The 72089-nt window shown below is 37.2% G+C and overlaps 4 protein-coding genes and 1 long non-coding RNA gene across 11 annotated transcripts; 2 read left to right on the top strand and 3 right to left on the bottom strand.

Moving 5' to 3' along the window:
- Positions 1-6282: 6282 nt before the first annotated feature.
- On the bottom strand, positions 6283-10952 carry LOC127241060 (4-coumarate--CoA ligase-like 9). The gene is made up of 6 exons (XM_051259951.1): positions 9839-10952; positions 8106-8292; positions 7841-7986; positions 7691-7758; positions 6844-6946; positions 6283-6749 (listed from the first exon to the last, which is right to left on the bottom strand). Exons 1-6 carry the CDS (start codon positions 10880-10882, stop codon positions 6624-6626), a joined length of 1674 nt encoding a protein of 557 aa, XP_051115908.1. The 5' UTR covers positions 10883-10952; the 3' UTR covers positions 6283-6623.
- A 21939-nt stretch (positions 10953-32891) lies between these two features.
- Positions 32892-33492, top strand: LOC127240971 (uncharacterized). Its single transcript, XM_051259844.1, has 2 exons — positions 32892-33109; positions 33153-33492. Exons 1-2 carry the CDS (start codon positions 32892-32894, stop codon positions 33490-33492), a joined length of 558 nt encoding a protein of 185 aa, XP_051115801.1.
- Positions 33493-36812: 3320 nt separating this feature from the next.
- LOC127241128 (putative late blight resistance protein homolog R1B-17) lies at positions 36813-41946 on the top strand. 3 transcript variants are annotated; one of them, XR_007836466.1, is made up of 3 exons: positions 36813-40471; positions 40871-40922; positions 41569-41946. XR_007836466.1 is itself a non-coding variant. In XM_051260033.1 (2 exons), the coding sequence occupies exon 1, from the start codon at positions 36910-36912 to the stop codon at positions 40468-40470; it is 3561 nt and encodes a 1186-aa protein (XP_051115990.1). In that variant the 5' UTR covers positions 36813-36909; the 3' UTR covers position 40471; positions 40871-41549. The 3 variants fall into 3 exon arrangements, 1 of the variants encoding a protein (XP_051115990.1); XR_007836465.1 differs by having other exon boundaries at positions 36813-40922; XM_051260033.1 differs by lacking the exon at positions 41569-41946 and having other exon boundaries at positions 40871-41549.
- A 6839-nt stretch (positions 41947-48785) lies between these two features.
- Positions 48786-54576, bottom strand: LOC127241137 (late blight resistance protein R1-A-like). 4 transcript variants are annotated; one of them, XR_007836470.1, is made up of 4 exons: positions 51053-54576; positions 50374-50730; positions 50045-50147; positions 48786-49897 (listed from the first exon to the last, which is right to left on the bottom strand). XR_007836470.1 is itself a non-coding variant. In XM_051260054.1 (2 exons), the coding sequence occupies exons 1-2, from the start codon at positions 54516-54518 to the stop codon at positions 50720-50722; spliced, it is 3477 nt and encodes a 1158-aa protein (XP_051116011.1). In that variant the 5' UTR covers positions 54519-54576; the 3' UTR covers positions 50281-50719. The 4 variants fall into 4 exon arrangements, 1 of the variants encoding a protein (XP_051116011.1); XR_007836469.1 differs by having other exon boundaries at positions 50049-50147; XR_007836468.1 differs by lacking the exon at positions 50045-50147.
- Positions 54577-65252: 10676 nt separating this feature from the next.
- LOC127240828 (uncharacterized) lies at positions 65253-68659 on the bottom strand. Of its 2 annotated transcripts, none has more exons than XR_007836368.1 (3): positions 66753-68659; positions 66296-66676; positions 65253-65959 (listed from the first exon to the last, which is right to left on the bottom strand). It is a non-coding gene; the product is annotated as an uncharacterized LOC127240828 (long non-coding RNA). The 2 variants fall into 2 exon arrangements; XR_007836367.1 differs by having other exon boundaries at positions 65257-65959; positions 66476-66676; positions 66753-68648.
- Between the last annotated feature and the right edge of the window lie 3430 nt (positions 68660-72089).

The raw sequence follows: 72089 nt of genomic DNA, 5'->3' as shown, positions 1-72089 counted from the left end.
CCACATGTCAAATCCGGGAAGAGAACATTGGGAAACCGTCAAGTGGATACTAAGGTATTTAAAGGGTACTTCCAAGATGAAGTTATGTTTCATAAGCAAAGATGTGATTCTGAGAGGGTATTCAGATGCTGATCTGGCTGGATGCAAAGAGACATTTAAGAGCACTACAGGGTACATCTTCACAGTGGGATGAACTGCAGTTAGCTGGATGTCTAAACCTCAGAAAAGTGTGGCGCTTTCGACAACAGAAGCTGAGTATATGACAGTTACTAAGGCCAGCAAATAGTTAGTTTGGCTAAGAACTTTCTCCTAGAGTTGGATAAAAGCCAGGCGGATTATTCACTACACTGTGGGAATGAGAGTGCAATAAAACTTGTCAAGAACCTGGTCTATCATGGAAAAACGAAGCATATTGAAATGCGATATCACTTTATCAGATGATTGATAAGTGAAGGGATGATGAAGTTGAAAAACATCCCAGGTGGTATGAATCCAGCAGATATGTTCACAAAGACTGTGACGCTGGACAAGCTGAAGTTATGCATGACTTCAGCTGGTCTTCATGAGAAATGATGAGAAATCAGGGCAATCAAGTGAAGCTGAGGATTTTACGGAAGTACAATGGAGCGCAGATGTTTCGAAGCCTTCAAGTGGGAGATTGTTAAGTGTAGGCTTCTTTAGGTATTTAACCCTAATGGGCTTAAGAGTTTGGGCCCAATTGTTATTAACCCTAAACCTAGTCTATAAATACCCCTCTTGTACTTGTAAAAATATACCCGCCTCATATTACAGTAATAAGAAAGGCTTCTTGGTTGCCCCCGTAGATGTAGGTCGATAACCTTTATCGGCCGAACCACCTAATCATTTGTGTTCTACGTTCTTGTTTGTGTGCGTGTGTGAGAGTTAATCCTAACACTCTCCATCCCTGTTAGGAAGTCTCCCACAAAATTCCAGTGAGTTGATATCATAGGATGTGTCATCATTATCGGCAACAATGACATCATCAATTTGCTCGTCTTCTTTCCCTTCCTCTGTAGCCACCGATAACTCCTTTCTTATGAAGTCTAGATCTCCCAATAGTCTTTCCATATCTTCACGGACGTACTTACTGAGTATAGGCATCAAAGTTTCCGCGCGTAGTATGCAGAGCACAGCCTTTGCTTGATGGATAGCCTGGGCTATTTCTCCCGGAAAATTTTCCATTTCTTGGATTTTTCTTGGGTGAAAAACTTCAAGAAAGTCCTTGGAAAAATGGATGGCTTCCTCCACAGCTTCTATTTGTTTTGTGTTTAGAGAGTGGCGGCCGCGTTCAGCAACCTTCTCGAGTAATTTCTGAAGATGTATTAAATAAGCCATGGATTGACAAGCAGCCGTCGACATTCTTGTTGTGAGACAATGTTCTTAATTAAAAAAATAATACTTCCTCCCGTCTCAATTCAAAATATCATTTTTACTATTTTCGTTCGTCCCACCTCTAAGTATCAATTTCCTATTTTTTTTTTAAAAAAAAAAAGAGTAATCATACACTAATACTAAAATATTTTTAATTTTTATTTAAATTACAAATATATCATTACATATATAATTACATTATATATAAACTAAAAGGGCAAAAATGTCAAAAAGTCTTACACACTTCCGCGAACTAATAAAATACAATTATTTTTTGATCTACTACAAAACTCTAAAAGAATCCTTAAATTTAGGACGGAGGGAGTATATATAATAAAGACTCAAAATTTCCAAAACTATTTAATTGATTAAATATAAATATTATATATAATACAGCTTAGAAAATTTCAAGACAATCTTCTAAATTAAAAAATTAGCATATATAATAAAGCTCAAAAATTTCGAGACTAACTAATGGACTCAGAAATTTTCCGAGCTTTTTATTAAATAAATAATAAATCATAAAGGTTCGGAAATTGCGAGACTGTTTAATTTAAACCCCCGGCCGAACCTAATATCCTGCAAACCAGGCCCGACGGGAAAGTCACACTAGGCGAACCATGTGTGGCAGGTGACCTGAGGCGTCGGAGGTTTGAACCCATGACCTCACGGTCACAAATTCAACCCCTACACCACCAGATCATCCCTTACGGGACTCTATTTTTAGTAGTACGGGAATTGATTTCAAAACTTTTTTCCGAGGCCCATTTTCAAATTTCAAGTAGTACAAATTAGTTTCAAACTACAATAAAAAAAATCGTAAGATGAAATGCTTGTCAATCTTTAAACCAGATATCAAAATTCAATGAAGTTGGTTAGCGACATAATTCAACCATACGAACACTAAACTCTGTGAAGAAAAAAATTGTGAACAGATGCAGAGCCGGCTCTTAGCCGGAGCAATATATTAGTGCTCAGGCAGTGGTGGAACTAGAATATTAACAGGGGGAGGGCAAATTTTTTATATAAAATAAATTTTTTATTTGTAAAATAATACTACTATCGTCCACTTAATAAATTTATATTTACTTTTTGCATACTAATATTAAATATTAATTATTACATCAAATATAATCCAAATAAAAATAAAACAATCTTTTTCATTAGTAAGTACTGATATATTATATTTTGAAAAAAAAAAAAAAACTAATGCAGTTTCTTATTAAAAAAAAAAAAATCGAACACTTTGATGTTTTTATTATTTTTTATTTATTTTATTTCTATAAATTATATATATTATTCTTTTAAAAATAAAAAAATTTAATAAAATAGGGTAAAAGTGGAGTTGGGGTAGGGTAAGGGTCCCTTAATAGATCCGCCACTGTCCTCAGGCCTCTATTTCAAGATGACCCCATATATTTAAATTTTATCCTATTATTATTATTATTATTATTATTATTAGATATATTAAAATTTAATTTAAATTTTTTGTCTACAATTACCCGCCTTTAGAATTCATAATTACTATTATTGTTGTTAGTGGTGGTGTTATTATTATTGAATTATTGGATTTATAATAATCAAGATATTCGTTTACTTTCTGACATATACTTTGTACATATATTTCATTTATTGAATATATGATTAATATAATTATTTATTTTGTGGGGTTTATTACTATATCTATAGTTGATTTTATTTTGAAAAAAATAAATAATTATTTATTTATAGGACCTGTCCATTTATTTTTTTTTGCTCAAGACTTTGAAATAATCCGAGACAGCCCCGAGTAGATGCATATGTAGCTGGAAGAATATATGTACATATATAAGGCCAATAGGAGGTTGAACTAAGTCATGATACTTGCCAACAACCAATCAATGAGAACATCAAAATCTAAAATTAAAGCATATATATTTTCCCATATGATATGATCGAATATGTTTTGCCAAACTTCATTAAAAAATTTATGCAAAAATGATCAGAATAAGGGAAGTTAGTTAATACTCGCGCCTATTTATAAGGCGATGTTTTGTATGTTTGCCTAACATGAGTGAAGACGTAAACCTTTATCCTCCATGGCTGTCCGAATCCGTGTGAAGCATTGGGTGGACGATAAATACCATTGTGTGTGAGACTCGTGCAGTAAGATCAATCGGACAAGCAATACTAAAGTAGTAGTAGCAAGAAATAACCACAAGCTTAGTTTGCAGGGTATTAGGTTCGGCCGGAAGTTTACTCAATACGTACTTTCGGATAGCAGCTGCGGATTCCCATATCATCAGAAAAAAAAAAAAAAAAAAAAAAAAAAAAAAAAAACCCACAATCCTTAACGGGGGCATATAAATGATTTGGTTTGTAACATTCTGTTATAATAAATAGAGTTCCATTTTATTTTTTACACCAACTAAATTAGAGATCAAGTTGTAATGAGCTTGAAGGATTAGTGTTGGCGGTTGGTCTATGGCAAAGATATTGCTCACAACCTCCCAACATGTTGCGATAAATAAATAAATAAATTACATTAAAAATATTACAACAAATTATTCAAAACATATTAAATTGTATCTATTTCAATCAATTCCGAAAAAATTAATATTAAGTCGGTTTGATATTTTGATTTTGGCAAAGTTAGTAATAGAATAAATTTAACAAGAGACTGAAAAGAAAAAATGAAAATAAATTTTGGCAGAGGCAAAAAGTGTATCATATTAAGAAAAAAAAAAGTCCTCATGTTCATTCAATTCTCTCGTATTTTATTTTTCTCTATCCTGCTATCAAAATTGGTACATGAGCGTAACAATTCCAAAATTTTAGTCAATTTTCCCCACAATAAGTTTCACCCCACCTTTTGTCCCTCGTAACAAACACACAAACGTATTTTACAGATCAGATAATACTGAAATCGAATATTAAGTACAAATATCTCAAGCATAGGCTCAAGCACAAGTCATATACATATATTTCAAGCATAGGCTCAAGCACAAATCCAAGCCATAGAGCCCAAACCCAATCCAATTTTGTCCTCTATTATTTAATGGAGTGAAAAATTAATATAATGGTGGTGAGTTTGTTTGTATCCCCACATGGGAGACAAAACTCTTCATTTGTCTTCTCTTCTCTTTCACACACACCCAACAATTACATGTTGAATTAATACATAACTTAGAAACATACAACAGAAGTTCCACCTTATTTGAAGTAAAGTAGAGAACATACAACTCTAGGTACCAAGCATAACTTAAGTACACAACTCTACAGCTTAAGTACAAAGTTTCACAACCTAAATATCTGGATCGATAGATTGCTACCACAAAAATTTCTGAAAATACAACCACACAGGACATCCAATCCAAGAAGAACACAAAGCAAGTCGGGAAAAACGAAAAGCACATAGTTCAGCCGAATGCTACTACAAAAAATACCCAAAAATACAACCACAAAGCATTTAGGAATCCCAAGAAAGAATATACATATAAATATCCATATAGTCGCATAGACACAACTTCAAAGGTAACCAATCAATCAGAATCAGAAAAATGTAACACTTAAACGGTAAAAAAAGTAGTTGAAACATGAGCACAAATAATGAAAGTATGAAATGTGAAAACTTGGGAGAGCAAAGGCAAATTATGGCTATTTAAGCCAAAACTTTAGGAGAAGATGGAAACCATCCAGCACCCCTAGAAATTCCTTCTTTTTTTCTTTTTTTCTTTTTTTCCATATATTTGTTTTGCATTCTTTTTTCTCTGCATATTTAATTATTTTCCCTTCTTGCTGAAAATCCTTTTCAATTTAATTCTTTCAATTATTGTTCTAAGAATATTGCTATTTCGAATTTTTAAATTACATGTGTAGTTCACAATTTTTCCTTGCTTTAATTTGTTCGATTGAAGTTGTTCTTCATCTTAGTAAATTAATTTTCACATATTTTAGATCGACTTATTTTTTTATCGCAAGATTTAGTCCGATATTTTCTTAAGTATGCCAGGGAACCTAAGTTCTTGTCGATTTTAACCGGCCTAAATTTGTTGGGCTGTCATCGGTGAATTTCAAAGATAACAGTATTATAAAAATTTTATTAAGTAGTTAATAATAAATTGGTAGAGTAAGTACAAAAAAAAATAAGGGCAATTTGGCTGTTGTTATATAAAGCAAAAATAATACTCCCCCCCCCCCTTGAATTCAAAGTATCCTTTTAATCATTTTTGTTTGTCCATTTCAGAGTATCTCTTTCCGATTTTAGAAAAAATAATCATAGATATCAAAATAGTTTTTATTTTTACTTAAATTAGTAACATACCATTAGACATACAAATATTTTATACAAAAAGTAAAAAAACAAAAATATCAACATCTCTTACACACCTTCACTGACCGATAAAATAATATTATTTCGACTCATTTGAAAATGGACGGAAAGAGTCAAATTGTAAATGAATACAATTATTTATTATAAATAAATTATATATAAATTTGACAAAAAAATAAAACACCACATAATTATCTCAAACAAATAAAATATATTTAAGAGAAAATTCAACCCTCAAATTTTATGGCTCCACCACTAATAAATTATCCTCCTTCCATCCACCAATTTGATGGATTGAGATAATATAATTTTAAGTAAAAAAGTTGCTTTTCCGTAATATAATACTATTTTCGTTCCAAAATTATGGTCTTATTTGAATTAGGCACGAAATTTAAAGAATATTAATATTATATTACAGTTGGTAAAAAGTACGATTAAAAGACTTTTTTTTTGTCCCTGTGAGTGTATAAGTATAAAAACTAGTAGCATTTATGTAATAATAATGAAAAAGTAAGAATAATTTTACGGTAATATGAATATTTATGAAAATGAGACTATTGTTTTGGGACGGAAAAAAATAGTAAACAAAACTTTGTATTGAAACGGAGAGACTAATCATACAAAAAATTCCCAAAATTTTGAAAATGAGTCGATACAAAATTGGAAAAGCTATATATTATTTGAAATACAATAAAAATAAATATAATTAAAAACAAGAATTCTTCTATCCCAATCTAAATGGAGCAGTGCATGTATAAACGAGTTCTGTCTCGTCCCTTTTCCACTCCTAAGCAGCATCCAAAAATGGTCACTTTTTACACTACACCAGACTGTAAGATATAAATATAGGCAGCAATCGCCATGGCCTGGAAATTATTTCAGAACTTCCGCGCATTTCCCGAATAATTATACCTAAGATTCACAGTTTGGAGGAAGGTTTAGAGACAGCATGAGCTACCAACTCCCGCCGCAAGATCTTCCCCGCCGCAGATCTCGGGATTGCGTCGATGAATGCGATGCGTCGGAGCTTCTTGTAAGGAGCAACCTGCAAATTGCCGCGATCACAAATGTGTCGAGAACGGTAAAATCGTGGCAAAAAATGCAATAAAGAAAAAAAAGAGTTGATCTTGATCGCGTGCCTGTTTTGCAACCGAATCCATTATTTGAGCGGCGGAGACATTACTTCCTGGTTTTCGAACGATATATCCCATCGGAATCTGACCTGCTTCTTCGTCAGGGTACCTACATTTCATTTTTTATTACACAAGGGCGAAATTCGATACGGAAAGTAGATGAAATTCAACAGTCGAGAAGTATGTATGACATGAGTTATTGATGTACAACACATGAAGTATAAATAAACTGCATAACATATATCTTAATATAATACAAAAAGAAAAAAAAAAAAATAAATAATTATTTGATGTGATATTTTTGAAAGATACACAACAAAAATAATTATATAAACAAATATAAAATAAGTACGCATCATATGTGTGAAATAAAATGTGCTTTTTTTTTGAAAATTTGGACCTAAACCTGATCCATTTAATTAAATGGGTTAAACGGGTTTGATCCATTTATTAATCAGGTCAAAAATCTCAACCCAAATCGATTGATTTCGGGTCAAGTTCAAGTCGGATCAATTTTTGTCGGCCCTAGTTCATATGATGTATTTATATTATATTAATATAAATATTGTATTGTTTATAGTAATAATATGTGATGTATATTAGTGCATAATGTGTTGTCAGTACTCAACACAGTAGCCGTCGTCATACACAACACATAAAGTACGTTAATACAACACACGCGATAAACTATGAACTCGGTATATGATTTTAGTTAATTTGTTGTCTGTTTTCTATGCGCTGATTGGGATTAATCAACACTGTATATAAACCCCAATCTGCACACGAACGGGTCTTATACTAATGATTCGACCACCGACATTTTTTTAGCGATAAATTATGACAAGGTACTTACGGGATGACGGCCGCATCAGCAATATCAGGTAAAGACAGGAGAATCTGTTCCAGCTCGGCCGGAGGAACCTGAAAACATGTCTTAATATTCGTTACGGAAGAAAACCAATTCATTGTCGACACTGAAACTTTTAATGGTAAAGACGGCGACCTGATATGCTTTGTATTTTATCAACTCTTTTAACCGATCAACAATGTAAAGATATCCTTCCGAGTCAAAATAACAAAGGTCTCCCGTCTTCAGCCACCCGTCGGGACCAAATGTCGCAGCTGTTGCCGCATCGTCCCCAACATAGCCTGTCCACGACAAACAAAGTTCCCAAAACATATATATATATATATATATATTTGCTATCGAAAAATTAGAAGAAAAGTTCAATCAATCTGTGTGTCGATCAAGGTCGTCTTTACATTACCTTTCATTATAGTCGGTCCTCGCAACCATAATTCTCCTTGTTTTCCAGGAGGTAAGGATTCTCCAGTCTCGGGATCGATTATTTTCGCTTCCAAGTTTTCAGCCAAGCGGCCAACAGATTCGATCTTTATAGCCTCGGTCCCGACAGTTTTGGTAGCGGCCCCTGAAGTCTCCGTCAGGCCATAACCCTTAAAGACCAAGAAATTAAAATTACTGTATGTGACTGCCATAGCTACTGCTTGTTAAAAACGTACCTAAAAACTTATATCCGTACCGTAAAACTCTTTACAATTACGGTACCAAATTTTTTACCATCTTTAATAAACGTATCTGTCGAACATCAAAAATAAAATTAAGATGGCTTTGGTTGGATCGTTTCATCAGTTTGAACTACGAAAACTTTCTCGATTCCGAGCAAGCACAAGGGGACAAACAAATAATTAAATCAACAATCTCTACCAACAAATTTACAGTAGCAAGTAGTACACATTTCTCTCTATATTCTTTTTTCCTATTCTTTTACCTATCCATCTTTAAATTTTCGTCCAAAAAAAAAAAAAGAACAAATCTTCGGCTAGGGTACTTGAAGATCACTCTGTCGATATTCATATTACACATTCAATCATCCTTACACGAAAGGATTACGATGAACCAATGTCCAATGATACTATATTAAAACACATGCTTTGTATAATGATTCTCGATTCATTGGCTGGTGGGCAGCCATCTAGTATCGAGGCGCAATTACAAACCAAACTAAACCAATTGAGACTCAGCGAGGGTCGAATTCACGACTTGTATTGTGTTTATTATCGTTCGGGTACTATTTTCCCCAAGCTGCTATTGCATTAGGCCTCCAGTTTCATTCTCAAAATCAAAAAGGTTGTCTTAAACTACTTTTGTCCTGACAGAATGCTAAAAGCTCTGTTTACTTGTGTTTTGGACTTTATTTTGCTTCTAGGAGAAGATATTCTTATTTCAATAAGAGGGTATATTCTATTCGAAACATACTTCGTTCGGCCTCGATCAGCTACTGATCCGAACAAGTCACATAGTGCTAATTCGACCAAATTAGCATACTTCCTCCCTTCCTTAACAATTTATTCATTTTTTCATTTTGGTCCGACTCATAACAAAGTATCTATTTCTTTTTTTAGTATCTGTACTATCTACCTAACGTTACAAATATCCTTCCAATTTACAATATATTACACAAATGTCATTATTTTTATATCATTCAATACTAATAAGAGTAATTTAATATTTTTACCTTCATTTATACTATATCTCAATATAATACTAATATTTCTAAAACTTCATATAAAAAATAGTAACTAATATATATGTACACATATTACAATATATTTATAATACAATATATATTATATTATAACTCAGTCTATGTTATCCTATAACACTGCATAGGCTAGGCTGAGATATGTATAAATATATGTTCGGAATGTTGTATTCAAAACATACTCAATTAAGTTTTTGATTTTATCAATCAATAGTAACTTTCTCGAAAAGAGTATAAAGTCAAAAGTTTCTTTTTCTCTAGCAAGATATTATAAATCATAAGACTTTCCTGGGTTACAAAAACTTAAAACCTTAAAAGCAATTGGCATAAAAACATATCGAAACAGGTTGAAATATATGCAAACTTGGGTCATTACATTAATTTCTATAGAAAGCAATTAATATTCGATTCTAACCTGTAATAAATTAAAAGCTTACCTGGTAAAGCTCGATTTGGGGAAACTTGGCATTGAAACGATCGGCAACCTCCTTCAGCAGCGGCGCACCGCCGGAGCCGAGCCTCTGTAGCGAGCTCAGGTCATACTTGCTGACCAAATCGGACTTGGTCAGCGCCACCACGAGCGGCGGCGACACAGGCATGAACATCACTCGGTGCTTCTGCACAGCCTCGAGCATTTTCACAAAATCGAACTTCTCCATCAACACGACGGTCTCTCCCACCGCCGTCACTCTCAGCAGCATGAAGAAACCGAAAACGTGGAACAGCGGGAGGCTGAAAAGGGATATTGGGATGTCGCCGGAGCCGCCATTGGCGCCGCCGCCGGAGTTAGGCAGACTGTCGAATATCTTGGTCTGGTACATTCCGGCGATCAGAGATATCAGATTCCGGTGGGTCAGGACGACGCCTTTGACCTTCCCGGTGGTGCCGGACGAGAAGAGGATGGCGGCGGTGTCCGATTGCTCCACGGCGGCGTCGCGGAGTTCGGAATCCCCAGATTCGAGCATCGAGAGGAATTCCGGCGAATCGAGGAGGACGACGGGGAGATCCGGCGGGAGCTTGCCGGCGAGGGAGGCGGTGGTGAAGGCGACGGCGGGGTTACAGACGGCGATCTGGTGGGCTAATTCGGCGGGGGTGGAGAGGGGATTCGACGGCGAGACGACGGCGCCGACGGAGAGGAGGGAGAAGTAGAGGACGGGGATGTGGAGGGAGGAAGGGGCGACGATGAATGCGACGTCGTTTCGGCGGAGGGATCTGAGGGCGGCGGAGAGGGAGGCGACCTGGCGGAGGAATGTGGAGAAAGTGAGGCGGCGGTCGGTGGCGGCATCGATGAGGAAAGTGGTGGAGTCGAGGGAGAAGGCGGCGGGAGTGGTGGGGGAGCGGAGGAGGGAGAGGGTGTAGGCGGCGACGGAGAGCGGCTGCGACGGCGGCGGGAGGTGGACGGCGGGGCGCAGGCTGTGGTAGGTCTTGGTACGGGGGCAGAAGCCGGATTGAGATTGGGATTGGGATTGGGGATCCGCCATGGAAATGGAAATGGAAATGGAGATACGTGTGTGCTTCGTTTGTCTGGCGTGGAGAGCACAGTGCAAGGTAATAATAGAGCTCAGAATAATATAATAATAAATATATATATATATATAGAGGATGTTTTGTTTTATTATTTTAGTGAATACCGTGCAAGTGTTTGTTTGAAAATTATTTTATTTGTTATCGAAAAAATTTATCCATTTAATTAGATTCCGTTTAGTTTTGGCGTACTAATTTTTTAATATTAATTTTTATATCAAAATATAATTCAAATCAAAAAAATTATAAAATTCTTCTTATAAAAATAAAAATATAAAAATATTTTTGATAAATGCAAAAGATAAATATAATCATGATAGACTATAATAGTGAAAATATATAAATATAATACGTTTTTATCAAAACTAAAAATATAAATACTTCTTATAACAATAAAAAGTAAAAGTAACAAAAATTTTAATGATAGATATAATAATAGTATTTTATATAAATTAAATATATATACTATGTTAATTTGATATTATGTTTTTTTAGTTTATCACACCTAAATTTGTCCAAACGGTTCAAATCATCGATTATAGTTTGTCAAAATTTCAAATCGAAATTGAACTTTTCGAATGACGATTTCAATTACGATTTGACGGTTTCGAATACGGTTTATAAACCGTCGATTTTGGTTTAAACCTTCCCAACGACGATTTTGATTATGATTTAACGGTTTTGATTACAGTTTATAAACCGTCGGTTTCGATTTAAAAACCGCCGATTACGATTTAAACCGTCGGTTTATATATATTCATTTAAAATAATTTTCTTTCTATTTTCTAAGTTTTTTAAATTTAAATTTTATTTAACTAATTATATCTAATTATTAATTTTATTGAAATATATATTTATTGCGTAAAAACTATATAAATAATGGATTAGATTGTTAAATTATAAACATGATAAATTTAAGTAAATAATTAAATTAATTTTTGAATAAATATAAAAATAAATGATAAAAATATTGTGTGTTTGTTTGGGGGTTTGGATTTTGAGTTGGGATTTGAATAGTAAAAATTTTGAATTTGAATAGTTGTATGATGTGATATAAATAGGTGTTGATGTAATGTTTTGAGTATAAAATTGATTTTTAGTATAATATAAAAAATGAAAAATAGGTGTTTGATTTGATATTTTTGGGGGGAAAAAATTGAATGAATAGTAGAAATCTAATTAAATCCCCCAAACAAACACATAGTGTATTAAATAATACAATAATTAAAATTAAATATAATAATAATAAAAAATTATAAAATTTAAAATATAAATATACAAAATAATATTGTATTATTTTTTTTTTATATTATTAATAATTATTTATTTTTACTAAATTATTTTATTTTTATTTTTATAAAAATTCAATAAAAAATAAAAAATTTAACTATAAATATACTATTATTATCATTAAATACATTTTGCCCTATTCTATAATTTACATGACAGAGTCTCCAAATTTCACATGGCAGCAGCCCGAAACATCTTCTTCTCTTTCTTCTTCATCCTTTTGTCTTAGGAATTTCTGTTTGAACAGTAACCGTTGGTTCCAAAATCGATAAACCGACGGTTCGAACCAGCGGTTCCAAACCAAATGAGCAAGTCTAATCACATCTAAATTAATATATTTTTATTTTTAATAAATTATATTATTAATAATATATTTAACAAATATATATTAATTTAATTAATTTTATAATATAAAAATTATAAAAATTTATTCATTTACAACTCTTTTTAATAAGAAAATAATTTTATCACTATTTAAAATATTTTAATTTTTATAAAATTAATTTACGTTAATTATAAATTTTATATTTATATTATATAATTATTTTTTTTTTGCTGTCTTTTGCCTTGATCCACTTGGCTACTATTCATATTATATACTCTTTGGATCCCTTAAATAAATATTTGTATATTAGTATTATATTGATATTTAATAGGAATAAAGTAAAAATGATTAAAATTATTTTTTTTGGTATTGTGTCATAGGTAATGACATTTGTATAATATATTGTAAATTGTAAACGTATTTGTAATATTAAGTAGATAATACAATTATTAAAAAATGAAATGAATATTTTGTTGCGAAACAAAAAAAATAAAAAAAATGGATGGTTTATAAAATACGGAGAAAAATGAATAGTTTATAAAATAAGGAGAAAGTATATTCTATATATACTTTTTAAATTATTAATACATATTTTTTTAACGAACCAAAATAAAAAAATATGGACAGTTTGTTAAAAGACGAAGAAAGTATATTCTATATATACTTTTTAAAATATTTATACATATTTAATTAAGAACAAATTAATCATAAATATTAATTACTCTGACTCTAATCAAATGGGTCATTTGAGGTTTTGTAATAAATTAAGAAATAATAGTATTTTATTAATTAGCGGGAAGTGTGTAAGAGAATTTGTATTTTGCCCTTTGATTTTATGTAACAATTAATTGAATGTATAATTATATGTTTGTAATTTAAGTAAAAGTTAAATGTATTTTTGTATTAGTGAATGATTACTTTTTATAAAATAGTAAATAAATACTTTGAAATGAGATGGACCAAAATGGTAAAAATGGTACTTTGAATTAGGACGGAGGGAATATATATTACATGTCCTAGCTAATTTTGTCCATATTAGCTGACGTACGAAATTTTAGGTATTATTTAATTATTAAATAATTTAAAAGTATTAGTAAAAGTAATTATAATTTAATAAAAATAATTATAAATTAAAATTAAAATAATTAAATAGTTGATTTAATATAAAAAATTATAAATTATAAATTTTAAAACGTGATCAAAATTACGTGAAATAGAGGAAATACTATATTAATTAAGTATAAATTCCCTTCTGTCTCATTGAAATATTGTCATTTTCCATTTTCGTCTATTCCAAAACAAGGTTATCATTTCCTAATTTAGTAATTGTACTACGTACCTAACATAATAAATACCCTTACAACTTACATGATATTACACAAATGTCATTATTTTTATATTACACAATACTAATAGAAGTATTTTCGTTTTTTTCATTACAACCTATTATAATATTAATATTTAAAAATTATCGTGTAAAAGGTAAACGAATATATATAAATGAAGATATGTATATATATGTGATTGAAGAATGTCCTTCTTGGTTAATATCATGTATGATGAAGATTCAATTAAATAAAAAATAATAATAATAATAAAATTGTGTGGTGGTTGGTGTTTTAAATCTGAATTAATGTGAGTGTCTCCCTTTCTACCCCTTTGTCGCGACGTATTTAGACTGAATTGCTGACGTGTTTTGTTTTGGGAGATTTTGGTGTGTTTGTTTTATATTTTTATTTAAAATAATCTGTTTTTTTTTTTTTTATTGTTATTACTATTATATATATATATTTTTTTTATGTAAAAGAGAGGAAATTGTATATATAATATTTCCTCGTTTCCTTAATTATTCATCTATTTTTTTATTTTAATTTATTTCATAATAAAGTATTTATTTTATTTTTTAGTAATTATATTATCCAACTAACATTACAAATATCCTTCAAATTTATAATATATTACACAAATATCATTATCTTTATATCATACAATATTAATAGGGTTAATTTAATCTTTTTACCTTCATTTGTATTGTATTCTAATATTTCTAAAACTTCGTGGAAAAAATAAATATATATATATATAGATATGAGATGGAGAAAATATAAATAGTAAGTGCGTAAAATATATTAATTTTTTTTACAAAAAATATTAAAGAATTTTGATTAAAATTTTTACTAGCTAAAAAAATATTGGAGTTTAATCCTCTAAAATATTTGAAAGCGTTGTACTACGTATTAGTAATCATATGATCTATGATCTCCCTATCTCATATCTTTTCTATCAATGACACCCATCTGCCTTTCTTGGCACCTACTACATTTTCAATTAATTTTGGGTAAACTGTTTTTTTTAGTTCAGTAATTAGTCCCTTTATCATTTTAGTTCAGTAAGTGGAGTTTGTCGCAAATTAGTCCTATAAGTGAAAATTTTTCGCTGTTTTAGTCCTCCAGCTCCGGAGATGCCCGCGTGGCTCGCCGGAGGTGACGTGTCCGTCAGGTGTCACTGACTTGGCGGACACGTGGATTTTTTTAAATTTTTTGTCATTTCTTTAAAAAATTTTTAAAACTTATTTTTAATTTATTTTAAATTTTATTTGTATCTTTTTATTTTTTTTTTATTTGTTTCAATTAAAAAAATTTAAAATAATAATAATAAATAAATTCACGTGTCCGCCAGGTGTAGCTGACCTGGCGGGACACCTGGCGGACACGTCACCTCCGGCGAGCCACGGGAGCATCTTCGGCGCCGCAGGACTAAAACAGCAAAAAATTTTCACTTATGGGACTAATTTGCGACAGACTTCACTTACGGAACTAAAATGATAAAGGAGTCTAGTTACGGGATTAAAAAAACAATTTACCTTAATTTTTGTTTGGCCAATTAGATGATCAAAGTTTTACTGTGATATATTTCTCTTCTAATGTGCAGTCAAACCGGAAGGACTGTAGACTGTTTTACCATATCTCACATTCTTGGCCGCTTTGAGTTATGCTTGATTATGCTAAAAAATTGATTTCTACATACGACTTTAAATTTGAGGGGATGCTAATATATATTTGTGTATATATATATATATATATAAATATATGTGTTTATTTGTATATTTATATTTACAGTCCGGCCTAGGCGCATTATGTATACATATATGCCGATGTATTCTTAATTTTTAATTGAGAAAATTTATTTTAATAATCCCCTAACATTATAAGTTTTAAGTATATATATTTCTAAAAGAGAGATTGTACTATAAAGGGAACTCAACAGATTATTATTATTATTATTATTATTATTATTATAAACATTATCTTCGTACATCTTTTATCTTCTTTATTTATTTATTATATTATATTATTAAATTGTATATTATATTTCTTCTGTTTCTTATTAAATGGGTCATTTGGGGTTTTGTAGTAAATTAAAAGATAATATTATTTTATAAGTTAGTGGAAGTGTGTAAAAGATTTTGACATTTTTGCCCTTTGACTTTTTATATAAAATAATTGTATGTGTAATGATATGTTTGTAATTTAAATAAAAATTAAAACTATTTTGGTATTAATGTATGATTCCTTTTTCTAAAACAGGAAAATGATATTTAAAATGGAACATACCAAAATGATAAAAATGGTACTTTCAATTGGGAGGGAGGGAGTATTTTATATTTATTTTTATCGATATTTATCATTTTAACAGTCTCTTCAATCATATTTGACGTACAAGATGAGAATATAATTTTTTTCATAATATTAATTTCTTAATCCCAAAATATTATAATATAATAATGTTATTTTATATACTCTAAAATCGGGGTATTACAACCATCCTATTAACTCAAACTCTTCTTGTGATGAGGAGTCTTCAATAGACTTGCCCAAACGGTTCAAACTGCTGATTACGATTACAAATTGCTGATTACGGTTTGACAGAATTTCAAACCGAAATCGAACCTTTCGAATAACGGTTTATAAACCGCCGGTTTATATAAATTCATTTTTAATATATATTTTTTATTTTTTTATTTTTCTAAATTTGAATTATATTTAACAATAATTAATTTTATGTTTGATATTATTTATTTATTATATAAAAATTATAAATAATAATTAATTAGATTGTAATAATATAAAAGTAATTAGAATAATAAATTTAATAAATAATTAAATTAATTTTTAAATTAATGATAATAAAAATAGCTTATAAATTTTTTACATATATATATATATATTAGATAATACTCCCTCCGTCCCACATTGGAAGTCCGCGTGACTGTAGACACGAGAATTTAGAATAAGTAAAATTAGTAGATAATTAAGTATGTCTTAGTAAAAATAATTATCCTATACTATAAATAATTATAAATTAAACTTAAAATAACTAATTAGTTTAATTAAAATTTTAAAATAATATTAAACTAAGAAATTTAAAATAAAATTAAGATGTGTAATCATTTTCTAAAAAAAAAAAGTGACATGACATGTGGGACGGACAAAAACGGCAATGTGAACATGGTAGGTGGAACGGAGTAGTAAGATAATTTAAATTAAATATAATTATATCATAAAAAATTACAAAATTAATTTAAAATATAAATAAAAAATAATATTATAGTATTATTATTTTTTATATTATTAATAATAATTTATTTTAATTAATATTGATATTATTTTATTTATATAAAAATTTTAATTATAAATAATAAATACTCCCTCCGTCCCTTAACAATCTATCCATTTTTCTATTTTGTCAACCGTCGTCGCAGGCGTGTCAAATCCTTGTAGATAAAGTGGTGAGAGATCCCTCGCTTGAGGGTTGGGTCCCAGGTTCGATCCTAAAAATTATTATAATAAAATAATGAATAAATTAAACTTAAAAAAATATTTTTAATATAATTATATTGTTTGAAATTATTTTTTCATATATATAGTCGATATATTATTAATATTATAAATCAGTCCGGGTGCAGGTATGATCCGCTTAGACCCTATACCCGATTCGGACCCGATTAGAATACCCAGAATATGATCCAGATCCAGACCTAATACTCAAATAATTGGACACAACTTCAAATAAATAGGTCAGGCCCGAGTCGGGTCTCCAGTTTACGATAACCTATTGTAATCCCTATAAAATTATTGATACATTTTCAATTTATATTTATTATAAATTAGATATTTAATTTATCAAAATAAATAAAATACATAGGGGACACTTATATAATTTAGAATATAAAAAATTCAAATTCTTTGTACTCATATAAAAAAAAACGAGAGAAATATAAATCTGACATAATTTTACCAACCAAACATATAAAATTCCAAATCCTAAATATAATAAATCTCATCGCATATAAATCCTGCTATAAAGTGTTGACTTATTTTTCGTTAATGTTGAAAGGCATTTCGGTAACTTCACATATGGATAATCAGGTATAAATTTGATATTGAGTGGATTTGGATTTGGATTTGTGAGTGATTAAGAAAAAAGGTGCAGTCACTACTTTGTTAGTCTCCGTAAAACGACGATTTACAAATATCCAACCACTTGTCCCCAAATTTCTGCAGAAGGTTTGTCGGTCATATTTTTACATTCTGAACGGTGGAGATCTGAATCGGAACATCACAAGTTTTGATATAGACATGTACAGAGAGCTCTGTTCCCGCCCAGATTTTTTTGGACTAGTTTCGATGTTGATATCTGTTACGATTTATGGAACAAACTCTATTTTCATTAAATCACAATTAAGGTACTATATTATATTTATACAAAAGATATATTAGGTAGGATATATATATAAATATATACAATATATATATATATCAACATCCCCCCTCAAATTGAAGGTGGAACGGTGGAACCCAACTTGAGTTTGCTCAAAAATGACTGAAAACGGCCGGGAAGGTGAGGTTTGGTGAATCCGTCGGCCGTCTGATCAGCAGAGGAAATATGAGACAAGGAGATGCTTCAATGAGCAACGTGATGACGTACAAGGTGACAGTCGATCTCAATGTGCTTCGTACGCTTGTGGAAGACATCATTCGTCGAAATCTTCATGGCGCTCTGACTGTCACAATGGATAATAGTGGCAGAGGGCTGAGGCACTCCGAGATCAGCCAGCAGCCAGCGAAACCATAGAAGCTCGGCAGCGGTATCGGCAAGGGCTCTATATTCGGACTCTGCACTGGACCGGGAGACAACCGTCTGTTTCTTGCTGCGCCATGAAATAAGCGAGTCGCCAAGGAAGAAGCAAAACCCGGTGGTCGAGCGGCGATTAGAGGGATCTCCCACCCAATCAGCGTCAGAATACCCGGTCAAAACTAAGGAGGAACGAGCGGAATAATGAAGCCCATGAAGAAGGGTACCTTTGACGTACCGGAGAATCCGTAGGACAGCAGAATGATGAGTCGTCCGAGAAGCAGACATAAACTGACTGACGATATGGACGGCATAAGCAATATCCGGTCGAGTGACAGTCAGGTAGATCAGACTTCCCACCAGCTGACGATACAAAGTCGGATTATCAAGGGGAACGCCGTCCATCGGAGTAAGACGACAGTCAGAATCAAGAGGTGTAGGAGCAGTCTTGGAGTCAGTGAGACCGGCACTAGATAGGAGGTCGGAGGCATACTTGGCTTGAGAGAGATAATATCCGTCGGAGGTGTCGGAGATCTCAAGTCCTAGGAAGTACCGAAGAGGCCCTAAACTCTTCATCTCGAAGTGGCGGTGTAGATGAGCCTGCAACTCGGAGATACCTGATGCATCATCTCCTGTAATGATCATGTCATCCACATAAAGCAATAAAACAGTAATTCCAGCTGACCCACGTCGAAGGAAGAGAGCTGAATCATGATCGCTAGAAGTAAAGCCAAGCTGGAGGAGAGCGAGAGCTAAATTTCGAAAACCAAGCTCGAGGTGCCTGTTTCAAACCATATAGGGCACGGCGAAGTTTGCATACCTTGGAAGAGGTAGGAAAACCAGGAGGAGGAGACATGTAGATGTCCTCGGATAAATCACCATGCAAGAATGCATTCTTGACATCAAGCTGATGCAGGGGCCACCGACGAGCGGCAGCGATGGCGATAAGACAGCGGACAGAGGTGAGACGAGCAACCGGGGCAAATGTCTCCTCATAGTCGATACCATACTGCTGGGTGTAGCCTTTGGCTACCAAACGCGCCTTGTAGCGCTCGATGGATCCATCAGAGTGAGTTTTGATTCTGAATACCCACTTGCAGCCAATAGGTTTCTTGCCAGGGAGAAGATCAACCATATCCCACGTATGGGTTTTCTCCAAAGCCTGCAACTCCTCAGACATAGCCTGCCACCACAACGGATCTGCATACGCCTCAAGAAAGGACCTAGGCTCATGATGGGACAAGGTGGCAGAGAAGCAGTGATAATCAAGTAAGTGAGTAGGAAGGTGACTAACCCGAGTGGAACGACGAGGGCCAGGATCAGGGGCTGAGATCGAAGTCGTGTCAGGCTCTGGTGGTGGTGATGTATCGGAGTCGAGAGTAGGAGTAGGCTCGGGGATCAGCGGCGGTTCAGGAGGCGCAACCGGGACAGCGTCAGGAGCGGGAGACGGAGATGGAGCCGTGTCACCGGAGGGGAATAGAGGTGGAGAGGACAAGGAAAAGAACGGAGACGAATGATCAAAGGGGACTCAGAAGTGGGACAAGGAAGAGAATTTGGTATCCTCCCAAAATGTGACATGACGAGAAATACGTAGCCTATTGGAAATGGGATCCCAACAACGATAACCCTTATGCTCTAACCCGTATCCCAAGAAGCAACACAGATGTGCGCGAGGTTCTAACTTAGTGCGCTCATGAGGAGTGAGGAGGACAAAACTGACACAACCGAAAGGGCGGAGAAGACTATAATCAGGGATACGATTAAATAGTCTTTCAAAAGGGCTGACATTACCTAGGACAGAGGAAGGGACACGATTTATAGTGTTGACAGCGGTGAGTGCGGCTTCCCCCCAAAAGCGATCCGGACAAGAGGCAGATAAAAGAAGGGTGCGGACTGTATCGAGGATATGTCGGTGTTTACGTTCGGCCCGACCATTTTGTGGAGAGGTGTATGGGCAGGAGTGTTGGACAGCAGTACCTTGATCAGATAAGAAACTAAGAAATGATGAATCAGTATACTCAAGAGCATTATCTGTGCGGAGAGTTTTTATGGTAGAGGAAAATTGGGTATGTATCATTTTAGCAAAGGTCATATAAATAGATGGAAGTTCAGAACGATGCCGCAGAAAGTAAATCCATGTAAAACGAGAATAGTCATCAATAAAAATCACAAAATAACGAGAACCATTCATAGACACAGCGGGCGAAGGTCCCCAAATATCCGAGTGAACTAAGGAAAACGGTGTATCCGCAACGGAAGTACTATGAGGAAACGACAAGGCAGGTTGTTTTCCCAACGAACAATCCACACAATGAAAAGACTCAAACTTAACAGAACCCAAACTACCCTGACTAATCAAAGACCTGACTTTATTGGAAGACGCATGACTGAGACGATGATGCCACTGAAGGCAGGATGGTGTAGAGGTGGTGGCAACCGAGATAGAGGGATGAGGGACCTAGAGTGACGTAAGTTCAAATAATCGGCCCATCTTCCGGCCCTTCCCAAGAGTCCACCCGGTTTGCGCGTCCTGAACCTGCACACCAGTAGAAGAAAATATCATAGTGAGACCTTGATCAACTAATTGACCAACGGAAATCAGATTTAAGGTTAATTGAGGGATACCAATATGTGTCGGGGAGGGATAAGGATGAGGTGGATGTATGTCCGGTATGGGTGATGCGCATATGGGTACCATTGGAAGTAAGGATAGGAGGTAAGGATGGTGCGGTGGATGTGGAGGTCATAAGGCGTATATCAGAGGTCATATGATTACTGCAAGCAGAATCAAAATACCAAGGAGAGTTACCTGATGTGGTAGACATGGCGGTATTGGAAGATAGAACTTGTTTAAGAAGAGCTTCCAGGTCCTGAATCGTAGGAGGCGCAGGCGCAGGCGCAGCAGAGGCTGTGACAGAGGAGGTACCAGACTGAGGTCCACGAGAATTCCGAGGCTTGTAGTTACTACTTCCAGAGCGAGATGGTCTAGTGGGGCAATACTGTATAGTATGGCCTAAAACATGACAGTAGTGACACTCCACCTTTGGGCAATGACCGAAGTCATGATCAGAGGACTGACATCTTTTGCAACGATGAGAACGACTCTGAGTAGGAGTTCGGGCAGTGACCGTAAGAGCAAAATCAAGCTGAGGAGCCTTAGCTAGGTGGAGACGAGTTTCCTCAAACAGAATCTCCTGAATAGCTGCATCCAAGGTAGGAAGTGGATGCCGATGTAACAAAGAGGCACGAACTTCCTCATACTCTGGACGCAAAGCCATCAAGACCTGAATGAGGCGAAGATGATCAGGACTGATCTCTGTTTGATCTAACCGATGCCAAATGGGTTGTACTTGGGCAAGGAAGTCGTTGATAGATTGTCCTGGTTCCTGTTTTAGATCGTGGAGAGTGCTCCATAACTGATAATAGTGTGCCAAACCAGTAGCACGGAAGCGGACTGCCAAGAAATCCCACGCTGCCTTGGCAGTGTCAAATTGGGCAAGCTGAACATGGATCGCCGGAGTGGAAGTATTGCGCAACCAAGTGAGAATTTGATGGTTCTTACTATCCCAATCCTCCAATTTTTCAATATAAGATTCAACAACTGTGGCGGTAGGCGTAACTTCTCCTATAGAACCCGGAGCAATGGGGGCAACTATATCTCCCGTAACAATTCGCCACAATTTCCGACCTATCAAAAAACTTTTCATCGATTGTGCCCACAAACTGTAATTATCTCCAGACAAAACAACATTGATCGGAATATGTACATCCATCTTTTCCATAGAAACTCAAGAGAAAACAGTATCTCAAACCTCAAGCCGAAAGCCGAAACGAAAGAAACCGAATCAAACCCGAAACACAAAAAGTCAACCGGATACAAAAAACTGCTCAAACGGAAGAAGTGAAGATACCATCACGGAGGAAATCAAATTCCGAACATGACGGTGCAAAGATCGCCGCCAACGGCTGCCGCACGCGCACCCACGCGCCGGCGAGGCGTCCGGCCGGAAAAACACGTCGGGCGCGTGTGAGGCTCACGTGCCGCCGTTCGCCGAACTGTTCCGGTGTCCGGCTGGTCTCGTGACGGCGAAGACGATGGTGGTGGCGGTGACGGTCGGAAGTGGTCGGAAATATGCTATCTGGAATGTGTGGGTTTTTTCGATTTGGTCAGGAAAAAGCATGGCTCTGATACCGTATTACGATTTATGGAACAAACTCTATTTTCATTAAATCACAATTAAGGTACTATATTATGTTTATACAAGAGATATATTAGGTAGGATATATATAAATATATACAATATATATACAATATATATATCAACAATATCGAATCGGAAGATCTAACCATTAGATCTGGCTAGAATTTGAGTATGCTGTTGGGGACATCGTGGAATAAATTATGAACGGTGGAGATCATGATCAAACGTTTGGATCATTGAGTATTTGAGTACGGAAGGGTACTGTTTGTGAGGTTTCTATTTCAATCCGTTGACAAGATTGGTGTTATATCGTGTGAGTTGGAACTTGGGTTAATTTTGTGTTGAACAATTTGTACCCCTTTTTGATTATAGTGGAGATTTTTTGGCCTTTGATCCGGTGGTTTTTACTCCTCACATCGATGAGATTTTTTGGACTTTGGTCCCAATAAAATTACTCGTGTCCTTATTTATTGGTTGCATTACTTTTTCCGGAGTGATTATTCTATTGTTATTGTTTCCTACTTAGATTTATACTAGTATTTGTACTTTACTAGCATTCGTCCCATCACTTAGCAGGATTGTCTCTTGGATCGGCACACCAATTGCAACGGACAAGATCACCCAGAATAGAGATAATCTTTCCTACGCCCGTTTGCTTGTGGAAGTCGATGTTATCTCCTCTTTGTTAGATCAAGTCGAGGTCTGGAATGAAGCTGGCCGCTCCTTCCCTGTCTCTGTGGAGTATGAAAATCTCCCACATATTGCTCCCTTTGTTCCATGATTTGTCATCATTGTAGTTCGATTGAACAAAAATAGGCTCCACTGCAATCTATTGCTGTCTCTAGGAGCCGGTGTCAGCATTTAAACAAGAGACCTGATCGTGCTCCTTATACGGGTCCTCCTTAGCCACATAAGCCCTCTCCGGAAGCTGCAGGCATACAAACCTCGAACCGTTTTTGATCTCTTATGAATGACAACCAAACTGATACCACTGCCATTGGTACTCAGCTGCTGTATGATCATGTTGGACCTGTGGATGATTATAGAAATCAGGATTCTGCAATCCTGCATGATGATAATGAGATGCAGGCTAATAGGAGTATTTTAGCTCAAGATGCTTCGGATCCTCAATCCCTGAATTTCGACTCGAGCACTGATCCTTTGATGGACATCGAACCTAATTTTGGATGAACTCCAAATCAAACAGACAACTCCCAGCTGGTCTTAAAGAACCCCTGGTGGACTCCAATGCAGCTCCTTTGTCACCAGCTGCTCAGGAAACTGGCTAGGCTCTTGCTTTGGCCTTTGATACCCAGATTGTTGATTCTGGCAATGCCCAAGTTCACCTAGGTAACATTCCTCTCGAGGGAACCGAACAGGCCCGATCCAGAATTATTGATAATGCCCAGCCTGTGAGTCACTCAAATGAATGTGCAACTGCTGCTATTGATTCTGCTGTGGTTGATGGTTCTTCCTCCCAAAAAACAGCCGAAGAAGTCCCCTCTCAGTTTGACCCCAATCCTTCAAACCCTGATCAGCCTCTTGTCCTCAATCCTGGATGCAGAGCGGCTGGTAAACTGCCCATTCCTTCTTAAAAACCAGCTGCTGTTACTTATGTGGTTGAGCCCCAAGAAACTAAAAAATGAAAGGATGGTATTAATAAACCTCCTAAGTACCAGCCTGTAAGGCAAACCAGAAGGAACCGAAGAGGTATGCCCTCCAACTTTCAACGCTTAGTCTTACTGATCTGCCGGCTTCGGGGTGCCGATATACATGGACTAATTATCGTGTCTGGGATAAACTCGATAGAGTCTTGGCTAATCACCATTGGATGGCTATGGATTTTATGAGCTCAGCTTCTTTTCTGCCCGCAGGTCTCACGGACCACTCCCTGAGTATTGTCACTTTATTCGATCATATTTTACAAAAAGTCACTCCTTTCAAGTTCTTCAATATGTGGGCATCTCATCCATCCATTTTGGAGACTGTCAGCATATCCTGGTCTTACCCAGCCAATGGCCGTGTGCAGTTCCAGCTTGTATCTAAGCTGAAGCTCTTGAAGAAGAGACTTACAGCCGGCCGTTCCTGAATTTCGAAGGGCCCGGGACGAAATAAAAATTAGGCCCCTTAAATATATATATGTAATATTTTTTACTTATAATAAAATATAAATTAAAAAAAATATTTTCTCTAGCATAAATTTTAAAAATTGCAAAATCGCTCCTTTATATTTTAATAAACGCTATATGAAACCCCCGTCATGAAAAAAAAATATAGATGAAAGGTCATCTTCTCATAACCAAAAAAATATAAAAACGAGTTTCATAGAACATTTTTTAAAGTATAAGGGAGTTCATGCCATTCTTTAAGTATATAGACGATTTACATTGAGTTATTTATAATTTTGCCTAATAATAATAATACTAATTTTGTCTAATATTTATTATATTTTTAGTGGGAAAAAAATAATTAAAACAAAAATAAGAGACCCTAAATATATACAAATGATCTACTCCAATTTTTTTAACCCAAAATCTCAAAAATAATATAGATAAAACTTACCCACCAAGCCATGCTCTTGTATTAATATATTAATATCAAATAATTTTTATATATAAATAATTTGTATATAACATAAATAAATAATGGGCCTCAGTTTAGATTGGGCCCTGGGCGGTCGCCCCTTTCGCACGGGCCCAAGGACGGCCCTGCTTACAACCTTCAATAAGAACCATTTTTCGCATATTCTGGAACGCGCTAAAGTTGTTGTTGATGCTCTTAAGCTGGCCCAAACCGAATCTGATGCTTCACCTGGCTGCCATGCCCCTGAACTATTGGATAAATAAAGTAGCAACAGAGGTTATTAATATCCATTTAAATAGATAATTAATATACATTCAGATAATAGTTAATTGATTCATTGATTCATAGGTTAAGGTGTCTCTTGAACTCTCCAAAGTGACTTGTAAAATTCCTCTTAATTAACTTCAATGCACAAGTTTAATTACATGCCATCATTTTCCCCTCTTAAACTTGTGCCTCATCGAGCTTTAACTCCAAGTAAATTCTTCAAATGCTAGAAGACGTCACCCTTTAATGCCTTTGTCAAAATATCCGCGACTTGCTCTCTTGAGTTCACATGTACCAATTCGACCTCTCATTCTTTAATCTTTTCTCGGATAAAGTGAAAGCGAGTGTCAATGTGTTTGGAACTGTTGGACCCCAAGTCCAAAATGACTCAAATGTCGAAGATAGTGACTTCCATCAGGCTGCGGAGCTTCCACGGAGCAAGAAGATATGACTTCCATAAACCTTCAGACGACAAGCTCCATCAACTCTGAATCGGCAACCTCATGACACTAATGGAAGACCATGAAGCGTGAGGGTTCCATGTAACTCAAGACTGTCGGAAACATATTCCCGTAGACCGGCTGGGAGTATGATGGAAACGAATCAGGGTAGGGTGCAGGTATGATCTGAAGGCAATGGAAGAGATCCAAAGCGAATGGAACTTGGTCCAGGAACGATGGAAGATGCTCAAGACGAATGGAACCCGGTCCAGGAGCAATGGAAGCCGCTGGGGACTGATGGAAGGAGGTTATTTGATGGTTAAGAGAAGTAGAAAGAAGTGGGAATAATTTGTAACGACCCCTGTTAGTGGGAGAAGTGGTTATTCTAGCCTAGGATTACAAGTAGGAAAAATAAACACAACACACAACAGAACAAATCGCATCTTTTCATATTTTTCTTCCTTGTTTTATTTTTGTTTATGCAATTTAATTCCGATTAAATGCTTTCTGCAGTTTATTTACTCACTTTCCGTAGTTAATCGTAGTTTAGTTCGATCAATCTCTGAAATCAGCATTGCCCGACGACGGATTGGCTCTTTGAGTACTTTCGGAACCCATACCGACGAAATCGACGAGCTATTTTGGAATTCCGAATCGCAGGATCCAACAATTGGCACGCCCAGTGGGACCAAGTCGGGTTCGTATTCGTGTATGCAACTTCGCAGCGGTAAAGTGATCGCCACGGACAATCAGAATCAGGGTGCAGGATTTACTGGAACTGGAATGCCGGTTCATCCCAGTGGAAGCCGCATCTCAGGGCTGAGGAGAGATGAGGAATCGTCGTCGACCGAGACGATGGTGACCATGGTGCACAGAGAAGTGAATCAGTGTATTCAGGCCGGAATCGGAGACATCGGGTATGAAATTTCCAGGCAATTGGCTGATGTGATCCGGCCAACTGTAAGGAATGAAGCGTTTCAGATTCGCGAAGAAGAACGCCGAGCAGCGGCCAGTGGAATCCAGAATTCTGGAATTTCGGGAAACACATATGGAGGACCGAGAGGGGTAACTCCATATGCTGGAGGGATTCCACATCTCACAGGAAACGTCAGTTCTAACTTGGTTCGGGGAAACACTGGATCGCCTAGGGGACCGACGAGTGGAGCAGGATTGCAATTCGGTAATGTGACGATTCTCCAACGCCCGCAAGGAGGGCAACCCAGCGGAGGCTGTGGCCCTCAAATGGTGGGAGGACAAGATGTCGCCGGAAGCGGCATCTACGGAGCCCCTCCAGGAATAGCGTTGCCAGGGCAGGTCGCGGGACAGCCTGTTTGGAACGCACCTCCACCGCCATGGGCGCAGCAGGCTCCTTATGCCGCTGTCCCTCAAGGAGGAATGGCTCAAGCTTGGGGACCAGGAGGGCAGCCGCTGATTCCTAATCAGCAGGAAGTCCGACCATTAATAGATACGGATATTCTATGGAAAGTATCCGAAGAGCTTTCCCGCGAATGAAATTCGAAGAGCGACCGGTGTATCAAAGACCCTACCCAGCTTGGGTAAGTGAGATGATGTCGTTGCCCGTTCGAAATAAAGCACTGGATTTTACACTGTTCTTCGGCGAGGATGAGAGATCAACGATAGAGCATATCGAGAAATTTACAGCTCAGTGCGGGGACTTGGAAAGAAATGATTGGTATCGTTTACAATTGTTTTCTTTGTCTCTGACGGGTACGGCATTTTCGTGGTATACATCGTTAGCTCCAGGTACTGTGTAGTCTTGGTCGGATTTGGAGAGGCTATTTCATGACCGTTTTTACGCGCCACTGGTGGAGACTACAATATCCCCCCTGGTAGCTGTAAAACAGGGATATGATGAGCCTGTGGCACAATTTTTGGAAAGGTTTCGACAGGCTAAGACACGGTGCACAGTGCAGATCCCCGAACAGCAAGCAACCGCGATGGCAGTGGATAATATGCGATCAGATCTCCGAGACCGTTTGGGAGTTCAGGATTTCCAGGATTTTTCGCATCTAAGTGCACTCGCAATGAGAGAAGAAAACCTCATTCGAGAGAGACGAGATGCTGCTGTAGGTAGGTGGAAAAAAGATGGAAAATCAGGAATAACTTACTGTGCCGATGATGCAATCTCAGCCGACGAAGACTGTGGTGAGGAACAAGAAGTGCTAGCGGCTGAACTGTTGAAAGGAAAAACTTATTCTTGTTCGGCATTGAAACCTACAAGAGGTAAAGAGGTCGGAGGCATGCAGTATACCTTCGATGTGTCTAAAGTAGAACAGATTTTTGATCATCTGCTGATGGACAAACAAATCAAACTCCGAGACGGGCAGCGAGTGCCGTCACCAGAGGAATTGAAAGGGAAAGTGTATTGCAAGTGGCATGGGAGTTATACACATGCTGCCGCCAATTGTACGTACCTACGAAACACAATTCAAAAGGCTTTAGACGAGGGTAGACTGAAGCTAGCGGAAAAGAGTATGCAGGTGGACATGAATCCGTTTCCTGCATCATCCATCAATACCATGTCTACAAGAGGTCTCAAGGGACAGAACAAAGGAAAGCAACCGGTTCGGCAATCGGTTCATGAACGACTCGGGCCCAGGATTCCACAACAGGGTTCAGTGTTCAATAGGCTGTCTGTGAGAAAGACGCTTAATGAAAATGTTAGAAACAAGGAGCCTAGGGTCGTAGAAAGGAGCCCTAATCTGAAAGTGACAATTCCGAATGCCTAGGAAGTTCGGGAGCGTCATGCAATGATAAATAAAGCCACAGCTCCAGGCTCCACTATTAAGCCGGATGCTACGGTGGCTGAAGTGAAAGTTGCTAGTGGGAAGCGAGTTTGGACCATTACATCTGCCGATCAGATTACTATTACTCCAAGAAAGACACGGAAACCTCCGTCAGCCGTAGATTCGGAGAGATGGACTGTTAATGTGCCGGAGACAAATTCCAGGAGGGAAATGGGTGACCTCACACATTCCTAGAAGAGAAAGGCACAAAGGAAACGACTACAGGCTAAGTTGGAAGCTGAAGGTGTTCAGCCAAATCAGAAAAATGCAGGGTTTAAAGGCAAGAAAATCAAATCGGAAATTCAGCAAGCAGCAAATCAGGACGGCAAAATCTCGGAAACCTGTGAGCAGAAAGAGAGACCTCAGAAAAATCAAGAGTTACAACCTCACATAATTTTCTCTACTCCAAACACAAGACCGACTCCAAACTAGCAGCGTCGATGGGTGCCGAAAACTGTACAACCACAAGAGTGTGGTGCTGGAGATGGTAATCTATCAGTCGTAGGGGTATTGCCTTCTGAATTCAAAGCTCCAGAAGGGGAGCAGAGTTATGAAGGAGTGACCGTAGATGAAGAACTAGCGGCAGAATGGAACGATATAGTGACAACGGTTACTTTTGATCGAATTGGGTCCGGGCAGAATAAACACGTAAAACCCCTGTACATTCAAGCTTTAATGGATGGACGACCAGTGGGCAGAGTATTGATAGACGGTGGCGCATTCGCCAATGTAATGCCATTTCGGACGTTTAGAAAGTTAGGAAAGACAAGGGATGATTTAATACCAACTTTGGTGAGAGCTACAGATTTCATGGGAAACTCGTATAAACCGGCAGAAATCGCTAATGTAGAGGTACAAGTAGGCACCAAGAAGTTGTCTTCAGCGTTCGTAATAATAGATAGTCGTCCTTTGTATGCGGCATTATTGGGGCGAGACTGGATTCACGCTTGCGAGTGTGTACCGTCAACTTTGCACCAAAAGCTGCTGTTCTGGGATGACGATGAGGTTGAAGAAGTGGAGACGGAGAAAGACCCATTCGCAGCGGAAGTTACAGCTGTAGATGCAACTTTCTACTATTCGAAGATGATCCCGTTGTCTGAAGTAATCGCCTCCATCCCTAACGAAGGCAATTATGAATGTGTATTTAGCGATAATCAATTCAGAATTCAAGAGAAGGCCGATCCACGGCCTATGAATGAAGAAGATTATGATGAATTTCGAATGCGTTAAAATTCAATTTGAGCCGCACGGAGCAGGCTCTGTTATTAATACAGGGCCGTTCAGAGCAGGTTCCACAGAAGGCGGTGGGCGGTTCGAAACAGATTCTGTGGCGAATCCGGAGCCGTCTAGAGCTGGCCCTTTGGAAAACCCTAGGCCGCCCGAAACAGGCTTTGTTACGCAACATCCAGAGCTGACCGGACAGACCCCGAGGAAGAAATGGAACAGCTCAGAGGAAAATGCACCGACGGTCCGGATTTGTCCAAGGAAAATACTAGCGAAGTGAAATTACCGTCGCCTGTGCATAAAACCTATCCAACGTTCCAGGCCCAGGATCTATTGGAAGATGTTGATCTGAGTACCGATGAATCTTCGCGAATCACCAAAGTTAGTGCGCTGTTGAAGTCAGAAGATCGAGCTGCTTTGGTGACACTTATAAAGGAGTACCGGGATTGTTTTGCTTGGGACTACGACGAAATGCCAGGCTTGGCTCGAGAACTAGTGGAACATCGGCTACCCATGAAAGCTGGATATAAACCTCACAAACAGCCGCCGCGAAGGTTCAATCCAGATTTATACCCGAAGATCAAGGAAGAGATCCAGCGGCTTTTGGGAGCAGGATTCATTTGGACTTGTCGTTACCCGGAATGGGTGGCCAATGTCGTTCCCATACTCAAGAAAAACGGAAAATTACGGGTATGCGTCGATTATCGCAATCTGAATCTGGCAACACCCAAAGACGAGTACGTCATGCCTGTTGCCGATATGTTAGTAGATGCAGCCGCCGTGAACGGGAGTTTGTCGTTTATGGATAGGTATTCCGGCTATAATCAGATTTTTATAGCTGAAGAGGATGTTGCAAAGACGGCATTCCGATGCCCAGGAGCCCTTGGAGTGTACGAATGGGTGGTGATGCCGTTTGGGTTGAAAAATGCTGGAGCGACTTACCAGCGAACAATGAACACCATATTCCACGATTTAATTGGACAGTCGATGGAAGTTTACATCGATGACATAGTGGTGAAATCCAAGACTTTTTCGGAGCACATGGTGGATCTCGAGCAAGCCTTCCGACGAATGAGGCATTATAACTTGAAGATGAATCCAACGAAGTGCGCGTTCGGAGTGGCCTCCGGGAATGTTTTGGGTTTCATGGTGCATAATAAGGGCATCGAGGTAGATAGTAACAAAACGAAAGCTATCATCAATGCCCGACCACCTGAGAATCTGAAACAACTTCAAGGACTCCTTGGGCAGGTCAATTTTCTACAGAGATTTGTCTCGAACGCTGCAGGCAAGCTTAAAGCTTTTTCCATATTGCTCAAGTTGCGGAAAACAGAAGAGTTCGTGTGGGAGCCGCTACACCAGCAGGCTTTCGAAGCCATTAAAGGAGCTATGGCCAATCCACCAGTGTTGATGCCGCCGCAAGCAGGCAAACCTCTGCGCTTGTATGTTTCCGCCACTGAAAATACGGTTGGTTGCTTACTGGCGCAGGAAGCTCATGATAGAAGCGAACGTGCCATTTTTTTTACCTTAGTAAGGTAATGAATGATGCAGAGACAAGGTACACTCCTATGGAAAAATTATGTTTTGCATTATATTACGCTTGTACGAAACTTGAATATTATCTAGCCTCGAGAGAAACAGAAGTGGTATGTCACGTCGATATTTTGAGTTACCTTTTAGGCAGGCCAGCTTTAAGGGGGAGACAAGCGAAATGGGCCGTAAAGCTAGCCGCATTCGATTTACGATATGTACCAATCAAAGCTGTTAGGGGACAAGTCGTTGCTAATTTTCTAGCAGATCATCCAAGCTCGGAAATTGTCCAAGCGACTGACCGTATGGAAGCTGTTATCGGTCCAATGCCGTGGATCCTGAAGTTCGATAGGTCCAGCACGCAAATGAGTGCTGGAGCTGGGGTATTCATCGAGAGTCCCTAGGGACAAAAGTGGACTGTTGCCAGGCCATTAACACCCGGATTCACTAACAATCAAGCGGAATACGAAGCCTTATTAGTTGGATTGAGAATCCTACGTAAAAAGGGGGCTAAGGCGATCAGAGTTCAAGGCGACTCACAACTAATTTTGAAGCAGATTACTGGAGAGTTCCAATGCAAAGATGAGAGGATGAGAAATCTTCGAATGGAAGCAGTTAGGATGTTGCAAACTTTCGATGACGCGATGGTGGAATTCATACCTCGAGCCGAAAACAGAATAGCTAATGATTTGGCTCAAGAAACATCTGGGTATAAGTCATCAACCGCAGGAAACTTCAAATCAGGTCGAGTACATTTGTACCCAGTGGATGCGGAAGACTGGCGTGTGGAACTGAGGAAATATTTGGAACAACCAACCGGTGAAACTCCGGAAAAGCTGCGGAAAGAGGCTCTGAAGTATACTTTGATTGACGGAGATCTTTTCCACAGAGCCGCCGATGGAATGTTAATAAGATGCGTAGATAATCAAGAAGCCATGAAGGTGATGGGTGAGGTGCATGAAGGAATTTGTGGAGCACACAAATCCGGGCCAGTCATGAGATGGACGATCCGACGATATGGGTATTTCTGGCCATCAATGATGGAGGATTGTATCAAGTACGCTCAAAGATGTGAAGCGTGTCAGCGACATGGTCCTTCGATCTGAATTCCGGCGGAAAAAATGCACGCAGTGGTGAAACCATGACCATTCCGGGGATGGGCGATGGATATCATCGGGAAAATCCACCCGCCATCTTCCAGACGCCAGTCGTTCATATTGGTGGCCACGGATTATTTCACAAAGTGGATAGAAGCTGTGCCGTTGGCTAATGTAACGTATCAGGAGGTGATCAAGTTCGTTAAAGAGCACATTATTCACCGATATGGAATCTCGCAGACGATCACCACCGATCAAGGTACTGTTTTTACCTTCGCCGCACAGTATGGGATCGCTCTTTTGCATTCGTCCCCGTATTACGCGCAGGCAAACGGGCAGGCCGAAGCAGCCAATAAAGTTAATTGGGGAAATAAAAAAGGCTGTAGAAGATAACCCAAGAAGATGGCACGAAGTGTTAGGAGAGGCCTTATGGGCTTGCATACAATACCGAAATAAAGCCACTGGTTGCACTCCATTCCAACTGGTTTACGGACTAGAAGCGATATTGCCGTTGGAAATCACGGTGCCATCGCTACGAGTGCTGAAGCAGAATTCGCTTAGTCCCGAGCAGTACGATACAACGATGTTACAAAGATTGGATGACGTACAAGAGGATCGGATGATGGCTCTGGAAAATATCAGGGCAAATAAAGTGAAAGTGGCTTGAGCCTACAACAAGAAGATACGTCGGCGAACATTCCGAGAAGGAGATTTAGTATGGAAGGCGGTGCTACCCGAAGGATTCAAAGACAATACATTCGGGAAGTGGTCTCCTACGTGGGAAGGTCCGTACCAAGTAAGTAAAGTACTGCCTAACGGTGCTTATAAATTGATGAGTATTGACGGGATAGAACATAGGAACGTTATCAACGTAAAGCACCTTAAAGGATATATGTCACCACTCGAGTTCAGATAAAGAAATGCAATGTGCAAACTGAAAGCATGCCCTGTTTAGGCCGCTAGATGTAATGAGCGAAATGAAAGCAGGCCCTGTTTAGGCCGCTAGATATGAAACAAAACAAAAGCAGGCTATTAAGCCGCTAACGTGCAAAACGAAGGTAGGCTATTAAGCCGCTGGTATGCAAAATGAAAGCAGGCTATTAAGCCGCTGGTACGCAGAATGAAAGTAGGCCATTAAGCCGCTAATGTGCGAATGGAAACAAAATGAAAATAAGTCATCGTAAATAGCCAAATGAGCAGCAAACCATAAAATCTAAACGAAACGGCGGGTGAATCAAAGAAAGGATAATGGTTCCCAAGGATAACGCACGGTATGAGGAGTATCCTTTGCTGCTGGGTCCATATCGGGCTCGGAGTTATCAGGATCAGGTGTTGCTTCCACGAGAACTAGATCCGTTGTAGTTAGAATCAAACCTTCCTTAGACAGAGCCGTTCCATCGAGGCCTAGCGCTGCTTCCGTAGGGACTGGATCCTTTGGAGTTGAAATCAGATTTGCCGGATCTGGAACCAGTCCATCAGGCCCGGGAATTGTTTCCATGGGGATCGGATCTATCGAGGGCGGAATCGGGTTTTCCAGAGCTGGAGCTGTTCCATCAGGAACTGGCGCTGCTTCTACTGAAGTTGAAATCTCTGGGGCCAGGGCTACTCCAGCGACGATTGGAACCACACCTGCAGAAGTAAGGCCCTCCGAAGACAAGGCCGTTCCACCAGAGCTCGAAGCTACACCGGTTAAAGCCGAGCCCTCTGGAATCGATGCTGCTTCCTCGGAGACGGGGACTGCTGAAGTCGAAGGTAATTCGGAAGTATTATGGTATGCTGCCACTTCTAAGGCTGACATCAAATCCCTCACAACGTGAGCAATAAACACTTGGACGTCGGCAACAATCTGCAACGAAGGCTCAGCTACACTACTGGAAGGAAGAGCCGTCGAAGAAGCCATACAACTTGATACTTGCGTTCACCAAACAGGAGAAAAGCCTTCGAAGGAGAAACGAGAGAAGAAGTGGAAAAGGGGAGTGATGATAAACCCCCCTTGAATGTCTTTTCTCTCTTAGACGACGCGGGAATCGAAGAAAGCAGCCGTCACATCAAGGTTAGAGGGGTTGACGTGAGATATCAAGTTGGGATAATTTTGTGCCAAAGCCCAAGAGGGTAAGTCCCACACGAAGGAGGTCCCAAAAGAGAGCAAAGCTTCACCTAGCTTACATTTCATCTCTTTTTGAGGAGGGCAATTGTTGGACCCCAAGTCCAAAATGACTCAAATGTCGAAGATAGTGACTTCCATCAGGCTGCGGAGCTTCCATGGAGCAAGAAGATATGACTTCTATAAACCTTCGGACGACAAGCTCCATCAACTCTGAATCGGCAACCTCATGACACTAATGGAAGACCATGAAGAGTGAGGGTTCCATGTAACTCAAGACTGTCGGAAACATATTCCCGTAGACCGGCTGAGAGTATGATGAAAACGAATCAGGGTAGGCTGCAGGTATGATCTGAAGGCAATGGAAGAGATCCAAAGTGAATGGAACTTGGTCCAGGAACGATGGAAGATGCTCAAGACGAATAGAACCCAGTCCAGGAGCAATGGAAGCCGCTGGGAACTGATGAAAGGAGGTTATTTGATGGTTAGGAGAAGTAGAAAGAAGTGGGAATAATTTGTAACCACCCCTGTTAGTGGGAGAAGTGGTTATTCTAGCCTAGGATTACAAGTAGGAAAAATAAACACAACACACAACAGAACAAATCGCATCTTTTCATATAATTCCGTAAACACACAACACACAACAGAACAAATCGCAAAAAACTGCCTTGCAACTTTCGAATTTGCTGAAATCTCCCTAGCTTCGAAAATTCCGTAAAATCTACTTGGGGATTTAAAATTGTTGCAAAAACCCCATTTTATTTAGAACTTAACGGAATTGTATCCCACACGCCCAAACTGCGATTTTTCTATGAAATTGATATATTGTTAGGTGATATATTATTTGATAACATTTTTAACTACAACACGACATTCCTTAAATTACCATTAGTTACATCCCACATCTAAATTCAAATCAAAAGTAAAATAATCCTTTCAAGCACACTCAAATGAGAATGCACCATCAACTAAAATTAGAATTAGTAGGTGATTGTGAAATAAATTGCATCAATTACCTCAATCAATGTCACCACCCAGAATGCTCCTGCAACCAAACTTTCTTGACTTAGAAGAAAGAAGAGGGAAAAAATTATTAAATTTTGAGGCCTAAGAAACTGACACCACTTGTGTACTTAATAAAAGGATTTTGAGTTCAAACCCCGATGTCGAGCCTAATTTGCGGGGTATTAGATTCGGACGAGAGTTTACCCGGTGCTCATTTTTAGGTAGCCACCAAAATTTTAATGTTTAATTTTAAAATGATTTAAATTTTCGAAAGCAGAAAAGAGATTTGAACCATTACTTAGTCATTTAAACCATATTTGATATTTTGTCCTGGTTTATTAAAAATAATTTCAGTTTATATATATATATATATATATGTGTCATTATAATGTGTGTGGATCGTCTATCTACAACATGTATATATTTAAAAATATTTTTTTTCAAAAATATTACATCCAAATCATTATTAAAATTTAATAAAATAAAAACACACTACTCTCAAAATTTGGTAAATCGTTTTGTGTACTTACTTTTCAACTTTATTTTTCTTAAAACATATTACATGACGTTTTATTTAAATTTAAAATATTATATACAATACTTTATTTCCATTTGAATTTTTATTACAACGCTTGCTCCCGGAAGATAACAAAAAGTCTTATATTCACGTCAGGCTAATCAATAAATAATTCCACATTGTACCTAACCAAATAAAATATTTTCCAACCTGTATGGAATCCCGAGTCTTGATAAACATAATTTTCTGAAATAATCGATCATAAATATTAATGAACATATTCTAATGAACAAATCAATAATAAACTGACAAGTGGAGTCAATAATCAAAGTATCACTCCGAATGATTACTATAAACCTCAGATTAAATTATATCTCCCCTGCTACCTTCCACCTTCACTTTGACTTCGATCTGAACAATTTTGTTGCAGAAACAATATCGAGAGCTTTTGATCAGACATGGCTGTTGCTGCTTATGCATCGTTGGTTTCTCTTACTCATGTCCTCAACAATCTCCACTATCGCGCCCGCTTTAATCTCCCTCGTGCCGACATCAAACAAGTCGAAGAACTCAGGGAAAAAGTCAATTCCTTGCTGGAATTTGTCGAGCGTCATTCGGCAAGAAAGAGCTCTGAGCTTCGAGGTCTGTGGAGACAAATGACTGAGGCTGCCGCTGAAGCAGAAGGTTCCATCAACTTCCATGTGGTCCATCTGCTCCATGTGAGATCTCAAGGAGAAACGAGTGATGCTTCCAACTTCTCAGCTTTCTGTGAAGAAATGAAGACATTGATCAAAAAGTTTTGCTCCATCGAAGACAAGCTTCCGGTGATTGACGGAGGGGAGGATAATCAAGCTCAAAAGCAATCCAATTCTGTCGTTCCCTCTGGTGGTTCGTCTTCAGCTTCTTCGTATGTCAGCGATCTTGTTGTGGGACTGGACGAGCATGTAAACGAGATCAGGGAAAAGCTGGTCGAAGGTAGATCTGATTTCAAAATTCTCCCAATTGTTGGGATGGGCGGTATTGGTAAGACCACTCTGGCTAAAAGTGTCTTTCACGATAAGTTTATTGTTGAGCACTTCGATTTACGCATTTGGCTTCCCATATCTCAACAATATAATGCTGAAGAAATTCTTAATGTTGGCCTCGGTGGAAAGGCAGGAGAAAACAAAACATGTGAAAGTTTAGATGAATTGGGAACTAGATTCTACCAAAAATTGTTCGGTAGAAGATATTTGATTGTTATGGATGACATGTGGTCAACTGGAGCTTGGAATGATTTACGGAGGTATTTTCCCAACGCTGGAGATGGAAGTCGTATTTTGTTAACAACTAGACTCTCAGACATGGCTGCTTCTTTAGGATCTTATGATCCATATCGATTAACTTTTTTAGATGAAAATGAAAGTTGGAGATTATTTTGTCAAAGTGCTTTTTCACAAAAGGGTTGTCCATACGGTCACTTGGAAAAGTTTGCAAAGGATATCACAAGAAGCTGCAGAGGCCTTCCTTTAGAAATTGTTGTCGTTGGCCGTTTGCTAGCAAATTCTGGTATGACTGCAAAATATTGGGAAAATATTTGGAGAAATATTAGTTCATTTGGTGATTTGGGAGACGATGACCATTGTATGAACATACTCTCTTTAAGTTATGAGAACTTGCCCATTGAACTCAAAGTGTGCTTTTTATATATGCGAGTTTTTCCTGAAGATAGAATGATTTTTGTCTCGGAACTTATTGACTTATGGATTGCTGAAGGATTCATTAAACCTGTAAGTGGTAGACGTTTGGAGGATATCGCGAGCGAGTATGTAAGTAGCCTTATTGGTAGAAATCTAATATTTAGCAAGGATGAAGATCAATGTGGTATTCATGATCTTCTACGGGATCTTTGTTTTAGAGAGTCTAACGAAGAATGTTTTCTCCAGTTTCCACGAGTACAAAGGGTTAACCAACTAAAAGGCATTTTTTGCAACCATTGTTGTAAAAAAGTCAAGGACAGTGAAGGGTTACATGTTTTAAAACCATCTTATATCTTTGGATCGCCATCACTAGACAATCCTCGTCTTTGTGATGCTTGTAATAAGGTGTACTCGCATATTACAAGACATAGTTTGGTAAGGATGGCAAATTACAAAGATCAGGAAATTTTGCAGCCAACAGAATTGCGACTTCTTGATTTAGATGTGCAAGAATTGTTGTCTCCTTCGACAATATATTTACTTTGGAATCTTCAAAGTTTAAATATTGAATTAAACTCTTCTTCACCTACAAGTTTTCCGTCAGAGATATGGGAGATGCCACAACTCAGAGAGATTCGATCTTCGAACCAAATGCTTTTACCGAATCCTACAGACACTGATATTGATGGGGAAGAAGTTCTTATCCTTAATGACCTTCACACTATAGACTCAGCATGCAATGTGAAGTTTACTAAGGAAATCATTGATCGTATCCCAAATTTGAAGAACTTGAATGTGGAGTATGACTATGGAAACGAGGAGGACATGGAGGATTTGTACGACTCCGAAAATGAGGAGGACATGGAGGATTTGTACGACTCCGAAAATGAGGAGGATTTGAACTTTTGTCTATGTAATCTTGAGCAACTACAAAAGCTTGAATCACTATCAATAAGCTATTCCTCGGAGAGCATGACCTTCCCTAAATCACTAAAAGAGTTGTCCTTGACAAATTGTGAAATGACATGGGAAGATATGTCGATTGTTGGTTCATTGCCTAGTCTCGAAAAACTGGAGATACATGGTCAGATACAAGGTGACGATTGGGAGCCTGGCGTCGACGAATTTCATTGCCTGAAAGAGCTGCAAATGCATTATACTCGTTTACGGCGTTGGGAAGTTGGTGCTGAAAACTTCCCAAAACTTGAGCACCTTCTACTCAAAGGATTGTATTCACTGGAGGAGATCCCTTTAAGTGTTGGAGATATACCAACATTGAAATCAATTGTGCTGAATGATTGTAGCGAATCTGCAGCTGACTCGGCAAAGAAACTGTGGGAGGATCAATACGAGTTCGATAATGACATTAGGATTGATCTTATCAATATAGGCGGGGTCTCGTATACAGTTGGTACGTCTACTGCAAGTATGACCGCGACTGCTTGTAAATCTTTGGCTACATTCAAACATCTTCAGCAAAGACTCGAGGAGGTTTCTGAGCTTGGCCGTAATTCTATAGACAAAAAACAAATGGAAGTTTTGAAAGAAGACATTGATTTCTTGCTGGACTTTGTCAAAACTTTTCATCCGAGTAAAAGCCAAGAAATCGAGAATTTGTCAAGTGAAATAGCTCAGGCTGCCCATAAAGCAGAGGTTGTGATCCAGAGGCTACACTTGGAAAATTTGACGCCTATATTCGATAAGATCATCCTCGAAGATGTGGGGAGTTTGTTGGCGATAATCGACTTCATGAAAAGGAAGTTATCGGTGGCTAAAGAGGAAGGGAAAGAAGACGAATATGAGAGCCTTCAAATTAATGTCACTGATAATGATGCAGAATTATCGTATGATATCAAATCATTGAGAATCCATTTGGGCAGGACTGTTACTGATGAAGATTTGAGAGAATATCGAATCAATTCTGTGACCGCGACAATGGCGGAGGCTGCTAGTTTACTTTGGTCTGAATTAGCTTGCATCTTGGAGCTGCTCCGGAAGGCTTATGAACTCAGCCGCCATCATCTGAACGTAAAGAAAATGGAAGAGGTCGAAGAATCCATCAGTTTCTTGCAGGATGTTGTCGAAGTTCATCCTGAAAGACAAATCCAAGAAATCGAGAGTTTTTCATGGAAATTTGGCCATAGCTTCGATGTACCAACGCTTTTGGATTCCGAACAACGTTGGCGGAGATCTCTCAACAACATAGCCGATGAAGATCTCAAATCCCTCTTGAGAGATGTGGAAAGGATGACAAAAAAAATATGCTCTGTGAAAGATACGTTGTTGGCACCAAAAGGGGAAGACAACTCTACAGATGATGAAGACGATGACTCTTGTTAAGGTATATTTTTATCATTCTAATATTTCTCTCTCCTCGTTAGGGCATTGTTGCACGAAGAGCTCTCGTTCAACCTTCAGCTTTATGTTTTATTTGTGCATGATCTATGACAATCACAATAAGAAAAAATCAGTTTTGTAACAAAATCTTTTTGTCTCTAAATCTACTATTTCCGTTACTAATGACATTAGAGACGGAATTAGGAATGGAATTACATTAGTTACATGAACTTTAGGGACGGAATTCCGTTACAAATATATTATTTTTTTGTAGTGAATGTCGAATCCAAATTCCAACTTTAGGTTTATTTCGCACGAGGAAACCACTGGTGAAAGGAAGTTTCGATTTTGAATGTTCTTTTGTTGTTGTAACTTTATTGGTTGATTAAAATGGTGTTGTTAGGTTCACGATCGATCCTACCCACGTTCCACTGAAGACGAAGATTGAAATTCAGGTATGATCGATCATCTTCACTATTATTTCACTAATACTTATGTGATTATGCTTTGTTCGAGATGATTTGCACAGCAGGTGGTATTTTTTAACAGTATAGGATAGTATGTATAGAAAAAAAATATTTCAGGAGGCTGTTGCGATTTCATGGGTAGTATATGTGGCCATTTTCACATAAAACCTTTTTTCTGGTGGAGTATACCTATATTTATTAATCTTATACCTATGTTATCTGATATTGTATGCTTTATTATTTTTTTTAAAATGTCCTTGTTTGGTTGATATGTACTACGACTACTTATGTATGAACCTTAGTATATATTCCATATGCTTTTAGATTGTATGTTCATAACATCTTGTTGCTATGCAGTCGTGTATGTCGAAAATAATGAAAATTGAGAATAGTTTTGTTGGAGGTTAAGTTTTTTTCTTCATGTTGATATTTAGTAAAATCGGAAAGAATATATTTTTTGGATAGATACTTGGAACTTCTAAAATTTATTCCCATCGTATTTTTCGGAGCCACCAAGCATATTGTCTCTGGCACTTAGTGGACAACTTTCGCACACATGTATGTGTAGAATGTATGTTTCATTATTTATGATATGTGCAACAAGATAATTACATTTCTTGTATGGAATGCGGAGATATCCGATGCACCACAAGAAACAATGGACGTCCGTTTTCAACAAAGCTACTTACGAAGAACCCATTAACCCGGTGCCGACTCATGATATGGATGTGGCACAGAACAACCCCCAGCCAAAAATAATTCCTCCTACAACATCTATCCAACCAACTCGGCCAAAATAAGATGGTTTAAATCACAACAGGTAAAACAATCTAAAGAATATGGTCGTTGTGGTCGCCAAGGATAGAACCGACGAAGTTGCATGGAGGATTTAGCTTAGCAATTTCTGATTTCTCATCATATAATTGGAATTTCTTTTTATTTTTTTGATGATTGTACATTAAATGGAAATCTTTGTACGAGACCACTATTGAATGATTTCAAAATTAGATGATATTCCTCTTTTATTCCTCATTGTACACAACTAATATGTGGGGTATGTTCATTACGAATTAATTGCAAATTAGTTGTATTCTGGGGTATATGAATTCACAACAAAAATACATTAAAGTTATTGTAGGTGTATAAAATCTGACCAAGAATAACAATTATCAACAACGACAATACACTAGATATAGAGCTTGACTTATTAAATTCAGCGTAATATTTGAGGTCATCTGTGTCCCCAAAATACTCCTTACGATATATCATGACCCACAATATGTTTCCATAATTTATCTTAAATTACATTAACATTGAATCAGGTGTATGCATTTAATTTTTTCGACGGAGTTTTTATAATGACAATGCAAGTATTTTATGATGTTTGAGAAGTATATTCATTAATACCGAAGGAATACATAGTACGAGTAAGCAAACGCATCTTTGTGTATGGAAGTATTCATATTTGAGTGCAAGTATTATTAATGTGAACACGAGTATTCAACCAACATGGCCAAAATTTGTCCATGATTGTTCTTAGATCAAAAAACTACGAGATGATTACATCATATCCACTTTCTGCGCAGTGAGTGTGTAGTAAGAAATTCTTCTAAGATGACATACAAAAAAATCTATCAATGCATTCAATGGTGGATGAAGAATGTCACTTACGATATATATGAAATAAAATATGTTGAGATGATCCATAATAGTAGATATATTGAAGTCACTGTATAACTGATGATCTAACACGTTCTTCATAATGTGATTGTCCGTCCAAGCATTTCTGATAGTGAGAAGTAACACCCGAAGAGAGTAAATGGACTAGAAGTGATAGAAAATATTAATTGTGAGACATATTGGACTTTCCACAATGTAAGGAATATATTAGTCATTGATGTGGACTTGCCATCGGTCCATCGGTGTTTTCAAGACAATTTTATGAGTACACATATTCTCAATGTACACCGATTCTGGGTAAAATTACTTAGAGATCACATTCCTTCATACGAGTAGATTCAATTAGTTCAGAGGTATATAAATTAAATATGGAGGTACAAATATCACCATAGGGGTATATGATCTCGGTCTAGGGGTTTTTCGACACTCAATAATGTAATTTTCCTAACTGAAGTATATTATTTACTTTTGTGGGTACTTGTTCCCCTCCAGTATATCTGTGCAGTGATTTGGGTGCTGAGAAACATATAGAGGTATATATTAGAAATTTTGGATTACCAATAATGAATAGAGATGTATACATGACCAAAATGTAAGTATATATAAGCAACCTTTTAAAATATCATTCGTTAGTTTAAAATAGTCGGTGATCAACAAAGTTTACTTTAAAATATAACATCAACGGTTAAGTACCCCTATTTAACCACAAATCTAAGCTATTCATCAATCCGATCCTAACAAATTGCATCCTAAACATTCAGATTGGACTAGACAGACCCTCCGGTGCCCTTTGCTAAAATTCTTGCTGGAATTTTAGCCTTCAAGTCTTGGCCTCATCGAATTCGGGCGCCAGCCGCCCGGTGGGTAACGGTCTTTATTGTATAAAGCGTAGCTCTTAGCTATGCATACAAGTGGGCACAATCGAGACTCTTACCTTGATATCTGTATAGTCTCTTAAGTTTAGTCATCTTTATATAAAACAAATGTATAGATAATCTAAAGGTAAGACCTTTGTATTCTTTTTCGGGTCTACCATTATTTCAACAAAAAACACAAGTTTATGGCATACGAAAATAAGTAATCTTCTATTTGAGACATATAAATTAACAATCAAGGCACACCAAAGGCAATGAGAGACACTCGAAAATAATATAAATAACAAACAAAATTTTTATTAATCAACAAAACAGACATTTATAATCCTAAACCCTAACCAACTTCATGAGAAAGGCATCGTCCAACACCATAGTACTTAAAAAATCACCCGACAAAAAATAATTTGTCTACGGTATTTGAAGAAAACAAGAAGCACCGCCCGCCTCACATCTCAACTATTTTACTATAAATATAAATCTAGAACATTGCAAATAAATGTACTTCTAAAGACAATAAGATCATTTAAAATTTTATACACATAAAAATAACTCATATTCGACCCGATGGTGCAATACGATATCAAAGTAAAATGACCCGTTACCAAATCTTGTACAAACCCAACTGAGACACAAATAAAATAAATCCAAGTACACCATGAACTAAAAAACTTGATCCTACCAAAAATATAAACTTTTAACTTATTTTTCAAACTCCGCTTTGAGGTGGATGTTTTTTTCGACATCTCGAGCGGGAACGGAGCTCTGGCTGGCGAGTGGAGACTTCCGACGACGGCGAAAGTTTATACAATGAGGCTTGACGGCAATTACTTTGACGGGGGGTTTCGACGGAGAAGGGTAGTTTGAGAAGAGATGAGTTTCAAAAAAAATAACCAAGCTACAACTTTAGATGGTGGGTTTTATTAGAGTTTTTTTTTTTTTTTTAAATTTCTGTAATAGATTTCAGTATATAAATAAATAATTTCAGGCACATCACTTGATATTTTCTTTGTAGCAGTGGGATAATTTTGGAGTATGTAATTAGATAATATAGGTCTATATAAAATTAACAGAAGTACATACAATATTCGTAACATTATATTGCGATTTCAGGGGTAAAATGGGTACTAGGGAGTTAAATGTAAATGGAAATTAAAAGTAGGGAGTGCCAGTGCACTATGAAAATCAAGAGGGACTGAATTTAAATGTGTCTTAGCTTAGAGGGATTTTAGTCCAAGTGCCCCAAAATATATTTTATTTTCATTTAATTTCTGATATACGCTATATATGATAGTCTGTTTGGTTATGATTGGGTAAAAAATAAATTTGAAATACTATTTTAAAAAACCAGTAATTATACTTTTGTAAAGAATAAAATTATATATAATATTTATTGATGTTGGGGTGCAAACCCAAGTCCCACATCGGAATTTGTGAAGAAAATTTCACACCTTATAAGTCCCAAGTGAACTCCACTAGAACGAGGCTTTTTGGAGAATATCCAAAAACAAATCCGTGCGGGCTCAGCCCAAAGCGGACAATATCATACTAGTGTTGAGTTGGTTAAGTCCCAACAGCGGGTCGGGCAGGGAAGGTCATTGGTTGGTCCTTAGTTTGAGGGGAAGTTGGAAAGAAAATTTTGGAGGATATCCAAAAACAAATCCGTGCGGGCTCAGGCCAAAGCGAATAATATTATAGTAGTGTTGAGTTGACCCAATCTATAAATATATATTATAGTAATTATAGAAGCATTTAATTATGCATATTTTCTGTTACGATCTATGCAATAAATAACTATCAATCTCTATATGGAAAATAATATCATTTTTTATTAAAATCTAAAACATTATTAAGTATCATAGGGAGGGTGTTGGTTTTGTGGGCGAGTTTCTCTCAATTCTCCATTCGGACAATTTTTGCCTCGTGTAGAAGATAGAGTAATATTTTGACGCTACGCAGTCCAATTCTTTTGTTGAATACGACCATATTGCTTTTGCATCGTTGTCAAATGTGGCTAAGCTTATATATACATATCGGTCGTGTTTGTCCATAATATACTTGCAACATATTTTGTACTTTCAAATAGCATATTGTACTATGATTGACATCATATATTACTTATATGGAAAGCATGGTAATAATCGAAGTGGCTAGCGCAAATCTTGAGTTAAATTCTTATTAAGTTTAGTTTCGTATATGAAATGCATAAATGACATTTTTATATAGAGAACTATTATTTACATCAATGGATAATATATCTATTACATTAAGAAATCTTATGTTTTTTTTGTCTTACTCAATAGTTTTTTCTTTCCCTTTTTTTCATTTTTTATGCTGGGGTTGCCCCCAACCCAATCATTTTATTTTCTTTTATATATAAAATTAATTTTATATTTTTTAATATATAGTGAATTGCCTCCCATAAAAAATTATTTCATTCAAATCCTAAAATCCATCAATTGTTTCTCTCTGTTTAAATATTGTTTGTATAGATTATAATATATAGGCAAAATAGCAAAAACATGCCTTGTGACTTTCGAATTTGCTGAAATCTCCCTAGCTTCGAAACTTCCGTAAAATCTACTTGGGGATTTAAAATTGTTGCAAAAATCCCATTTTATTTAGAACTTAACGGAATTGTATCCCACACGCCCAAACTGCGATTTTTCTATGAAATTGATATATTGTTAGGTGAAATTACAAAATTACCCTGAAGCCCTTTTACATATATTTAGAAAAAAAAAAAAAAAACCCTTATTAAGTAGTAATAATTAAAAGACATATAATTTCCAGCTTCCCTTCTTCAATGGAACAACGCCCTTCTCACTTCACCGCGGAGGTGTTGTTCTAGTTGGCCCGATGCCGCGCACCGCTCCTCCGCTGCCGCCCGCAGCCGACGATCGCCGCGCAACATCAGTTACCTATCTCTTTCCTTCGGTTCAAATCGACGCAATTCGCCGGCAGTGTTGCTCTTCTGTAATTCCAGTCGCCGCCTCCAGCCTCTTCTCTGCACAGCCTGTGTCCATCCAAACTCGCCCAAGTCCAAGCGCCACCAGGTCGCCCACGCACACCAGGCCTAGTCGCCTCCGACCATCGCCCCTGCCGCGCCCAAACCCTCACTCCACAAATTTTCCAAAAAAAAATTCTTTTTTCGGGGGTAAGAAGAAGAAGAATAAGGTGGATATAAGTAATCTACATCACAGCTGGCCTCCGATCACACTCATCAACCATGAAAAAATTCGTCAAGAACAACAAAATTCAACTAAAGTACAACGATTTTTTTTTTAAAAGAAAATAGAAATCCAATAGGCAGAATAATTGAATCTAGACGTCACTGCTAAATTAGGATATACCCAAAGAGTGATTTCAAAAAGCAAAATGAAAGAATAGAGATTTGGAAAGTAGGGCAGAACAGTGACGTAAGAGAACCGGAGCAGCGTGCGGCGTCACAACGGCGGCTAGCGGACCGGATAGAGGGGAAGAAAATAATTTGGAAATTTAAGTTTTATTATAGGAAATGATGAAAATGATGCTGAAGGGAAGGGAATAGAGAAGAAAAAAATAGGTAGGAAAGAAGAAAAATGTGGAAGGAAAGAAGACTATGAAATGGTGATAACCGGTAGTGGGTGTTGATCGATGGTGAGAAGGTTGAAGAAAGAGGTGGCTATGGCGGCCGGAATCGCGATGGTGCAATGGCCGCGGTAGTGTGGATTGGCGGAAGAAGAGAATGAAGAAGGCGGTGGCGTTGTTGAAAGAGACGAGGAAGGAGAGAGAAAGTTCTATAGAGTAAACAGAAGAAATCTAATTTAGATAGGGGCATAACAGTCAGTATATGTAAAAGTTTAACACCTTTAGTGTAATTTAGAATAAACGGGCAATTGTGCAACATTTTAGAAACCACGTGTAGATTTTATGGAATTTTTGAACCACGAGGGTTTTTAGCAAATTTGAAGAACTGGGGAATTTTTGCTATTTTTCCTAATATATAATATATTATTTTTTATTTATAAAAATATTATATTAGAAGAAAAAACAAAAATACATCTTATAATATTCATGCCCAGGGCCGGTCCTGACTTTCGAAGGGCCCAAGGCGAAATAAAAATTAAGGGCCCTTAAATATATATATATAAAATATTTTTTTATCTATAATAAAATATAAATAATAAAAAAAAACTTTTTTTTAGTATTCTTATGCAAAAAATATCAATAATAATAATAATAACGCAAAATTGTTCACAATTCTCATATAGTTTTGAAACTTAGCATAAAATTTTCGTATACTTGTGGTGTTGTATTAATTAATATTAACTTTGTTTAATGCATGAAAAAAAAAATTTCAGTAACACTTAACCATCAAACAATATTCCTCTATTAACACAATAAAATCAAATAATATTTATATATAACATAAATATATAATGCACCCTATTTAGATTGGGCCCTGGACGGGCGCCCCTCTCGCACGGGCCTAGGGTCGGCCCTGTTCATGCCGCTATTTTCTTATTTGTTTCTCCTTTTCTTTTCTTTTATTTTTTAGAAGAAAAATTGTGTGAAAATTAAAAATAAATTCATTATGAAACGATATCATTATATATAAAATATCAAAGACATACATTCCTATCTTTTCATATTCCCTGTCTATGATGTTGAACTTTTCTTGAAGATAAAAATATTTTTTATTTATTTTATTTAAATTTTTTAATTATTGATTAATTGAATATTAAAAATTTTATGGACATTTTAACCCCAGCTGGGATGTTTGTTCCGTCATTGCATATTCCATTTAGGAGTGCCAATATATAATAAAAGTATACTAACATATACTTTTACATAGTATAACATTTGTTGTGTTATGATTGTATTATAAATATGTTATGTTGTATATAATATATATTTTATATTTTTATTACATATGTTGATTTGGTTAAATCATTACTATGCTTATTTGGTCAAATAAGTTAGATCTGCCACCTGCATTTAGATATATATGTTAAAAAGATAATGTTGTTGATGTTGGTTGACTCTTGTATATAAATAAATAAATAATGTGGGCGTATCCCTTCAATGTATTTTATCCATTCTCAAGCCCGAGATGACATCAATTCAAGTTAAGTGTATCGGTTCGAAAAATTCTCATAATAGTACTAGGTAAACGTTAACCTATATTTCATCTTTAACCTGAGGATATAACCATTAAAAATTATGAATTATATCAAACCAATTCATCATTTTAGCAGGAGTAAAATTAAACATACAAAGGAATGTAATACAAATTAGTAACTGTTATCCCAAAACAATTTTTACACGGGCAAGAGCGTCCCAAAACGGGATTGGTCCAAGAATTTCCCAAGGCTTTGCCCAGAAATAAAAGCCCATTACGGATAAAAGGAAGCCCAAAGTCAGATCGGCCCAAGAGATCATTTTTTTTTAATAACGTGGAAATCTGCAATCGCTGCCAAAAGTGCAAAGCCGAACCTAACATGCTGAAACTAAGTCTGACAAGACAAGTCATGAGGTCGACCTGGAGGCGTTAGGGTTTAAACCCCACGATTACAAGTTCACTCCCCATACATCAGACCTCTTTTTTCTTTTTTTTTTTTTAACATGGTATGCGCAGTTACCCATAACCAAACCAACCTTATACACTACAAACTAGGCCCACAAGGCAAGTCACACTAGACGAATGTGTGGCAGGTGGACCTAGAGGCATTGGGTTTAAACCCATGACCGCATGATCACAAGTTCACTCCCCAGACCATTAGCCGATCCCTAATGAAACAATCATACCCAAGAGATCATCTTTTTTTTTTTTTTTTTGATCGGATACCCAAGAGATCATCTTTGTTCCTATAATAGGGGGAGAGTGAAGAAAATCTTGAGAATAATATAAAAAAAAGGAAAAGCAAGAGTCAAGAGAACCATCCGAACCAGCCAAAAAACCTAGCTTGATTCATCATTACTTCAGCATCTTTTGTTTCCAGTAATTCAATTCCTAGATGATTAATTTTTGTTGCTAGACTAGACCGGATATTTTCTTGAGTAGACCAGGAACCCAATTCACGTCGATTTCACCAGGCCCAACTCATCCGGCCGTTATCGACGAAATTTTAGTGATAACAGACACATCCAATGGACTTCTATGCAGTTGAGGAATAGGAAGTTACCATCGCCAGACGAAACCACAATGTCGAAGGCGAAAGGAACTGCCGTTGAAACTTCAGCGCCGCACGTATCCGGAGAAATCACGCAGGATGAATCCTCTGCTGCTCCCGAAAGTGAGGAAAGGATTGTGACTATTTCTGCCAGTGCTTTTCAAAATCAAAAATTTGTGGGGAAATCCAAGCAGCCCTCCACGAATTGGCTTTGACACTCTCTCAATATCTCGTCGACATCCTCAGGCCAACCAAGCTAGAAAGAAAAAGTTGAATTACTTAAACTTAACACCCTTCTATATACAACTCAAAGTAAACTATCAAGATCGAATTGATATCTAAAGGTTCTATACTATCTAATGTTTACAAGAAATTAATATAAATACGTACACAGAAATCTTACATACTTCTCTAGCCTTCTCCCGGAATTTAGCTACCGTTTGGATTTTCTCTGGTGGCTAATTATGGTTGTTTCCATTTTTTTTTCTTGTCACTATTTTGAGAATCTACAACAAACAGATTGTGTGCATGGATCAAATATTTTTATTTTTAGTTTTGTAAATATTAAACAACGTATCCTAATGGCTTTGAACTTATACTCTCTATACTTAGCAACATAGTATATTGCTAGAAAAAAAATGGGGAAAAAAATTCAGGACTTAAAATATTCTTTAATATCTTGTGAGGCTTTCGACACTGTCGTGGGAGGGATAAGAGTTCTTCATCACTTACATCTTCTGGAGAGTGTTTCCCGAAATGCTTTGAATTTATAAGCTCTCCATTGATGCATTGATGAAACCAATTTGCTATTATAATTTCCAATGAGTTGAAGATGCTGGATCATTATCACTAATATCTTCATCTTGCTCATTCTCTTTCGCCACCAACAATGCCCTTTTTATGAAGTTGATCTTTTCCAACAATCTTTTCACATCGCCGCGAATGTCTTAGTGTGGACAGCCTTAGCTGTTTCTGTCAACAGACTTTCCATTTCTTGGCTTTTACTCAATGGGTGTCTTTCTCCATGGCTTTGACATGTTTTCTGTCTAGAAAATTGCGGCCTTGTAAAGCAGCCTCGTCAAGTATTTCCTGAAGACATTTTAAATAACCAAAAAATTCACAAGCAGCAGCCGTCATTCTTGCAGTGGAAGTACCAATTTTATTATATGATGTGTTCAACTGAGAAAATATTGCTAACAAACAATATATATATATATATACACCATCTTGGCAGATCATACACTATGCTGCACTCACTTCACATAGTTTGTGAAAATTAAATTATATTTCTTTCGTTTGTTGATTCTTCTGAAAACTTTGTATTGATTCAGCCATAAATTAATAGGCATAATTGAAAATGGAAAATAGTATTGTATGCTATCGTGAATGAGTGTTGTTGAGAAATAAATACCTTGTGAGCTATCTTCACTTTGAGGCCTTATTAACCTTCTTTTGATGTATTTTGACTTTCGTAACAAATTTTCCACATCCCTGGAGAAGGATAAGAGGTCTTCAACAGTTGCATCTACCAGTGATTGTTGCCAAAGATGTTTCGAATTCAGTTGCTCTGCTGCCTTGAAAAGATCAATTATTGCTAAACGGAAAAGAGGTTTGGTTATATGGTGTATACTTTGAGGATAAACTTCAACAACTTCTTGCAGTAAATGGATGAAGTCCTTCACATTGTCCACTTGTTCTGTGTTTAGGTGATGGCAGCCGAGTTCATAAGCCTTCCGGAGGACCCCCAAGACGCATGCTAAATCAGACCAAACTAAACTAGCAGCCTCGGACATTGTGGCAGTGACAGAACCAATTTGATACTCCCTCAAATCTTCATCAGTAACAAACATTTCCTTCAAAATTGTCAATGAGTTGATATCATAGGATGTGGCATCATCATCGGAAACATCAATTTCCTCGCCTTCTTTCCCTTCCTCTTTAGCCACCGCCAACGCCAACGCCTTTCTTATGAAGACTATTATTTCCAACAGTCTTTCCACATCTACACGGATGCACTTACCAAGTATTGGCATCAAAGTTTTCGAGCGTAGTCTATCTATCACAACATTCGCTTTATGCGTAGCTAGGGCCATTTCGCGAAGCAAACTTTCCATTTCTTGGCTCTTCCTTGGGTGAAAAACTTTGAAAAAATGTATGGCTTCCTCCACAGCTTCCATATGTTTTGTGTTTAGAGTGTGGCTGCCATGTCGAACAACCTTGTCGAGACTTTCCCAAAGATATTTTGAATAAGCAAATGTTTGACAACCAGCCCCTGTCATTCTTGCAGTGTAAGTACCAACTTGATATCGGACGGACAGTTCTCTATCTATGACGTCAATTCTAGTCCCATTTTCACACTCAAGCTGCTCCTTCCATATTTCCTTTGCCGAATCAATGACAGACTCGCGGCAATAGTCCACAATAATTGATTGCAATGTAGGTACATCTCCAATGCCCATGGGGATCTCCTCCAATAAACGTAATTCAGTAAGTTGAAGGCTCTCAAGAATAGGGAAGTGCACCGATTCAGCTCGCCAACACACTAAATCATTTTTGCCAATGAGCAATTCTTTCAGGCTAAGAAATTCCCCTTGAACAGGCTCCCACTCGGACCCTTCCACATCACCATATATATGAAGATGTTCAAGACTCGGCAATGAACCAACAATTGACATATCCTCCCATGCCATTCTACAATTGTACAAAGATAATTCTTTGAGAGAATTAGGAAAGGTCATGTTCTCCGAGTAATTTCTAATCATTAAAGATTCAAGTTTCTCTAGTTTATCAAGATTACACAGAGAAAAGTTCGATGGTTTTACTCCCCCCTTAGATCCATCTTCATAAGAAACATTCAATTTCCTCAAACTTGGGATCCGATCAATGATTGCCTTGGTACACTTGAAATTGTATATTCCATCTATGGTGTGGAGGTCATTTAGGACAAGAAAATTCTCCCCCTCAATATCGGTGGCAATAGGATCAGGTAGAATTCCTCCTGAAACTTCAATCTCTCTGAGCTGTGGCATCTCCCATATATCTTGAGGCAATTCCTTAAGTGAAGGGCTTAAATAAATTCTTAAACTTTGAAGGTTCCAAAGTAACTTCAATGTTGAAGGAATAAATAATTTCACCTCCTCTAGATAGACACGATGCACTTCAATTGGATGCAAAATTTCTGTGTCAAAACAGTCATCGTACTCTGAAATCTTCACCAAATTAAGTCTTTTAATGTGCAAATACATCTTCATGCAAGCATCACATACAAAAGAATTAACTTGTGATGATAATCCAAATGTATAAGATGATCGCCCAATATGCATTCCTTCTTTGTTTATCAGTATATCTAGACAAAGATTACAGTGCACAACTTTTATAAACCTTTTTTTAACACTTTGGCTTCTAGGTAATTGGAGAAAACATTCATCTTTTGACTCCCTTAAGCAAAGATCTCGTAAAAGATCATGAATGCCGCACTGAGATTCACCTCGATCAAATATTAGATTTCTATCAATGAGACTTTCAACGTACTCTCTTGCAATATCTTCCAAACTTCTAAAACTCATTGATTTAATGAATCCTTCAGCAATCCAGAAATCTACTACCTCCGAAACTGCAATCGAACTATCTTCCGGAAAAACTCTCAAATATAAAAAACAGGGTTGGAGATGAATAGGTAAACTCTCATAACTTAAAGATAGTATTTTCCTACAATGCTCATCATCTCCCAAATTAGCGAATGAGCTAATATGATCTAGAACATACTCCCAATATTTTACCCTCCTTTCAGAGTTTGCAAGCAATCGACCCACAACAACAATTTCTAATGGAAGTCCTCTGCAACATTTTGCAATTTCCTTTGCAAGCTTTTCTAAATGACCGAATGGGCAATCCTTTTGGGAGAAAGCACTTTGACAAAATAAACTCCAACTTTGGTTCTCATTTAAAAATGTTAAAAGATATGGATCATGAGAAGCCAAAGAAGCAGCCATGTTTGAGAGTCTAGTTGTTAACAAAATACGACTGCCATCTCCAGTGTTGGGAAAGTACCTCCGTAAATCATGCCAAGCTCCAGTTGACCACATATCATCCATAACAACCAAATACCTTCTACCAAATAACTTTTGGTAGAATCTAATTCCCAACTCATCTAAACTTTCACATGTTTCATTTTCTCCTGCCTTTTCTTCAAGACCAACTTTAAGGATTTGTTCAGCACTATAATGTTGCGATATGGAAAGCCAAATCCGTAAATCAAAGTGATCGATGACACATAAATCATCAAAGAGACTTTTAGCCAAAGTGGTCTTACCAATACCTCCCATTCCGACAATTGAGAGGATTTCGAGATTAGATTTACCTCTGATGAGCTTGTCCCTGAGAATGTTCACATGCTCATCCAGTCCCACGACAACACTGCTGACATACGCAGCAGCTGCAGACGAGCCACCAGCAGTAACAGAAGCATTGGGTTGCGTTTGAGCTTGAGCATCTTCTCCTTCTTCTTCGATCATTGGAAACTCTTTTTCGATGCTAGCAAACTTTTGGATCAGTGTCTCCATTTCTTCAAAGAAATCTGAGAAGTTTAAAGTATCACTTTCTCCTTGAGAGTTGGCATAGAGTAGATTGGATACGTGGAAGTTCATGGCACCTTCTGCTTCTGTTGCAGCCTCAGCCATTTGCCTCCACAAGCCTCGAAGCTCGGGGCACTTCCTTCCAGAATGAAGCTCGACAAACTCCAGCAAGGAGTTGACATTTTTTTTAAGAGCTTCGACTTGTTTGATGTCAGCACGAGGGACATCAAAGCGTGCACGATAATGGAGATTGTCGAGGACATGAGTGAGAGAAACCAAGGATGCGTAAGCAGCAACAGCCATGTCTCTAAGGTATTGAAGATTGAAAACACAGATGAAGATGAAGACTATGAGAGAAAGAGCGTTGGGATCTATGAAAGGAAATCAAATTTATCTTTAACGTGTGGTGCTGATAATTATGTGCTCTTTAAGGAGTAATAAGTTTTAATTGACTTCATTTTAAGGATTTGGCCATAGGTAGGTTTGATTGGTTACTGAGTTCCAATTAAAATTTCAGTGTTATTAACTTTATAAAGTGATATAAATAATTATTTTATAAAATATTTTTTTAAAAAGATTAATACTACCTGGTCCCCTTGAGAAATTTGAGTTTGAGTTTGGTTTTATTTGAATTTTGAAGTGAGTTTGAATTTACGTTTGTATTTAGGTTTGGATTAAGTTTGGAAAGTTTTGATGTGTATTGATTTGATCATTATGAATATAATAATATAAATGTATATTAATTTGTATAATTTAATTATAAATTTATATATCTACATAGATTTTTAAATTTTTATTTATGTATATTATAAAAGATTTTATTCTCTACATACATTGTGACATATATGTTGTATATATTTTATTAAATTATACATATTATAAAAATTATAATTTACATTTATAATTTAAATTTAAAAATAAATAAATAAACATAGGTATGTCAGCGCCTGTCCCCAAACTTGGGTTGGAGAAAAACACCCTTAGTATTTATCTTTGAATATAAATATTATATTAATACTAAGTACAAACTAAGAGAAAAAAATAAAAATATCTAGTATTGTATAATACAAAATATAAGAATATTTTTACTATTAATTAGTTTGATAAAAAAATTAAAATTAAAACTACATCCTGATTTAAGTAGTTACAGGAATATGAATATATATATATGTGAATATTACAGTATCCAGTTAGAAAAATACAATTCCATTCAATGTAGACACAGGTCTCAACAGTTATACATGAGCACATGAAAGAATAGAATTTAGTAACCAATTCAAAAAACTTATGTACAATATATGTAGTATTTTATTTATTGTATGAAAGTTAAATTAAAATTTGCACAAAATACTCTCATTATAAAAAAAATTGGTATTTAAGTGTAAATATAAATCTAATTATATAAGTTTTATACAAATAAAAATATTAAATAGATTTTATTAATAAAGTAAATAAATAAATAATTGATTAATTCTTACTTTTATAGTTTTTTTTTTTGCAAAAATATTATTATCTGATTTTTATGAAAAACTATAAAGATGAATGATTGATTAATCATTTATTTTTTTATTTTATTCAAATGCGTGTTATTAAAATACAATAGGGTAAGTTGTTACATAGTTTATCCAGTTAAAAATGAAGTATTACATGTTCGTAACGTGGAATATGAAACTAAAGAAGAAAATGATGAAGAATAAGATTATCCAAACACACCTAACAGTCCAAAACTGATAACACGGGTTTGGGGCATGTTCTCTTAATTATTTATATAAGCATATGTCGCAATCTCTGACTAAACTTGTGCTTGATGATGCCAAAATATCTTGGAAAATGTGTTTTTACTCTTTTCTTATATCATTTGATATGTCTTGGTATATTGATAATTTCATTGTGATTGGAGGCAAAGAATGGGAAAATTCCATTCGCGTGGAACATAACCAAGTCATGTAATGGCTTGTTGTGTTGTCAAATCACAATCTCTTTCGCGCTTGTGAAGGCAAGAGATGTTAACTCCTAGAAAGAAGAGCTTGACATTCACTTTTGGAGAGTCACTACGATCCGCATGAGAGTGAATCTCGAACATTGAAATCAGTATATGCAATATTATATCCAATTGAAATTTGTAACCGCCAACCTTCTAAAAGCTTTGCCGGTGCCTATAAAGTGCTCTAGCTATAAGGAGCTTCAGAAGTCTAGCTCAGGTGGTTGGCAACACTTGTGAGAGGAGTCGCGTGCTCGCCATCCATCTTCTTTACTTTTTGCACTTAGATAAATTTATTGCTTTCATAGTGTAAATGCAATGTTCAATTCTTGACATAATAAAGTATCATTTTTCTTCAAATATGCAATGTTCAATTCTTGACATAATAAAGTATCATTTTTCTTCAAATAAAATTAGCTTGGATTCCACACTAATAGGTTGATCCAGGACCCATCGCGAAAGCGATTCCTTGATCGCAATTTGGCTTAGAATATTTGGCAGTAGGTAGGGAGTAAACTAATCTTTTTAATTAATTAGTCATGGTGTCGAGGAGAATGACTCACATGACATATAATAATGGCTTAAAAAATGGGTCATTAGCTCAAGAATTAACGAATTAGTTTGTCGTTTCAACTATTACCTCTAGGCCTAGTAAAGCATTGTGAATGCGACACGCTTAGCAGTCAAATCTTATGCGATCATTTACACGCAACACTCTATCGTACAAAGTATATACATATATCACAAAAATACTCTGACTTCACCGAATCACCACTTGCTTTCTTCATTCCATAATACTCCCTCCGTCCCACATACCATGTCCACGTTGCCGTTTCTGTCCGTCCCACATTCCATGTCACTTTCCTTTTGTTGAAATATGATTATACACTTTAATCTCATATAAAATTTTAATTTTTTCTTTTTGTTTTAATTAAACTAATTAGTTATCTTGATCTTAATTTATAATTATTTATATTATAGGATAATTATTTTCACTAATACATTCTTAATTATTTACTAATTATACTCCTCCTAAAATACCTTGTCTACGGTGTAGCAGACACGGTATGTGGGACGGAGGGAGTATTATATATGTATCCTCAATGCTCACTATTAAACATCCCATCCATTGCCACCATTGCGATATCACGAACCTTGAATATGCCACGCGATCATTTTTCACTTCAATCACCCATCCTTCTTCCCTTCATATATGTTACATAAATATATATTTTGCGATTTAAATTATTCATTTTAATGCAACTCAATTTCATTCTCGATTTCATAAACGTATATATTTATTCGCCTCAAGTTTTTCTTCAATATTAATGCCCCGAGTTCAACCCACACTCATCGATTATCATGAGAAAAATATATTATTTGATAACATTTTTAACTACAACACGACATTCCTTAAATTACCATTAGTTACATCCCACATCTATATGGGCATTAACAAATCTCCCGGGAGAGCGGGTACTCCTCGGGTTTCTTCATCGCTGCAAGTGAGGGTGATTTCCGGCCAATCGCCAGCTGCAAATTCATATATAAGGCGATATAAAAAATCCATGCCAATCGATTAAAGTTGGCTCTGCATTACACGAGAAAGAGGTGCTCCCCGCGATGTATAATCAAGTTGGATCTTTGCAAAGCGTTCGATTATGTTTCATGGAACTTCCTCTACAAGCTCCTCATTGATTTGGATTTTCCGAGGCATCTTGTGAATTTGATTTTGGAATGTGTCTCTATGGTGTCCGTCTATTTGATGATTAATGGCGCCTCATATGGTCTCTTTCAACGAAGAAAAGGCTTACGACAAGGGGATTCACTATCTCCCTACCTTTTATTCGTCTGTATGGAATAATTCTCGAGGCTTCTTAAATCCCAAAGCCACCTTCGTGAGATGAAGTCTCACCCAGGTTGTACGGACCTCAAAATCACACATCTAGCCTTTGTGGATGATATTATTATCCTCTCTCAGAGAGATCATCATTTGGTACGGATTCTTACGTACCGCATTTCCAGCTTTGGGAAAGTCTTTGGCCTCAAGCTGAACATCACAAAATCTAATGTATTTATGGTGGGTTTGGCTGCGGATATGGCTGATTCTCTAATGGAGACCACGGGATTCTCTAAGGGCTCCATCCCTTTAAATATTTTGGTGTGCGCATTGGCCCCGGTAAGCCGAAAGCTACCCACTTTGATGGTTTAATTTCTTCAATTGCAAAACACATTCGGACTTGGAATGGTTGCAATATTTCTTATGCGGGGCGATTGGAGCTTATCCGATCAATTATCCAAGGGATTATTTGCTTTTGGCTTTCTATCTTTCCGATGCCTCTGACCGTTATTCATTATATTTCCAAACTTTGTCGATCATTTCCTTGGCAAAAGAAATCGGCAGCTGTGGCATGGAATCTTATCTGCTCCCCTAAACATGAAGGGGGCTTGGGCTTCGTTCTCTTCTGGAATGGAACTTAATTCTCGCTTGCAAAATATATTTGGAGGCTTCACACGGATAAAGTCCTTGTGGGTTAAATGGATGCACACCCGCTATTTTAACACAGTGCAATTTATGGGAGGGACAATCTAAAAATTTCAGATTTCTACTTTGTAAAAACTTAGATATCTAAATCCCTCTATTCTCTCTTCAGATTGCTGGGTAGCAACTGGTATGCTGCGAACATCTGGAACAGCCCTGCTTTGCCCAAGAATATATTTATGCTGTGGCTTGCGGCCCATGGAAAATTAAAAACAAAGGATTGCTTCACCTTCCTCGACATTGACACGATTTGTATCCTTTGTAAAGAACAAAATGAAGATCTTCAATATCTGTTCTTCCAGTGTTCCTTCTCCTAAAAAGTATGGAATGCAATCTGCTCGTGGCTTGCTGTACCAGGGCGGCCCTATTCCATTGAACAAGTCATCACTTGGATGCAGACTTTAAAGCACAAGCAGCCTTATCGTCTTTTCCTCTCGCTTGCTACTGTTGCAGCCACATGTCTACTATATTTGTAAATAATTTCAAATTCGGGAAAAAAAACACTCTATATCTGTATTTCCCTTTGCTTCTCTCTGCCGATTTTCACTGTATGATACAATACATATATCAAGCCAAGACTTCGAGATCAAGATTCAAATCATCCAATATCTTCAGTAACTAAAATACTTATCTCCTACTTAAAATAAATACTATCCAAAAATATAAAATAAATTACCAAACATAAAAGATACAATCTATGTATATATATATTGGCCAAATATAAAAAGATACTCCATACGAACACCTCCCCTCAAAGTTGGCGTGTGAAGATCACAAACACCCAACTTGCGCAATAGAATCTCAAACGGAGTTGAACCGAGTGCCTTGGTGAACAGATCAGCCAATTGATCAGCACTGCGTACAAATCGAGTCACAATGAGTCCACGGAGAAGCGCATCCCGCACGAAATGACAATCAATTTCGATGTGCTTGGTGCGCTCATGGAACACAGGATTCGCAACAATATACAAGGCCGACTAGCTATCATAATGAAGACACACCGGATATATGTGATCAACACCAAAATCGCGAAGCAAGCTTCGAAGCCATGTCAATTCGCAAATAGTAACCGCCATAGCACGATACTCTACCTCAGCCGAAGAACGAGATACAACAGCCTGCTTCTTTGTCTTCCAAGAAATAGGAGAAGATCCCAAAAGAATAAAATATCCAGAAAGCGAGCGTCGAGTCATTGGACAGCTTGCCCAATCAGAATCACAATATGCTTGTAAACGCAAATCACAAGCAGAACGGAGCAGAATACCTCGTCCAAGACATCCTTTCAAATAGCGTACTACATGCAATGCAACATCCCAATGAATCTCCAAGGGTGCCTGCATAAATTGAGCTAAAATATATACACAATAAGAGAGCTCTGAATGAGTAATAGTCAAATAAATTAGACGATCAACCAATCTTCGGAATGCTCCAGCATCACACAGAGGGGCACTTGTTGTAATAGCTAAACGATGATTCTGTTCTATAGAAAACTTGGAAGGGCGTGCCCCCAACAGATCAGTCTCTCCAATAATGTCGAGCGCATACTTACGCTGACACGAATAAATGCCTGTCTTATTGCGAGCAACCTCAATCCCCAAAAAATACTTCAGATCACCTAAGTCTTTCATGTTAAAGCATCGACTCAGATAATTCTTGAAATGAACTAAGGCGCTCCAATTATTTCCACCTACAACCAAATCATCAACATAAATTAAAACCCAAAGCTGAACATTTGGTCTCGTATAAGTAAAAAGAGAATAATCTGCGTATGATTGAACGAAGCCATAGCGACGCAATGCATTACTCAATTTCCCAAACCAACAGTGAGGCGCTTGACGCAAGCCATACAAGGATTTACGCAAGCGACATACCTGATCAGGATGGGAAGATACAAAGCTAGGCGGGAGCCGCATGTATACTTCTTCCTCCAAATCTCCATGAAGAAAAGCATTATGCACATCCATTTGGTCTACATACCAACCGCGACCCACAGCCACAGACAACGTAACCCGCATAGTCACCATCTTTGCAACGGGCACAAATGTTTCATGATAATCAATACCCTCACGTTGATTGTTGCCCAAAATTACCCACCGAGCTTTATGTCGTTCGACCGTCCCATTAGACTTATATTTGATCTTATAGACCCACTTACAACCAATTGCTCTTTTTCCATGAGGCAAGTGCTCAATGGTCCAAGTCTAATTGCGTTCTAAAGCTTGTATCTCCATACACATCATTTCATGCCACACGGGCTTAGTCACTGTATCACGATAATTTTGGGGTTCAGATTCACTCCTAAGAGCTGTTAGAAAAGAGCGATGCTGCCCAGAAAAATTTGCATATCCCAAGAACTTAGATAAAGAATAAGGCTTATTTGCGTCATTTTTAGATCGCACCTCATTTGATACATTGCCAACAAGGAAATCCTTCAGTCGACTTAAAGGATATTTAGCGCGCAGACCCCGTCCGAGAATCTCCTCTTGCTGCGGATTGTGCACTGGTTGATCAATCTTCTCATTTGGAGGGTTACCCCTAGAGCTAGGCATCGAATCTTCAGAAGCCAAAGTTGACGGAACACTTCCACTTATTGAATCGTTAAGAACTGAAACTGGTTCGTCAGAATTCATCACAATTGGCTAGAACGTCTCTCTAGTGGTTGCTGCTAGAATCAACTCAGGGCTTGAGTCATCAATAATAGTTTCCTCATGTATTCCCGATATTTCATTAGGTTGTGCAACAAAAGGAACAACATAATTCTCACTTGTTCGACTATCCAAAGTCACCTGCGAAAAAGGAAAGCTTTGCTCTGATAAAATGACATCACGCGACACAAAATACTCATAGGTCGCCAAATCATATAACTTCCATCCTTTCTTGCCAAATGGGTAGCCAGCGAACATGTACCGCCTACTCCGACTCGCAAATTTATTGTGACTTCGATTCAAATCCTTAGCAAAACATAAACATCCAAAGACTCTCAGATGAGCATAATCCGGAACTATCCTAAACAAACATTCAATGGCATTTTACCTCCAAGAACCTTACTTGGAGTTCAATTAATTAGATATCCGGCTGTCAAAACAATCACCTCAAAAATCAATCGGAAAATTAGACTGAAATCGAAGTGCACGACCTACATTGAGTATATGACGATGTTTACGCTCTACCCTGCTATTCTGTTGAGGCGTACCTAAGCATGAGGTTTGATGAATGATCCCATTCTTAGCAAAAAAATCTTTCAAACAGACAAATTCAGTACCGTTATCATACCTCACAATTCGCACGTCTTTAGAAAATTGTCGCTTCACCATACCTTTAAAATTCTTCAAAATCCGGCTCACTTCATATTTATTTTCCAATAAAAATACCCAAACACATCGTGAAAAATCATCAACAACTTTCAAGAAATAAGAACAACCAGTAGAGGATTTAGTCCTATACGGACCCCAGACATCACAATGATTTAACTCAAAAATCTCAGAGGCGTTATTATCACTGTCGGGAAAAATTTCCCTTGTCTGTTTGGCTTGCATACACTCATCACAAATATCATTTGATTTATCAAAACTACTAACACTAGGCAATAAATCTAAAATCTTTGGTGAATGATGGCCAAGACGTTGATGCCAAACTTAAAATGATATTTTACTATCAACCTTGCAAGCTTTTATTTCTACCCTAGAGTCCAAATAATATAGTCCTTCAATTCTCTTTCCCAAACGCCCAATCTCCATCCTTGTATTGGGGTCCTGCATTACACACATAGTGTACGTAAACAACACATCATAATTCTTCTTGTTGACCAATTGTGAAACCGATAATAATCTATTACTCCTTGGCGATCTAACCTTGGGTTTCTCTGTTTCTAACGCTCGGCATACCAATCTGAGTAGCCGTTAAGTTGAAAGCAATCATTAATCTCATGTCCCGTCTTGGAACAATGAGTGCAAAGTAAATTATGGTTCCTCTCCCTGTTGTCCGTGCTAAGTTTTTGACCCATTGCACCAATCAATTGAACAGCCAAGGCCATTTGTTCTCCACCTTCTTCTCGGATTTTAAAATTGTTCTTCATTCTCTCTTCTTGGAAAACCTTCGCATATGCGCCCCCGACAGATGGCAATGGTTCCCACGAGAGAATGTTGGATGCGCACTGTTTCGAAAGCCTCATCCAATCCAGCCAGAAATTGGTGCAACTTCTCTTCCTCTCGTTTCTGGCCAAATCTCTTCTCCAAATCACATGTGCATCCTCCACAAGTGCACCCACCACAACTGCATCTTGGAATCTGATAATAATCTGCAAGTTCGTCCCATAGCTTTTTCAATTGTGGCTAAAATAACTCACTACTGGTGTTCCACGTTGTCGCAATTCCATCAAAGCCGCCTTTATTTTTTGTACACGCACACTGTTATTTTCTATAAACCGTTTAGACAGTTCTCCCCATAGCTTTTTTTCCGTCTTCAGCTGGTCACGGTCGAGCGAAGCGTCAGCTCAATCATATCAAGATCCATGCGATAAGCATCGCATTCACCGGTTCCCATTCCTCCAAGTCTCTGGAATTCTTTTCTTCTGTAGGTTTGGTTATGGTTTCATCGATGAACCCTAACTTCTTTTTGGCCTTAAGAGCGTTTTGGATCGCACGCACCCATTCATCGAAATTATTCTCTTTCAATTGCACGTGAGTGATTAACAATCCTGGATTGTCATTGTTCGGTAGATAATACAGAGGACTCAATTTCTCATTTGCCATATGGCTCTAATACCATAAAGAATTTCAAATTCGAAAAAAAAAAACTCTATATCTGTATTCCCCTTTGTTTCTCTCTGTCGATTTTCACTGTATGATACAATACATATATCAAGCCAAAACTTCGAGATCAAGATTCAAATCATCAAATATCTTCAGTAACTAAAATGCTTATCTCCTACCTAAAATAAACACTATCCAAAAATATATAATAAATTACCAAACGTAAAAGATATAATCTATGTATATATATATATTGGCCAAATATAAAAAGATACTCCATACGAACAATTTGGACTGCTCGTAAAAAAGGAGCTTACAAGAATTTTTCCCTTGTCCCAGATATCTCAATTGCTAAGATTAAAACTTTATGTTTTGGTATTCTCTATTCCACAGGTGCTGCTGATCACGTTCGGAGATATCGCACCATGGCGTGCTAATTTGTTGCTGGTTTTCCTCTCTTCGAGTGGTTCGAGTGGTTTGGACTATACTGCAAAGGAGGAGCCTCTTCTCTCTCAGAAAACAGAAATGTTGGACACTGGTCTGTCACTATTTGTTTTACGTTCAATCCCCCGGGTATGCTCGGCATTTATTGTGGCGAACTATTTATTTATTTATATATATAAAAAAATCCTAGATCTTTCCAATAAATAAAATAATAATAATTTTTGCTCTATTTATTTTGATTTAACTTGGCCGATGGGCTCACACAACTTTATTTTTGGCATATGATTTTAATTCTTTTTAAATAAAGTCAAACATATTACCTTTTTATATATAAATAGGAAAAAAAAAATCAAAACTAATCCCAATAAGAAGAAAAACAATCAATTTTAGGCTCATTATTAAAAAATCATCAATTTTAGTCCAATTACAACAAAATTAGTTATTTTTTGTCCCACCATTACTCTTTGACCGGTGAATTTTTAGGTCGAACACAAGAATTTTAAGTCACAAAATTGAATCAAAAAATATTTATTGAGTCTGACTACTTCAGAAAAGTGATAAACGGTGGTTCTCTGGTGAGCGAGCCAAAAGTTATAAAGTGCAGGAATGTAAACAAAACAGTAGAAAAATGAGCGGAAAGCGGAGTTTACGAGCAGCGGGTGCTGTGAGTGTGCTAGTGAGCAGAGCGGTAGGGGTGGTAGGTGAGCGGTATATATATACGTGAGCTTGACCGGCGAGCGGCGTACGTTAGTGTAAGTGAGTAAATGAGCGATATTAATAACATCGATAAGATTGTATAGAGATGTTTATGTGTGATATGTGCGTTTCGAAATGGCTAGATTTCATAGATGAAAGTAAAATAGTGAAACACACACACATATATATAAAGCGAAATGACAGAAGTAATGAATGTGATCATACTTGTTCATTTAAACCAGAATTTGACTCGCTCGTACTTGACCTTCAGGGATTTACAACAAAACTTCAATGATACCCAGATTCAGAATATTATAAGTAAGAAAAGCTACTGTCACTAGACATTTTTTAGTCCCGATAAACAAGCGTCTGTTCCAATTAATCATTCCAAAATCTGTTTCATTAGTGGCTTTACCCATCGAACACCTCTCTTTAGTCAAAATTTAATTCAGAACGGTAATTAAGCAGGTCGACAAGGCTCCCGCGTACTTAGCTACATTGAACTACATAAAATTTGTTAATGAATATGACACGAGATTAGACTTTAATAATCAATTCTTCTGAAGAACTTTCCACAATGAGTAAATTTCATATTTATACAATCAAATACAAGCTTGAAATTGGGAATGAATTTGAAGATAAAGAAATCTTGATATTAAATTAACACCAGGAAAAATTTAAATCTACATTACAAAGGGATAAATAAAAGCTGTAAATCTGCCTAGAAAGTAACTTAAAACTGGGCATTTAGGGTACGAGAGAATCTCCACTTCCCTGACCTCCTCTCTAACTAAGAGAACTCTGTTACAGGAATAGAGCTACCAGGAAATCGACATAGTAAAAGCAAGAAGTTTATCACATAGTGAATGATATGATACAAATAAAATATGGCCCTATTTATAGATTTTATGGGACGACAGTTGGTGGAAGTTGTGCGATTACAGAGTAGCAGTTGAGATGTTGTTGCAACCGTTAGGCAGTTAAGCAGTTAGTTGGTTGAGCAGTTGGAACTGCCCTAACTCCTAGCTTGCTTGCTCGTCTGCGGGACTATATCAGCTGGGTACAGATATTCCTCTCTTGCCTTCCTACTTGACTTGGCTGGAGGGCATTGGCACAGCTCAAGCGAGACTATCGTTGTTGGCCAGTAATAGATTGTTGACCGTTGGGAGATCTACACTTAATCGTTTCTCAAAACTTCTGGATTGTCACTCGTCAGCAGTGGACACCTGGCCGGCAAGCTCGGGCGCAAGCAAAAAGAGCATTTCTTGCCATAGTTGGCTGCACCCTCACTCGTCTCATCATACTTAGGCATTTATGAGCTAGAACGTCACTAAAAAAGGCGAAAAACATCATTAATCTTTACAAGCAGCTTTGGATCATATTAAGCGAAACATATCTATAAAGTATGCCATAAATAAGATATTGTAATGGTTATCATATAAAATTCAATAAATACAAAGTTTTATCAGCGATAAATATGTTATTATTTGAAGTTATCAGTCATGTTAGCCAAGGGTTTTTGAAGTGTAGATGGATAGGACCCTTCCAATGTAGTCGGGTAGAGAAAAGAAGGAAAAGGGTTCTAAGTCTTCTTGGCCTTATAAAAAAAATCGGGTTAAGAGTATGGAAATTAGTGATCAATAGTTAAGTGATGAAAGATGTTTACGTGGCCCAACTTAGATCTTCACAGGCCACTACAATTAGTATGTCGGGCAGTGTGAGTGTAGTCGGAGAATCGCCAACTTGTGCTTCAGTGGTGGCAAGGATTGGTGGTTTGATTCCCAAAATAAATGGAAGTTAGTATTTGCAAAAGAGATTAAAATGACAAACAACGGAAAATGCTTACAAAAACTTCTTCCCCCGGAGCCACCGACTCGCGGTCAAAATAATTTGATGGAGCGAATGGAGTGGCCAACTAAAAGAGATGAAAAACTGCTCTGCAGAGCCTTGCCTCACAACCGGTGCCTCCTCACATTGGCCGTTTACCGACTAGTCTCTTTGGGGGACAAAAAGCAAGAGTAATGTCGACCCTGTCAGTTTTGGGGGCCTAATAAAGACAAATAAAATAAAAGTCAAAGACAAAGATAATAACTCATTCTAAACAAAGTAAAGGATTATAGTACCTGGAGGTCGCCCGAAAACAGGGGTGTAGCCCCTTGATCGGCTACGAAAGGTGGTGTAGGGTGAGAAACATAAGGATTGTGAATTGGGTTGGTCAGAAGGTTGGTCAGAGTAGCAGAGTTTTGGCACCTTCCTAGACAGTTGGTGTGATGGTTGGCAATGTAGTGTCTGGATTCAACTTGAGGACAATCGGTCCAATAGAAGAATCAACAATGCCAACTATACAGAAATAACAATGTAAGAATAAGTTATATTTTAAAGACGATCTTAAAAAAAATATGGGATGTTACTAAGAGCTATAGGGAGCGTCCGTCGCAGGCTGATTGGGAGCCAGGTAGTGTCTATTGGAGAGGATACTAGGTATTTCTCGGGTGATGAGTTGGTGGTTGGCGGGCCAGCTACTGATTAAGAAGGCTCAGAGGCCTTCTTTCTCTTCGGAGCACTGGAACTTGCCCTTTGCCCTATCGCAGCCTTGCGCTTTGGTGGAGCGGGTTCCCGCAAATTGGTTAAGACAGGCTGGGACTCTAGGCCAACAATGGTGGAGGGGAAAGGATCCGCACACAGTCTTCGATTAGTCGCCCTATGACGGCCTAGACGAGGCCCCACCATTTCTTAAAACCTTTGATTGATTCGGGGGAGAGTTTGAAATGGGTGTATAAGTAGGAGGTAGTATAGGCTGATAGGAGGTCGATGTAGGATTTTATTTGATGAGATCGAGCCAGACCCTCTGGGGTGATGGAGATAAAGTGAGGATAAGAGACAGGGTCTGGAAAGACCTGACAGCAACTGAATTGGCAAGCCAGGTACTAGAGTTGGCAATGGAAGACGACATAAGCTTTTTTTCCCTTCTCCAACTTCTCACTGACGAAGAGCGACCTTGGTTTGAGGGTAGAATCCTAGGAATTAACGTAGGTTGGGTGAAGAAGAGGAAAAGAAAGAGGATAAGGAAAATCATCCACAAGAGAGAACTATAACAGAAAGGTGGCATAGATGACATAATTTTGATATGGGTAGTATTGGATATTGGATGAATCAAATTTAAGGATGGACTGAATGGTGGCAAGAGGAAGACGAAAGTGGTTTTGTTCAGAGCAGAATTGGAGGAGTGATAAGCCAAGCATTCAACTTGGGTCAGGAAAGGGAGATAGGCGGCTGAAAAATATTGGGTGAAAATACAAACAGAATAAGAGTTTCACAAACCAAAAAGAGCCCGGACAACCAGTATTGAGCTTGGCTTGGCTGGACAGGTCAACACTAACTTTGTAAAGACATTAGAAAAGGTTAAACAAGAATAAAGTGCCAATAGACCAAAATCAATCCATGGCCAAATAGATAGAAATATCCAAGTGTGCGAAAGATGAAGGAGGGGCAGACGACATACCTGTAAAGCCAAAAAAAGATAAAGGCCACATGCTCTTCATCGGTCGCTTCTGAGTTCGGCTGGCCACAATGTCTGGCCTTTTAGACACCCCAAGTTGTAATCTTCGGCCTCTGCTTGCCTAGAGCCCAACCTGGGTGGTCCAATGGAGGCTCCTATGTGTCCAGGGTCCCAACCACAGGATTTTTGCCCACGATCAGGAGATGGGCTATTATGGCCATATTTAGCAAGTTTGGCGTAATCGGACCAAAAGGCAGCAAAAAGATGCTTACTTTTGGGTCTCCAAATGTAAGCATCCCAAGAAGAATTAAATCTCGGAGGTTGAAGACATAGGTGGAGAAGAGACTGGCTTTGTCCAACCTTTGGTGCCGCCATTGCTCACCATACTTGTTTCCCATACGACCGCGCCAGACATGGAAGATGGGTTTAGGATCAGAAAAGTTGTTTTTATGGTGCACCGGATTGATATCAGGGTTTTGAATGACAAGGCAGTAGCCATTTTCCAGAAACACCACTACCGGAGCAACAACATCCACCGTAAAAAAAAAAAAAAAAAAAAAAAAAAGGCAAACGGTGTAGATGAGGGCCCTAGAAGACCCAAAGGCAGGTTCGGGGCAAGAACCGTCAATAGGAATGACATGTACAACTCCCATTGCTAAATGAGATGAAGAAAGGGGTTTATAAGAAAAGTGGTAAGGGAATTTTGATCATGGATATTTTCTTGATGAATTTTGTGGAAAAAAAAAAAAAAAGTGAAGTAAGAGTGAGAGAGATGTTGTATTAGGGTGTTTATGAACCCTGAAGCTATGGGTAATAGCATGATGATTACTCTTGATGCCTCAAATAATGAAACAATGACATTGCTACAGTAATATTTCACAGTAAGAGAGATGAGCGGGAAAGGGGTAAGTTGCTGAGCCCTGATTTTGGACCCTAGAGCTCGGCCCAGAATATAAAATATTACGGCAAGAAAAAGAGAGACCATTGAAGGCAGCGGCCCATCGTTGGTTGATCGGCCCATCAATGGTTTGGCTTATCTAAGTGACCGAATTAGGGAAAATTCAGACTGTAGTATTCAAGACTAGCCGACCCACAATGGCCAAACCTAGGTGAATTCAGTTTATTTTAGCAGTTTGAGCCTATGCCACCCATTGTAATTACCTCTCCGAATATGTGATCACGAAGCAAGAAACTATCAACGGTTGGCACACGATTGACCAAACTAAACTGTGGGAGTTGGAAGGTGGTTCCAGGAAAATGTATATATATGGATCATCAGTGATGGGAGAAAACATCTTCAATCAGACAAAAATTTCAAAGGGATTAATTGGGAATCACCTCTTTTACTTTTATTGTATATTCTTACTTGTTTATTTAGTTAACTAAATCTTTGCTTAGATGTCCATCATCTCAAGCTCAAGAAATCAAGTTCGAAGTCATATTCGAATTTTAGTTTTAATTTTTTTTTTAAATCCAGTTAAACGCTAATTATTATATATATATTTATCAACATATATCATACAAGATAAAAAAAAAATTATTATGCAACAACAATATATAACAGTGGTTGAGACTCATAACAACCGAAGAAACCCCTAAGGTTATTGAATATTACATCACTTGACTTCGTTAATAAAGACCTGCGTAGCCGAAACCTCTTAAGTTATTGAATCAATTTCCCAACTTTCTTTGAATCCCTCGTAACCACAGAAGCCACTTTCCTTTTTCGTGATTTTTGCCGGTTGCAAATTTTCGTTGACTCGATGGGCTTCAAAATTCTCAATAGGCCGTACTTCCGTTGAACTTAACCCACTTGGACTTGTTTTCTCACCATGGGCCTCTGCTACTCTTCTATTCCTTCACTTGGGGGCTTACTCACTCAATTGAATTTTTCCACCTTTTTAAATTTTTAGGCCCAATATATACATTTATGATCATTATTACACCTTTGTAGTTTGAGTGACCATCGTATTTGATAATCAAATCTATGTTCCCATTATACCAAATTAAAAGTTGATTATGATTGTGGAAAATAAGTTCATTCATTCAAGAGAGCTACTTATTGAAATTTTTATGGTTACTAACAAAATATTTATATGAATGAAAATTTGAATAAAAAACTAATATCAAACCAAAACAATATGTTTAAAAATAATAAGGAAGACAACACCAAAAACCAAAGAGTGTTATATACACATCGACGCTATATAGATATCGCAATCTACACATAAGCCTTCGTATGTTTGTTTAAATGTCATGTGGATATTTTTTATTGGATGGAGACATCCATATATACATGTGTTTATTAATTCATCAATAGAGGATATGAATTTTCTATCTTATCTATCACGGCTTTACCACACTCACTCGTTTGTCTCTTTCTCTCTACTTCTTCATTTATTGCATTGTACCTTATATACATATATTTAATTCTTCCTCTGTCCTATAACTAAATATTCATTTATTTTTGCACGCAGTTTTAGAAATATTAGTATTATATTAGGATGTATTAGGAATAAAATAGAAATGATTAAAATAATCTTATTAGTATGTGAGATATAAAGGTAATGTCATTTGTGTAATATATTGTAAGTTGTAAGAGTATTTGTAATGTTAGGTAGATAGTACAGTTACTAAAAAAAAAAAAATTGATATTTTGTTATGGGACGGAATAAAATGAAAAAATTGATATTTTGCTATGGGACGGAGGGGGTATAATATTATATATAGATTAATACACATAGTAAGATATAGGGGTGGACAAAAAAACTAAATCGAATCGAACCGTCGAACCAAACTGAATCGAATTGAATTTTCGGTTAATCGAGCAAATTCGATTCGAATACAAATACTACATATTTTCTATTTATTTGGTTCGATTCGGTTTCAATTTTCAATATTTTTTTCGGTTTGGTTAATAGAACTTAATATTTTTATACAATATATTCTTTTTTTAAAAAAATATTTATATAAATTAAATTATTATTATTATTTATAATAATTTTTGTAAAACTAGTCTCAAGCCCGAACCTTCAATTTTCTCAACTTAATTCCAATCCAGCAAACCCTAACACTTTTCCCTCGTCCCTCCCACCGCGCACGCCGCTGCACTGTGCACATCTCCACCGTCGCGCTGCACCGCGCACACCACACTATCATCGTCCAGTCGTCTTGGCAATGATTATTATTGATTCTTCCACCCTTATTTTCTGTAAGGACACACAAAATCATTTGACGGGTTTACGTTTGTCCGATGTTTTATATCTCTGCAAGTTTTTTTTTTATCTAGCCTTCATATCCAGATTGTTCTCTTACTACGACGAGATTTTGTGGATTCAATCGTAATATATAAACAACCTCTTAAAATATCATGCGCTAATTTAAAATAGTTGATGATTAGCATAGTCTACGTCAATATATAACATCAATGGCTAAGTACCACTACTTGACCCCAAATCTAAGTTATTCATCGGTTCGACTGTAACAAATCGTACCATAAACATTCAGATTGGACTAGACAGACCCTCCGATGCCCTTTGCTAAAATTCTTGCAGCAATTTTAGCCCTCAAACCTTGACATCATCGAATTCAGATACCCAACCATCCGGTGGATAACGGTCTTTATCGTCTAAAGGGTAGCTCTCAGCGTATATGCATACAAGTGGCCTACAAGTTTAGTCATCTTTGTATGAAAGAAATGTATAGAGAATCTGAAGGTAAGACGTTTGTATTTTTATTTTTTTTTGGTCTGCCATCATTTCAAAACAAAAACATGTCTGCATAAGTATACCCAGTACAAATACAAGTTTATGATATAACTATGAAGGTAAGTAATGAATTAACAGTCAAGGTACACCAAAGGTAATGAGAGACACTCGAAAATAAGATAAAGAACAAACAAAATTTTACTAATCGACAAAAGTAGATATATTTAGAAGTAACTTCATGACAGAGAGATCGT

This window comes from Andrographis paniculata, unplaced genomic scaffold (genome assembly GCF_009805555.1).
Source record: "Andrographis paniculata isolate CXL003 unplaced genomic scaffold, ASM980555v1 Contig80END, whole genome shotgun sequence".
In the NCBI taxonomy this organism is placed as follows: domain Eukaryota; kingdom Viridiplantae; phylum Streptophyta; class Magnoliopsida; order Lamiales; family Acanthaceae; genus Andrographis; species Andrographis paniculata.
The sequence above is the reverse complement of the archived record's forward strand: the minus strand, read 5'-3'. Positions and strand labels throughout refer to the sequence as shown.

What these genes read in the sequence shown, in the direction of transcription:
- LOC127241137 (XM_051260054.1), bottom strand. Translation starts at nt 54,518, where the DNA reads ATGGCTGTTGCTGCTTACGCATCCTTGGTTTCTCTCACTCATGTCCTC.
- LOC127241060 (XM_051259951.1), bottom strand. Translation starts at nt 10,882, where the DNA reads ATGGCGGATCCCCAATCCCAATCCCAATCTCAATCCGGCTTCTGCCCC. An exon ending in CCCAAATCGAGCTTTACCAG is followed by an intron (nt 8,293 to 9,838) that starts GTAAGCTTTTAA and finishes TTGGTCTTTAAG; the next exon opens with GGTTATGGCCTGACGGAGAC. An exon ending in GCTGATGCGGCCGTCATCCC is followed by an intron (nt 6,947 to 7,690) that starts GTAAGTACCTTG and finishes AATGAAATGTAG; the next exon opens with GTACCCTGACGAAGAAGCAG.
- LOC127240971 (XM_051259844.1), top strand. Translation starts at nt 32,892, where the DNA reads ATGGATATCATCGGGAAAATCCACCCGCCATCTTCCAGACGCCAGTCG. An exon ending in GTTTTTACCTTCGCCGCACA is followed by an intron (nt 33,110 to 33,152) that starts GTATGGGATCGC and finishes TATTACGCGCAG; the next exon opens with GCAAACGGGCAGGCCGAAGC.
- LOC127241128 (XM_051260033.1), top strand. Translation starts at nt 36,910, where the DNA reads ATGGCTGTTGCTGCTTATGCATCGTTGGTTTCTCTTACTCATGTCCTC.